Source organism: Microtus oregoni, unplaced genomic scaffold (genome assembly GCF_018167655.1).
Source record: "Microtus oregoni isolate MIOR12 unplaced genomic scaffold, Mior012 000017F_ref0000208, whole genome shotgun sequence".
Lineage (NCBI taxonomy): Eukaryota > Metazoa > Chordata > Mammalia > Rodentia > Cricetidae > Microtus > Microtus oregoni.
Window position 1 is genome coordinate 27,762,408 of NW_024543076.1, and position 64,500 is coordinate 27,826,907.

A 64,500-nucleotide genomic window follows, 5' to 3' on the forward strand; every position below is an offset into this window, starting at 1 on the left:
CAAGCACAGTTTGCAAGGACAGCAAACAGCAAGGCTGCTGAGATCGCTCAGGCAGTAAGATGGTAAAAGTCACTGCAAACCTGGTGATATGAGTTCAGTCCCACGAGTCACGTAAAGGTGAAAAGAACTACCGACTTCCTCCAGTTGTCCCCTAACTGCCACACACACACACACACACACACACACACACACACACACCACGGCACGCGCACACACTACGCTAGGAAGAAGAAAAGCAAGTGTCTTCTGCTCCACGAGTCATCCGTTTAGAACGATTCAGGAATCTTGCTGCTCTCAGTTTGAACATTTCACATGTAGGCTGAAACATTTTTGTTCCCCGATTTTTTTTTTTTTTTTTTTTTGAGACAGGGTTTCTCTGCGGCTTTGGAGCCTGTCCTGGAACTAGCTCTGTAGGTCTCGAACTCACAGAGATCCGCCTGCCTCTGCCTCCCGAGTGCTGGGATTAAAGGCGTGCGCCACCATCGCCCGGCTGTTCCCCAATATTAAGTGTTATTCTTTTGGTCCCTGCCCTGGCCACGCCCCTTCCTCTCTTTCTCCTCTCTCTCTCTCTCTCTCTCTCTCTCTCTCTCTCTCTTTCCCTTTCTTTCTTTCTCTCCTTGTTAATAAATTCTTATATGGCTATTTCCTGTGTTTATATGTCTGTTACTGCCGCCACCAGGGATATTTTTTAAGAATAAGATTAAGGCCGGGCGGTGGTGGCGCACGCCTTTAATCCCAGCACTCGGGAGGCAGAGGCAGGCGGATCTCTGTGAGTTCGAGACCAGCCTGGTCTACAGAGCTAGTTCCAGGACAGGCTCCAAAGCCACAGAGAAACCCTGTCTCGAAAACCCCCCCCCCAAAAAAGAATAAGATTAAGTCTCTCTGCCGATGCAGTAAATCAAATCACACCGAATTAAAGTCCAGGTTTTAATCTGAGCAAATCTTATGCCCTCCAGTTAACTGCTCCTGGTCCCAGGGGAAGAGAAGAAACCAGAAGGGCGAACCACGAGGGGAAGTCTGTGGGCCAGACCTTAAACCCTCCGCAGGTGGAGTCTCTGTTTGGCCAGCTTTCTTTGGAGGGGTCTGGAGAGGGCAGCTCCAAGGGAGGGCCAACGCTTCGTACACACCCCAACACCTTCTGGTTCTTTGCATTGGTGTGAATGCATTGAACTTCAATCGGTGTGGGATCCCCCGGAACTGGAGTTACAGACAGCTGTAACTGTGAGCTGTCATGTGGGTGCTGGGAATTGAACCCATGTCCTCTGGAAGAGCAGTCTGTTCTTAACCACGGGGCCATCTCTCCCGTCTCCTGGTTCTTTTCTTATATCGGGCTTATTAGAATGTGATCTAAGTTGATTCCCTTTTCCTCAGTAGTAGAATATTAAGACAACTAAGTGAGACAAATTTTGCAAATCCCAGGACCTGGAGATGCTGACGGGCACGAGAGCCAGGGCACACTCAGATTGAGGGCATCCTCCCTCCCCTCTTCCTGTCCAAGTCACCTGGCACACTGACCGATCGTCCTGAACTATCCTTGGCGTAAAATTGCTGCTAAAACAACAATAGCAAAAGTTGGATGTGGCCCTGGTTTTGATCCCAAGCATTGAGAATAATAAAATAAACAAACGACAAGACTGATAGGCTTAAACTAACCAACAGTAACACTGATTGGTCCCAAAATAAACCAGCGGCAACACTGATTGGTCCCAAAATAAACCAGCAGCAATACTGATTGGTCCCAGCTCTACAGCGCCGGCCTGCTTCTGATCCAGACCCCCTCAGGTCTCAGGGCCAGGCAAATCTGTAAATCTAAAGCTGTGTCTGCTGCCCTGTTGATTTGCGTTTACTATGAAGTTGAAAGATAACTGCACTTACGCTTCTGTTGAGTTGTGTTTTTAACTACATTTTTTTCATGTTTTGAATCTTCTGGTTTTGCTTTTTATAAACCACAAAATTCGGGGGTTTTGCCAAATTTTTCATAGAGTATTTTTATTTTTCAAAATTGATTTGTGGGATTTCTTTATATTCCTTACTCTGAATAGTAATCATCAACGAACAACTAAGGTTTTGTAAATGGCCTCTCCTCATCTCTGTTATTGTTCAGGATATTCGGGGAGTCTTGAGTTGCTGGGAAAGCGATGCTCTTCTCTCAGCATCCAGATAGCTCCGCGCTTCTCCGAAAGGTTTCTGACAGCCTTCCAACCTCACGCTTGTTGTTTTGTTTTGTTTGAGACAGTGTCTCCTCCTGTAGCCTTGACTGGCCTGTAACTCACTCCACAGACCGACTGTCCTTGGAATCGTGGAGATCCACGCGTCTCTGCCTCCACAGTGCTGGAATTAAAGTCGTACACTGTCAGCGTCCAACTCTTACTGCCTCGTTCTAGACTCTAATGTCCAAGTTGAGAATGACAGTCACTTATTCCTCTCTGTGAGGATGAAGTGAACTCATCCATGAAGGAGCTGCCCAAGTTCCCTCCACGTATCCTTTGGAAGCGACATGTCTACTTAGGAGTTAACATGTGTGAGAAGGTGAAGTCCTTTTGGATCTGTCTTAGTAGCTGCTCAAAGAAGTCTTCGTCTATGACAAACAATGAAAATAACTACATGGTATAAAAAAATTGTAGATGGCCAATGGCTGATGAATAAACACACTGGATGGTGGCTAGTTCTGTGTGCGTGTATGTGCGCGCATATGCATGTGTGTGTGAGTATGCATGTGTGTGTGCACACACACGTCAACTCAATCAAGGTATGAAATTGGAAATTGAGGAGAATAAGGGCATACATTGATGAATGTGACTATTGCTGTAGGGAGTCTAAACACAGAATTGCTGAGTCAGCACGGGTCCACGGTACGTGTTGAGAGTCGCTGCAATTCATATTCCCGTCACCTGCAGTTCTGCTCTCACGGAGCAGAGTAGAGAGCTTTTGTTTGCGAGATCCTGGCACCGGAAATACGTCAACCTGATGCTTTACTGTTGTTACTGGGGATTTAGGTAGAGAAAGTCTCACTGTGGAACCCTGGTTGTCCTTGACCTCTTGACCTCCTGCTTCCACCTCACAAGAGCTGGGTTGTCAGCCTGTTTACCCGCCCCCAGCTTTGTTGTCTTTTACATTTTTCCCAACATAATATTTTTATTGATTATGTGGGAATTTCACAGCATCCAGACAAATCACAATCACTTCCCAGTCCTCCCAGGTCCACCCTTGTGAGCCCCCATCCCTGTTTTAAAAAAAGAAGAAATGAAGAAAAAAGTCCGTATAATCACTGGAGCGTAGCCAAGCTCCCATTGGTCAGCCCCTTACAGAAAACTGAGTCCTTCCTCTCCAGCACCCCCACCAGAAGCCATCAAATTGTGGAGAGTTACATACACTTCAGCATCCTTATCAAAGAGTTCTCTTTGAGGGCTGGAGAGATGGCTCAGAGGTAGATAGCCCTGGCTGCTCTTCCAGAGGTCCTGAGTTTACTTCCCAGCAACCACATGGCTCACAACCATCTGTGATGAGATCTGGCATCCTCTTCTGGTGTGCAGGCAAACATGCAGACAAAGCACCTATAGACATAATAAATAAATAAATCTTTTTTTTTTTTAAAAAAGAGTTCTCTTTGATGGCTTCCTTTGGGGAGGGTTAGGGTGGAGGAAGTGGTTGTCACAGAAGCCGATGTCCCCTTTTCTTAATCGTGCACCTGCAGTCATCGATACCACTGCAAAAGGAGCGTCTTTGCCTGTTACAGTCAGCAGGAGCACGATGCCTGGACACAGTTTCTGGCTACAGCGCGGACCATGAACATCCACGTGGTCTTCAGCATGGCTTCCCGGGAAAGTACAGGACATGCAAGATTTTCAAGGAGGTCCAATCCAGTAAACTGGTCTGAGTCCGCACAAGTTCCAGGCCACTGCACCCTACCTACCGACCCCACTAGACGATGCTCCGTTACTCCATCAGCTGCAACCTTCTCTCACACCCGGCACCAGCTGTCGTGTTTCTAGTTCTGACTCTTTCCACCTACATTGCTCCGTTCTACCCTTCCCACCTCTCCATCACGTATCCGTGCGGGTCGCACAGTGTGTACAAGTCGTTTGTCTGGTTCGAGGTTTCTGGTTTCCGACACACCATCGATACCGGAACATGGTGAGACTCCACTCGGAAATTCTGATATCCAGTTGGTCAGCCTGGGTCCTGCCTGCCCTCCTGCCACCAGGGTTTCTCTGTGGAGCTCAGGTTGTCCTGTAGACCAGCCTGGCCTTGAACTCATAGATCCACCCACCCCTGCCTCCCAAGTGCTGGGATCAAAGGCACGAGCCACCACTGCCCAGCTGGTCTTTTACATGTTTATTTCTTTATTTTAAGTGCTTTTATGTAACCATCCAGAAAAATGTTAGCTTTTGGTTCCTTCCTACAAAATATTAGCTGTCTGATCTTTATGAATGGCTTCTTCATATCATCTGTGGAATTTTTGTGCTCATTCTTTTTTTTTTTTGAATACTAGGATGGGTTCATATAAAGGAAACAGCTCCTTGATTTGTCCCTCTTTCTGGTTTCCTTCCAGATCTTTGGACTTTGGTCTTTGTTTGCTTGTTGTAGAGATGAGTTTGACTATGTTACTACACCTGACCTTGGATCTGTGAGATTTAAGGGGTCCTCCTGCTGCAGCCTTCCCGACAGCCAGTATTATATAGCTGCTGCCACAGCTGAGAGTCTTTGTGTGGTGAATTTATTTTTGAGTCAGAATTACACATCTCTTCTTCACACGATGCCTTGTAGTTCTGTTTATGTGCGCACGCTTGTTGGGGATGCTAAGGTACTTAAGCCCACAAAGTGCTAGGAAACCAGGAAAGTTAAACACAGCACAGTGGTCTCTCCTCAAAAGAGAAATTACCTGGTTTCTGCCCACAAGGTTAGGAATAGATATTGTTAACAGTCTGGTGACCTGTGTTAGGTTGGGAGCGTAGGTCCCAGTCCCTTGTATCTATCCCAGTTCCCAGGCCTGGTCTGGACTTCAAATCCCTGCAGGCCAGGTCCTGACCCCTCCCTGGGGGTGGGGTCAGGACCACTCTCCAGGGTACTTAAGTGATCCCCCAAAAGAACACGTGGTCTCCCTTTCTTCCTCGGGGGTCGCGTTCCTGCGGCTTCCCCGGTTTCCCCCTCGGGGCCACCCGAGAGCGCAGATCTCCCATTAAGCCTGGATATTTCTTAATTTGGCTTGTTTTGATTTGGCTTGATTGGGAATTTTTGCGTCGTCAGAGAACTCGCTTAGGAAATATTCCTAACAACCCCTTTGCTCTCTGTGGAAGCAGACCTCACCTAAAATGCCCCAGAATGTCTATCCCAGACCCTACCCTCCCTAGACCTTTATCTTTGGCTCCCAGATAACGGGACCCAACCTTAGGGAAGATGTCAATGTCCTTCAGGGCCTGCTGACCTCTGTGCCATCTCAGTCAGAGACCACACTACATACGCTCCAGGTCCTTTAGCCACAGAACCCACTCTCGTGGTCCACCCCCTCCATGCGCCAGCCGCCATCTTTACCTCTTCAGCTATCTGAGCTTGACTGACAGAGGAGACAAGCCTGATTTGCTGCCTCCGCGACTTGGGCAGGGTTCACTTATGATAGCTGAGAGGAACTGGGGGAGATGAGAGAAAACACCACACAGGGTACCAAACAGTGCGAGATCTGGAGCAAAAGGTGCTGTTCCCAGCTGGACCTGGTGGCGATGGCACTAAGTCGGTGCCCTCAGCCCCAGACAGACAGTGGAGCAGGCAGCAAGGAGAGTCAGGTGCACTTCAAACTGCCGTGGAAGAGTCCAGGCTCAACCACCCACCATATAGGTAACTCTGGCAAGTGCGACGAGCTCTGGGCTTTTCTAGTCATATGTGAAGGTCCACGGAGGCCCTCAGCAACATAAATCTGCATGGATATGTCACAAATGATAAGCTTAAGTCAAATGGAATGCTGATTAATTATAAATAATCACTACAGATAGTCTGTCTCTGCCCGTAACTTGGCTAAGATAACCATACCACGCTGGCAATGTGAGGGAGATAATGTAGTTTTCTTTGTGTCCTCGTTAACTAAAGTTCCCAGAAGGAAAAAAAAATTTGAACCTACATGTGGGTCTTTTTCCTCGGATGGCTGGCCACCAGTTCATGAGGCTGGAGGGAGCAGAAGTGGGGAACAGGACGGCTGTGGCTACAATGGAGATTAGCCCTCTGGGACATGACTTTAGTGAGACAACTCACCTTATTCCAGAGCATAGGAAATATATGGGATTGGGAAGCCTGGGAGAAACCCTGATTTGTATTAAGTGGCATGCTCCTATTCTAGAGCTGGATTAGTGGAAGTATAACCTTACCAAAATGGCCAGAGCATTAACCTAATTACCATGTGGGCAGCAAGAGGAAGGGCATTTGCGGGGCTCTGTGTCAAAGATCATCCTTGATAAGTCAGGCATCCGGGCCTAGAGACACCCTCATGATAAAGTTAGTAAGCTAGATCAAGCTGAATTGGAAAAGTAAAAGAACAGGTTTATATGATATATAAGTTCTTTGAGATTTCCATGAAACCTGTTTTGATCATACCCAACCTCCCTGCCCCAATCCTCCCAGACCCACCTCCCCTTCTCTACCCACCCAATTTCGTGTTCCCACGCCCACCCCCCAAACAAAGTCAATTTGTACTGCCCAAATATTCTTGAATGTTTGGCCTTTCTGTGGAGCTGGTTGGCTTATCAGAGCTTCCCTGTCAGAGAAAACGGCCTCCCTCTTTCCCAGCAGCCAACAACTGCCAATCGTTCCTCAGAAACCGGTGGGAGGACTCAGCTGGCTGTCTATGTTCCCTTTCTCTCCCAGCATAGATAGCTTAGGGGAAAGTCCAGCCTTCAAGGACGTGGAAGGGAGCACAGGCCCCTGGGTTCTCTGTCTTCCAGGTCTGTACTGGGCTTGGCCTGTGACCATCTGGTCCCTAAGTTGTCCTGGCACTTTCTTTTTTTTTTTTTTTTGGTTTTTCGAGACAGGGTTTCTCTGTGGCTTTGGAGCCTGTCCTGGCACTAGCTCTTGTAGACCAGGCTGGTCTCGAACTCACAGAGATCCGCCTGCCTCTGCCTCCCGAGTGCTGGGATTAAAGGCGTGCGCCACCATCGCCCGGCTGTCCTGGCACTTTCTGCTGAGACCCTGTGCCCTATTTACAAACTTCTTGTGGCGGTTTGAATGAAAATAGCCCCCAAAGGGAGTGGCACTATTAGGAGGTGTGGGTTTGTTGAAGTAGGTGTGGCCCTGTTGTAGGAAGTGTCACTGTGGTGGTGGGCTTTGAGGTCTCCTGTGCTCAAGCTATGCTCAGTGGGACACAGTTGCTGCCTGTGGATTAAGATGTAGGACTCTCAGCCCCTTCTCCAGCACCACATCTGCGTGCATGGCGCCATGTCTCATCATGATGATGATGGACCAAATCTCCGGAACTATGAGGCGCCTAATTAAATGTTTTCCTTTACAAGAGTTGCCATGGTCATTGTGTCTCCTCACAACAATAGAAACTCAAACTAAGACATTCCTTTTCTCAGGGCCCCCACTCTGCTGCCCTCTAAGTCTTGGCACGCTGACCCGCAGCAGCTTGCACCTGCTAGACAAGCCCCCCAGATGTGTTCTTCAGTATCTGCAACCTGGGTACCATTCTCTGCCTTCCACTAAATCTAGGGTTTCTAGGGTCTGGTCAGCTCTGGTCCTCAATCCCTCCCCACCTCTTCCTTGTTCTACACAAGGCAATGGCAGCATAGACTGGCATCTCACTGCTGCCTCTCCCTTCCAAGGCTTTGACCTGTTTTCCCTTCCCCATCTCTCTTTAGGTTAATTCCACCTTTAGCCTTGGCCTTCCTTTCTTCCTCCCTTCCTTCTTCCCTCCCCTTCTTTCTACCTACCTCCCTATCTTCCTTCCTCCTTTTTTTCTCCCTATCTCCCTTCCTCACTCATTCCCTTCCTTCCTTCTTTCCTCCTCACTTCCCTTCCTTCCCTTACCTCCTTCCTGCCTTCCCCCCCCTCTTTCCTCCCGTGTGTATTGCATATGTGCACATAAATACATGCGTGTTTGAGTGCAAGCATGATAGGGGCATCAGAAGACAACCTTGAGGGTCGGTCCCCACCTTCCACCTATTTGATAAACGTCTCCTCCACGACTAGCTCAATGTCAGTTTACCACACAATAGAATTGCCTTAGTAGTGCTCCTCATCAATGAACTGTCTTGATTACGCTAATTGACGAGAGCAGACCCACCCTGACTATTGGTGGCAGTTTCTGGTGGTTTTCCAGATAAACAAGGGTTTAAATAAGATCGCTCACCTTTTGTTCTCTTGCCTTTCCCTCACGTTTCCAGCTGGCCCACCTTGCTTTCGTCCTTCACTGACGTCACGCCCAGGCTCTTCTAATCTTCAGTCGTGGACACCTGACAGCTGGCTCCCCAGGAGCTTTCCGGACGAGACTGCTCAGGTCCCTAGCGTTGTGGACTGAGCAACTACCTGCTTCTCAGACTCTCAGGTGTGAGACACCTGTCATTGCTATTTTAACGCAAGCTGACTTAATATATTCTTTTTTAGTTTTAATTTTAATTTCATTTTATGTGTATGAATGTTTTGCTTGCATGTATATCTGTGTACCATGCATGTGTCTGGTGCCTGCAGAGGCCAGAAGAAAGCATCAGTTTACTCTGGAGCTGGAGTCACAGATGGTTGTGAGCCACCATGTGGGTGCCAGGAATCAAACTCTGGTCCTCTGGAAGAGTATTCAGTGCTTTTAACTGCTGGGCCATCTCTCCAGTGTCAATAAATTTGTCCTGTATATTTATCCCATTAGTTCTTTTCCTTTAGGGAACCCTAATGTTGGGTTTCTAATTGTTCATTACTGTGTACGTCCTTCAGTATCCAGAGATTCTCCCATCTCAGTGTGACCAGCACTTTACCCCTGAGCCACCGCTCCTGTCCATCTTGGCTCTTATACACAGAAGGCAACTTTGGGGACTTAGAAGTCAATTCCCTCCCTACTAAAGTTCAAAAGTCTATTTTGTTGCATATTCTTAAGTTTGTATTTTCTTTCTTTCTTTCCTTCCTTCCTTCCTTCCTTTTTTCCTTTCTTTCTTCCTTCCTTCCTTCCTTCATTCATTCTTTCTCTTTCTTTCCTTCTTTCCTTCTTCCTTCCTTCCTTCCTTTTTTCTTCCTTCCTTCCTTTCTTCCTTCCTTCTTTCCCTCCCTCCTTCCCCCCCTCCCTCCCTCTTTCATTTCTTTTCTTCCCAAGGCAAGTATGTGTTGCGTTAAGGTTCTATATCCTCATTTACTCTAGACTCTGGGTGGACCGAGAGGACCACGTGTCACTGGTAATTGTTTGCAGGCAGATGCTTCTTTCCCATAGCCGCTCTCAAATAATCACACAGAGGCTTATTATTAATTACAATTGCCCAGTTAGCTCAGTTGATACGGCAGAGCATGAGACTCTTAATCTCAGGGTCGTGAGTTCGAGCCCCATGTTGAGCACCAGCTGAAACCTTAACTAATTATTCATTATCAAAAAAATTAGGAGTCGGATATGGGGTAAGAACCTGAAGATCAGAGAAGCAGGGGAGCAGACATAGCGACTTCCTACCTCTTCCATTCCTTCCTCCAAAAAGGTCTGAGATCCTCTCTCAGCCACGCCTTTCTGCTTCCTGTCTCCTGTTCATCTACAGTCCTCCAAACATCTATGGTTAATTTTGGTCAGCTAGTGGCTAGCTCTGCCCTCCGACTCCAAGCAAACTTTACTTGTCAAAACACAAGTATCAATCAAAATATCACCCCACACTTGTTTTGTAGACCAGGCTGGCTACGCACTCAGAGATTCACCTGCTTCTGCCTCTCAAGTGCTGGGACCAAAGGCATGGACTACCCCACCCAGCTTGAAGTTTGCGTTTTTTCAAGGTAGGCCATGACTGCATATTCTAGGAGGAATCTGTCCTTAAAGGCCTTCAGTTAAGAGGAAGGTAGATGAACTAGGTAGTTAGAGATAATGTAATTAGAAGTCAGCTCTCCCCTCCACAGCAAACTCCAAAGCTGTCCACACACAGGTATTCTTCTAGGTCCTTTTCTAGAACCAGTTTTGTCTTTCCCTCCTTCAGGGATCCAGAGTGATGGCTCCAGCCACTGCAGGGCATTGCCCAATGCTGCAGGATGAAGAAGACCCTAATAATCCAAGCAAGATCTGCATCCCTCGTGGCTACAGGTCTGGCTGGGGAGGTTAAGGGAAGAGAAAGACCATTGTTTACTGAGCAAGTCTGTGTTGGGGTAAGGTGTGTCCATTACCCTCCTCACCTACCCTAGACTTTGGGTGGATGAAGGAGAGGAGCATGTGTCGCTGGATGGTACCGCTTTCTGGATCTCTCAGGCTAGGTGTGGCCTGAAGCCATCACCTTTGGAGTTTTATTTTAATCTGCCTCATGTGTTTCCCCACCAAATGCAAGCACACCTGTAGCCTGACTGGCAGGAGCTCCCCACCATTTGCCTTCCCTTGGCACTCCTGTCCCTGATGTTGTCTGTGGATTTTCACTTAGCTGTTATCTGATGTCATGTGACTCCAGCACCCGGTTTACAGCAGCGAAGTTACAAATGTGCATACTGGAAATAATCTTTGCCAGTTTAAAAATTTTAACTTCATTAATTTTTTGGTTTCCCATGATTTGTTGACTTGTCTACATAGAAAATTCAGATGTCTTATTTTTATTTTATTTTATATATTTTTACATATAAGCATATATTTTATTTATGAAATACATAGCTTATATATTTTTAAAAATTAAACCAAGTGATTTGGGCATTTATTGGAAAACTAAAATGTTTGAAACTGGCTTCCATGGAGTTCTCACTGTTTGCAATGGGCCCTGTGTCCTATGGCCGGACACAAGGAGGGAAGTGGGATGGTTCATCTCCAGAACATACGTGGTCCCCAGAGGGCAGATGTGTGTGTGAATCACGTCCATATGCACAGGAAATGATTATTGACACGATCCCTAAGCATAATACTCGAGATTATTCTCCAGCTTGTAAAATGTTATGGCATAACTTATTATGAAGCATCCGAGTGACCGATGTGTCTTTCGGTGAACTGGTTTCTCTGATGAGTTGAAACCAAGACTGTGTAAACATAGGAAGGGAAACGCGTCTGGATTTATGTAGTCAGGCACGGATGTTCCCTCCCGCACTGCCTTGCCAGCTGTGTGGTGCACATAGCCTGCAGGGAGCAAATCTATGGGATTTGAGAATTATACAGTCTTTTTTAGTCAAACAGCCACACGTCAGACCACCAGCTATCCCTGACACAAGCACACAGTCATTTCTTGGAGGTATACAATTTTATAATAGTCCTCTCGAGTTCTTTTAAAAATTTGGAACCTTAGTCGTTTGGTATTTTTTAAGTTACAGGAACAAAGGAAAAAAATAAAAACTGCAAAGTGTGCTGCTTCAAGAAAAGACCACAACGTTATAGCACCAGTGTGGCTGTTGTCTGCAAGGCCTGTTGGAAATCCTCCAGCAATGACTTTGAGAAAACAAGAACTATTACCAGATTAGAGCAGAATCGACTGTTTCAAATAAAGTCGATAAAGTGTATGGTCGATCTAATTTGGGATAACACATAGAAAAGCACATTTGACAAAGCCACCTCCCCAGACAGCTAATATATAGTTTTGGATCAGAAGCAATCTGACGGATAATTTTTGGCCCGCTATGATGAGCAGCAAGACAGTTGTAGAGATAGGCAGCAAACAGCATGTCGTATCGGGATGACAAATCTGATCCTCCAGTTGGTGAGGGATTCACGTGGCCACTGCACAACAATTTTACCTGTGACCGTTCCTCAGATAGGCTCCAAGAGGCACAGAAGCCTAAGGGAAAAAAGATTAAGTAACTTATGACCTGAATTGTCTGCTCGGCTCCCTAAAATTGATCTAATGCCTGAATACTTTCTTTTTAAATGAAAATAGATGGTTCCTTTCATGAATATAAAATGAGGCCTTTGAGAAAAAGAAATTGAATAATTTAAACTAAGAAACAAATTCAACTAAAATAATTAGCTGTGCATTTCAATTGGAAGTTGTTTTTGCAGTTTTTTTATTTTTTGTTTTGTGTTCTTTTTCAGCTTTGTCTTTGGTTTGTTCGTTTGTTTTGAGACTGTTTGTGTGTGTGTGTGTGTGTGTGTGTGTGTGTGTGTGTGTGTGTGTGTAACAGCTCTGGCTGTCCTGGAACTTGTTCTGTACACCAGGCTGGCCTCGAATTCACAGAGATCCTCCTGCCTCTGTCTCCCCAAGTGCTGGGATTGAAGGCATGCGCCACCACATCTGGCTCTCTTATAGTTTCTTTTAAGCTTTTTTCAACTATCCATGAACCAATAAGAAAGTCACTGTTCAAGTTAACACTAGCTCCAGATTGCTATATTTAGGTTTTGCTTTGTAAAGTTTTTTTTTTTTGCTTTATAAAAAAACCACACAGCCATTCTTTGCTATCAAGCACTGTGAACAAGAGAATAGTCTCTTTCCTTGACACGAGTGAGCTGAGGCGCAACTGAACTTTCTGCTTCATTCCTTTCTATCGCTGTTTTAAACAAGTGTGCGCAGATATTGTCCTATTTTGAATGTGAACTCTCCTACATTGGCTCTTAAGGGAGGTTGTGGATCCAGGACTTAGCTGGCCTTTGAGGGTGGGTCTTGAAGGTTTTATATATAACCTGGCTGCAACCAGGCTGTGCTTTCTGCTCCTTGTTTGCAGCCTGGATGTGAAAAGCTACCTCCAGTTCCAGGCCCCATGACCAGGAACCAGGTCAGTCACACGCATTCCCTGTGACCGTGGACCAATAGAAACGCTCTCATTCTTACGTGCTCCTGTCAGACAGTCGGTGACGAGATGAGAATGTTAAGGGGCACATATACGTTTTAATGTAGCTTTATTGGTGATTAGTTCACATACAACGAACTCTAATGCACATACTTTTTATGGTCAGAAAAAATAAAATAAAAATAGTTCTATTGTTGAAAAAAAAACTAGTTGTCTTCCTGAAATGGCATTTTTCTGCCTCCAAATTATCATCATAATGAAATTTTAAATTGGGAATTCCAGTGGGAAGGCTGCATGAAGTGAAAAACTTTAACTGAGGATTTTTTTGTGTGTGCAGATTATGGGGTAACACTTGACCCGAATATATCAGTCCTTGTCTTATGCATCGCTTTGAGGCTATCATGGTGAAGACATGAACACTGAAGAACTGTCTATCCTCAGGAAGATTCCTCACGTACCATGTTCAAGTTATACAAAGACAAGTGCAAATTTAACAGACTAATTTTCAAATTTTATCTTAATAATGCTCATTATTCTGCATCATGAATTAAAGCAGCCTGCCCTTTTGAACTTCTGGTTAAAAAGATTGAACTTCTTTGAGATTTTCTAATCTTCCTAAAGCTGTTAGTACATTGAACATTTTGATAAAGCTTTATGATATACACTTTTTGGACATGAACACATTTATAAACAGGTAAATGGAAATTGTAACATGAATTCTATTAATTTTAATAATAGAAACTTGAAATCAGCTATTAAGAGGTGAAAGTTAAAGGATCAGAGAAGCAGAGTGGCCAGCCACGGGAGAGTTCTTACATTTACCAATGCTCAGATCAAATGGGCGGTCCTGTCCCTCCGAATCCTCACATTGCATCCTCAGACGGAATCCTCAGACTGCATCCCCAGACTGCGTCCTCAGACCGCATCCTCAGACTGCGTCCTCAGACCGCATCCTCAGACTGCCCTGATCTCCTGTTTCTTCCCCCTTATATTCCTCTCTCCACCCAGCCATATTGCTCCTGTCTCCACCTCCCTAATGCTGGAAGTAAATGCATGTGACCCTAAGTGCTGGGACCACCTTTGTGTGAGCTCTGTTTCTCTTTCAGAGAGATTCAATGTTGTATAGCCCAGGGTGGTCTTGAACTCACAGAGATCCATCTGCCTCTGTCTCCCGAGTGCTGGGATTAAAGGTGTGCGCCACCACTGCCTGGCCACTACAACTAACCAGTGGCTTAGCTCTGCACTCTGATCTTCAGGCAAGCTTTGTTATAGCATGAATAAAATATCACTACAGGAAACGAGTTACGACATCAACGACAAGGTTCTATTTAATAGGATGATTTAGAGAAGTAATAATTTGCACTTTTTTTTTTTGGATTTTTGAGACAGGGTTTCTCCGTAGCTTTTTTTGGTTCCTGTCCTGGAACTAGCTCTTGTAGACCAGGCTGACCTCGAACTCACAGAGATCCGCCTGCCTCTGCACTTTTTTTTTTGTTTTTGAGGCAGCGTGACAGCTCTGGCTATCCTAGAACTAGCTCTGGCTGGAGAGCAGGCTGGGCAAGGGGCGTCATGATAGGAGGAAGAATAGTAACAGTAGTGTCATGGCAGGAGGCAGAACAGCCACAGTGGGTCAACCACACCTACTTTCTGCTGCAAAGAGTTAAAATTATGAAGACAGCCGAGGCTTGAGAGGATGAGCCCAGCTGCAGACCACAGGGAGTACCGACACAGGAGGGGTAGGAGCATTGTGAGCTGGGAGGCCATGAGAGAAAGACCACACTACCCAGTTTGTTCTAAGCCACTCGTGCTGTGAAGACAATAAACCACAAGGCTATAATTCACTACAAACAAAAAGAAATTCTAATTCCATTCCTTATGATAAAAACTATGCTTCCACCTTCTATACCAATAAAGTGACCGTAAATGACCAAGTCAAAATCATATTTTACCTTTTTTCCTTAATGTTAAGTGAGTGGGTGAATGTAGTCACAAAACTTAGGTGCACAAGCCATTGTGTTACACACTAACGTGCAGAAAGCAAAACGACGTGTAGACATCCAAAGGGAAATAGTCTCACTAAAATAAATAAAACATACAAACTATTGGATAAAACCAAAGTGGGCACACACTGAATCATCTGCAGCAGGCTTGGCCGTCATGTGATTTTAGCTTCACTGCTGCAGGCTACAGCAGAACCGAGCTGAAAATAATTGGGATTTGACTGTTATGTAAGTTCAGCCAAGTTCACTAATATGTCTCTTTCCTTGCCAATCTCAAACTGAGTTCAGCAACTTTAAAACTGGGTTCTCAAAAAACGAATGACTTCACAGCTGGAAGGGGGTGTCATAAGGCAAGAAGGGGTGAAGAGGACATGTTGGCAAAGGATAAGGTGGATGTCTCAGAGTTATAGTCCACTCTTGGGGTTCAGTATATTTCCCCAAACACCTGTACTACTCATGGCTCTGGCCGTATGGGAGTTCTCAGAGATTTTTCCAACTTTCTAAAAGCTGTTAGCATATCTAAAAACTTAATTAATAGTATACAAACCTATAATGTAAGTCAGTCACATTTCTTAGGTTTTAGAACATTCGTAATGACAAGAAGTAAAAACTAACATCGTCAAGAGCAGGGCTCTGCTAATTTTTCATGGGGTGGTTTCATGTTATTGCACGCGTTTGCTTTGTTGTGTAGGGTGTACACCATCATGTGACGGTTAGAGGACAACATTCGAAGTCAGTTCTCTCCACTGTGTAGGCTGTGGAGACGTGGAGACTGATCTCATGATGTCAGGCTTGGGGACGAGCACTTTTACCTGCTAAGCCAACCCAAGCTGATTTTCTGGTAGTCTCTTGCTGAACACAGAAATCTCGGTACAGTCAGACAGACACTCTCCGGGCCTGTGGTGGTGTGTGGTGCTGGTTCATATGCAGACAGACTCAAGCCTGGGTTTAGCTGTGTCCTTAGCTTCTCTCACGATACAGTTGCTGGCAGAACTCCCGAATCAGTGCTGAGAACGCTACTTCCTGGAAGGCTACATCTGAGCCCGCCTAACTCTCCAGGATGGCAAAGAAGATAGAAAGGGTGACGAACCCCACACCCAGGGACACCTGAAACCCTGTTCATATTGGCATGTATGACTACTGCCTTTCACGATTGGTAATACAAGTCAGGTCTTAATATTGACCAACCACTTGAAAGATGGTCACACCCTGTATGGTCACATCCTGTTTCATAAAGAAAACCATTTCTAATATTCCATATACATTTTAAAAAGATTTTATTTATTTGTTATGTATATAGAGTTCTGCCTGCACGTATGCCTGCAGGCCAGAAGAGGGCACCAGATCTCATTACAGATGGTTGTGAGCCACCATGAGGTTACTGGGAATTGAACTCAGAATCTCTGGAAGAGCAGCCAGTGCTCTTAACCTCTGAGCCATCTCTCCAGTCCCCATATATATTTCATATTGGGAAAAAAATAACCACATTCAGAAGTTACTGCAACAACCTTTAAACACACACACATACACACACACACACGCACGCAGGCAGGCACACACACACACATACACACACACACACACACACGCACACGCACGCACGCATGCAGGCACACACACACGCACACAGCCCAAGAGAATAAGGATCTTATATACTCTAACTGAAATGGCCAACTCAAAGCACACACTGGCTTTCACAAAAAATTAAATACTAATATAAACACATTTTATTTATTTATTTTTGGGACAGGGTTTCACTGTGTAGCCCTGGCTGGCCTCAAACTTTTTATATAGAGAAGCCTGGCCTCGAACTCACAGAGATCCACTTGCCTCTGCATCCTGGAGTCCTGGGATTATAGACACACAACACCACGTATCTTATTTCTTAAAACTAGAAGGGCTGTATTCCCATCAGTTTTTACAGAAAATGTGAGCATTCTTTGGGTGTACTATATGCCTTTGTGTGGCGTTCATTTTTCCTAATAGCTTCTCTCTACTATGCAGCAGTAACAAATGACTAAATAAGCTATATATATATATTTATATAGGGCTGATTATTCCATTCCACATTTATTTAGTTTGACATTCAACTACAGGTTTTAATGTAAACTTCAAAAACAGTATTTGTTATGTCCAATGTAATAAATACATAATTATTCCAGTCTTTAAAAGCAACAGCAACCGCTTCTACCAGAGCCCCCAGGAGACGCCTACGGCTGCGAGGCCATTGGAGTGCTGCTCTGATTCGCCTTTTCTCCAGAGTCAGAATGCTTCAGAAACTGACCAGTAGCGCCGGTATACAATCTTGATCGCATGGGCCACTTCTGAAAAAAGAGTAGACATACAACATAGGTATATGATATCTAAACTTTAAAACACAGTAATGTTAGTGAGGCACTATTTGGCTGGTAAGGATGCTAATTACAAAGTCTGGGACAAGATGAAGACTGTTTAGCAATAGTAGCGACACAAGCAAAGAAGGCTTTGATATAAGTGTGTAAGTAATACACGCGTGTTTGAGAACTGCAGGAAGTTAAGGAGAACGAATATTGCTGATGTAGAAAGTCTACCACTATTTTAACTCCAAGGTAAGCCTAAAACAAAATTAAGTTTAAAACATTAGTTCTAAAGAAGCAGCGCTCAGTTATATACAAAGTAAACATTCAAGAAAGGTATTAACCAGAAAGGACTAGGCGGCCCCGGGCAGCAACGGCCGGCAGCTTCGCAAAGCAGCCCATTTTCTTTAGTTTGGGTTTCCTGCCTCGTGGTGGATGACTATAGATGGTGCTAATGCACTTTATATCTTCTAATACGCACGAGGCAATGTCTACAAAGATGGATGTGAGATTATTCTGATTTGGACATCACATAATACACACACTCTGAAGCCCAGCACTGTATCTCACAAATATGTGAAATTTTCACACGCCAGATGAAAATAAGAATGATGGTAGGTGGCTGTGTGATATTATCAGGAAAGTCACTTTTCTGTGGCCGCCAAGAAAGTTCTATTTCAATTTCTCCAGCTGTGATTAGCGAATACAGTCCTGAACGGTTTCTCTCTACTAAGGTATATTTATTTTATTTTCTGCTTGCTTTAAATCGCATGTGTTACAAGTCCATAGGCTTGCATATGAAGTAATATACATCAGCATGGCATCTTCATCTGCAAGCATATGTTACTATATTTTCTTCTATATTCTAAAGTACACTTGAAATTGTGTCGTTTTGTTTAAACTTTGAAAAATTGAGCAATTAACCAGAACTGAACCTGAAATTGAAGACCTTTAAAAATGCCCTTATTCTAATTAAATGAACCCAAACAACAAGACCCCACAGTTTTCAAATTCTTGCTCATCGTTATTATGGACAATGGATTCCCGCGGGACCTGGCAATTAGCAGATCTTCTGTGCATTTTCCCCTGAGTTAAAGGTCTGGAATATACACACTCCTGATCTGGAGAATCGTCCCTCTGGGCCCCTAGTGCCGACTGAAATGCCTAATTTTCCAAGCGGATAAAAGTGGGTTTAAGTCATGCTGCAAAAGTCCTTTTTTTTATTTATTTACTTTTATTGTATATGCACTGGTGTTGTGCCTGCAGGTATGTCTGTGAAAGTGTGTATCTTTTGAAGTTACAGTGTTGAGTTTCATATGGGTGCTGGGATTCAAACCTGGGTTTGAAGAACAGTCAGTGCCCTTAACCACTGAGCCATCTCTCCAGCCCAGAGGTCTAGTTCTTAAAACTGTCTTCCAGTTTAACGCACAGAACCCAGAGCCTTGCAAATGCTAACCACGAGTTCCACCCCGACCATGCCTTGATACTCTTAAGTCTCTAATCATTTTAACATGTCCATAACATTGGTAAAAAAGGATTGATGATTCAAAGCAACAGACGGGACTATCTGTTTAAATATCTCTAATAATTTCTGAGTACTTAGTGCTCAGTGATTTCAGAACACCCACTCAGGGTTATATATGATAGTTTATAGTGAGGCTTTACTTAACCTGAATTTAAAAATGCTCAGAATATTTTATTACCTTCATATTAAGGACAGACTTAATGTTTAAAAATTTCTACAGTGTCCCTAAAATAGAGGCAGGCAATCTTCAACTAAGTATGTAAAATTCCTGTCTTCTGAAACTCCACAGCTTGTAGTTTAGACTGTTTTTCTTAATAAATATAATATTCTTCTTTATAGTAATATACTGTAATTTATATTTTCTAGCTCTATATTGTATTCATTTAGGTCAGGGATTCAGTCTGTCTTACAGTTGTATTCTCTGTCCTAGAGCAGAGATTTCTACATAGTATTAAACCAAGTGTTTGATATTAAAACACACCCGTTCCCTGTTAACTATCATCAATTTCATTTTTACGAGATAATTTTTGGCCTTCTAGAATTTTCTCTGGGTTTAGAAATTTAGATATTATGGACATTGTCTTTTAAGATCGGATATCAAATCAGATTGGTTTTCCGCAAACAGTTGTGTCTACAGAAACGTTTGGCACATGGGTCAGGTATGAGGCTCGCTCTGCCCCTTTCCAGCACGGACCTCTCTAGCGTTTCCCATTCAAGAAAACCGCGGGGGACACTGAGGAGAAATACTTGACCTCTTTCCAAATTTTATCAACTGCAAGGGAGGCATTGGATTTCTCCTTCTGGCCTTGAATCTTAGTGTCTAAATAAACTTTGTCGAATACATGGCAAACATCAAGTCAAAGAAATCTATTAGTGGGATATTTGAATAGCGTTAGTCTAAAATGATAGTAATACAACATTCTTAATTGTAATGGGCGACTTTTCAGCTAGTATGCTATAAAATGTAGGGACAGAATGGGTTCCATCGTTACAAACATTTCACTTTTTCCCACGTACTGTTTGAACTGCCTTCTCTACCGCCACGTCAACAGCGTTTTCACAGAGAGTTTTCTTAAAATGCAGTCCGTGATTTAAGTACAAATAATGTGAGAGAATGGGTTTTATTCAGTTCAACAAAATGTAACTCCTCATTTTGGTTACTCAATAATTTATTCCTCATTTTTGTTACTCAACAATCTATTCAACGCTTAGATGCTTAAGAGTACATTCTAATCGTGTGTATTTGTGTTCATTTTCAGAACAGTGGGACAGAAATGTGAACATTTGAACTCAGCGAACACAGAGATTCGTCATTCAGAAGCGAAAGGCGGACCAAAGGAAGGTTCAAAATAAAATCCAGAAAAGATGATGTAAAAGCTACTCTCTGCCACACTCATGACCGACTCACGGAGATGTAACAAAATCGTGCAAAATGGTTTCTCTTGGCCAATTTGAATATAGACCAGTTCACTCAAAATACATGCCGATCTAATATGACAGTTACATGAAACATTACTGGAGTTTTCTAACATTGTTGATAGCTGTCTAGTCTATTTAACTGTGATTGAAATTTTACTCTATGGGAATGTAGAATGGTCTCATTTGTTTATTTTTATTATTATTTTGTTACTGATTTTGACAAATTTTTGGGTTTGTTTGCTTGGTTTTGTCTTTTTTTTTTTACAATTACTTAGGGGCAAAGAATTAATTTCACTATTTCATTTAACTCATGAAGCCTTTGGAATAGTTCAAGAAAAAGACAATAGGAATGTAATATGGAAGTTAAGACACTTGACTCTTGAACTTAGATGTTACCAGTAGTTAGTATGAATAACAGCTTCTCCATCTGAGAGAAAATCTTTAAGAGGTTGGAGAGATCCGGGAGCCCAGCTAGGATCAAATGCCCCAGTTTCCTGATTACAAACTGTCAAGAACCAGCCTAGTGTATTGGGGACCTTGTCACCATCGCCTGCGGGCCCAGGTGTTTCTGCCTGAAGGGGAGGAGTGCCAGCTCCGTGGCATCTGTTTCCGCGGTGACAGGGTAGCTCCCGGGGTTCCATCCCGGGTATTGCCTACCTTAACTGGGTGCAAGTAGCCGTCGCCTCGCAAGGCGCCCAGTCTGGGGTCTCGCGGAACCTCGCTGTCGTCCTGCAGGCTGCGGGTGAGGTGGGCGATGTAGGTGGTGGCCAGCAGCAGCACGTCCAACTTGGACAGCTTGGTGTCAGGCGGCACCGACGGCAGTGTGCGCTGCAGCTCCAGGAAGGCATGCCGCAGGGTCTGCACGCGGCTGCGCTCCCGAGCGGCGTTCGCGGCTGCAGGTCGGCCACCCCCGGAGCGCGCGACGACCCCGCCGGAGCCTGTCTGCCCTGCGCCGGTTCGTCCCGGGCTCGAGTCGCGGGCCGCGGCGGCCGATGGGGCGGGCTCGGCGCTGCGTGGGCTGCTGGCGGGACGACCACGCTCCATAGCGGCTCCGGCTCCGGTTCCCGCGGCGAGCACTGCAAGGGAGCAGGACGGCCGTGAGCCCGGCGTCGCAGGCTCGCCCTCGAGTCCCCAGTGCCGGGCGGCTGCTGAAGGCGCACAGGGCTCAGCCTTCCGTCCCCGCAGAGACATCCCTCCCTCCCTCCCTCCCGCCCGTCCACGCGGGGAAATGGTGCTGCGGGGCCCCCGCCTCACCTCGGACTTGCCTCCGCACCTTTCCCCGCCGCCGCCGTGCAGAGCTCTGCTGAGCGGTGCTAGGCGACCAGGGACGTCGAGCAGGTCACTCCATCCCCGTCCAGCCTCTGCTGCCGCCTTTTATGCCGGTGCCCAAAGTCAGCAAGTGGGAGACTCGCGCAGTCACGTCGGGCCGAGACGCGCGCCCACCCGAGCCCCTAGGCTAGGGGCGACAGAGTCGCGGAGCCGCCCCCTCGGCGGACAGACTCATCAATCAAACCGCTTGGGGGTGGGACGGACACCTGGCCCCGCCCCTCCGACCGGGAAGCGCGGAGCCGGGTCGCGGCGGGCGGACTCGGGCGGGACCCCTGGTTCAGTTCAGCTTGGCTTTCCCCTCGAGGAGCGTCTCCGCCCGCTGTTTATGCAGTAGAACCCTTCCTCGGGACACCGTGACCCAGGGACCCCGCCATCGCCCCCTTGCTGTCTTCGCACCTGCGCTCACCGACTCAGACTGATCTGGGAGAAACCTGGATCCCCGCGTCTGGGTCCCAGCTCTGCAGCCCGCACTGGCCTTTGCGGCGAAGGGGACCCGGTCCCAGCCGCAGCCCAGTCAGACAGGCTCTAAGCCGGGGGCTCAGAATATCAGCTATAAACTGTCTTAGAGGACACTGCTCCCTTATAGATTCTTGAATATTTTCCAGCAGATGTCTGACTTTTCACGTCGGGATTACCAAACTGCACTACTTACACTGCGATGAACCAGACGTGTTGAACTGGTTCGTGAACTAGGGTGATTCTTAGGCAGTAGCTTTAGAAAGCACGCCCAGATTCCCTTGATTCAAGGACTCGTATGGAATAAGAAACCACACTGTATTTCCTGGTAAATTTTATTTAACAACTAATAAAGTAAATAGATCCCGGAATTCACACACGGAAAGTCTCGGTTTCAATAAAGAAACAAATCAAACAGGAAGGTATACACCGAGATAACCGCTCTACAAACCCTCACGCCACGCTGTTGCCTAGTTCTAGGACGAAATCAAATCACGCCAGGCTGAACTGACTCCTTTTCCTCACACAAATGTTCCTTTACTTTTGGGTTTCGGAGGTGAGGTTCGTGGATATCGCTTTTTGTTACCAAGCTTTCAGACTCCTTCAAGGACATATTCCTGTATTTTCAAACAAAAACAATATGCGCCAGCGTTTAATTGACATATAATTGACTTGATAGGAAAAAAAGAAGACGACAGACATAGAACCCAGGACACACTAACCATTGGTAAAGGTTCATAGCTAGTCAGGGTTTAAAAGAAAGCAGAAACAGAACATTTCCTGCTTTGAGAACTACATGGAAATAAAGAGGCCAGTTGTGACCATGCAGAAGTGCCCTAAGCTCCCGAAGTTTTGCCTTACATCTCAAGGTCTCTGTCTAGCGTGGTTCGTTGCTTTCCTGCTGCCCTTGTGTGCCCTAGACAGCTGATGTCACAGACCGGACTGCCTAGCCTAGCCGTTTGGTCCCATCTACGCTACTGTAGGCAGTCCAAATTCCCGGAAGAAACTAGTATTTTCAGTCGCTTTAAATATAGGTAAGCCTAAATCTCCACTATCACATAACAAGTAAGCAATGGGAGCCAAATGGCCCTTTTCATTTATTGAGTACTCTTTAGTATCTTCTTCTCACTTCGCCTTTACAAAAACTGAGGATTTTATAGTTTGGAGGATAAGGGTTCTCAGGGATTGGGCAACACGTCCAGTACCATACCTAGTAGATGGCTAAGGCGTGGGTCAAACCAAGTAGATTGTCCCTAACGTTTATGGTCTTTGCCATACTATTGAGTGTTTGCATGTTGCAAAACAGTTTGGTGCCTATTATTAAGATGCATATTTTAGACTGATTGACACCTTATCAGCAGTCCAAATATATGTTCATAGTATATTTTTCTCTGAAGTTTTTAGTTGTCTAGTTTTCCAAAAGAATGCAGCAGATATTCATTGAGTGTGGTGTAAGTCTTAGAATTATTTTTTAGTCTTTTAAATATGCCAAGTTGTAATGTTAAGGTTGTCTTTATAAAATATCAAATGGAAAAAAAGAAAGCATATTTAACAAGTGGTGCTGACATAACTGGATATCAACATGTAGAAGAATGAAAATAGATACATATCTATCACCATGCACAAAACTCAAGTCCAAATGGATCAAAGACCTCAACATAAAGCCAGCCACACTGAACCTTATAGAAGAGAAAGTGGGAAGTTCACTTGAATACATCAACACAGAGAACCACTTCCTAAATATAACCCCAGCAGTACAGACACTGAGAGAAACAATTAATAAATGGGACCTCCTGAAACTGAAAAGCTTCTGTAAAGCAAAGGACACGGCCAACAAAACAGAACAACAGCCTACAGATGGGAAAAGATCTTCACTAACCCCACATCAGACAAAGGCCTGATCTCCAAAATATACAAAAAACTCAAGAAATTGGACACCAAAAGAACACATAATCCAATAAAAAAAATGGAGTACAGACCTAAACAGAGAACTCTCAACAGAGGAATCTAAAATGGCTGAAAGACACTTAAGGAAATGCTCAACATCATTAGTCATCAGAGAAATGCAAATCAAAACAACTCTGAGATTCCATCTTACACCTGTAAGAATGGCCAAGATCAAAAACACTGATGACAACTTATGCTGGAGAGGTTGTGGAGCAAAGGGAACACTTCAGCGTTGCTGGTGGGAATGAAAACTGGTACAGGCCCTTTGGATGTCAGTGTGGCGATTTCTCAGAAAATTAGGAAACAACCTTCCTCAAGACCCAGTAATACCACTTTTGGGTATATATCCAAAGGATACTCAATGGTGCCACAAGGGTATGTGTTCAGCTATGTTCATAGTAGCTTTGTTTGTCATAGCCAGAACTTGGAAACAACCTAAATGCCCCTCGACCAAAGAATAGATAAGAAAAATGTGGTACATTTACACAATAGAGTACTACACAGCAGGAAAAAAAACATCTTGAATTTTGCAGGAAAATGGATGGAGCTAAAAAACATTTTGAGTGAGGTAACCCAGACACAGAAAGACAATTATTACATGAACTTACTCATAGGTGGTTTTTAAACATAAAGCAAAGAAAACCATCCTACAAACCACAATCCCAGAGAACTTAGACAACAATGAGGACACTAAGAGAGACTCACATAGATCTAATCTATATGGGAAGTAGAAAGTAGAAAAAGACAGATCTCCTGAGTAAATTGGGAGCATAGGGACCTTGGGGAAGGCTGAAGGGGGAGGGGAGAGGCAGGGAGGGGAGCAGAGAAAAATGTAGAGCTCAATATATATAATAAAAGCTAAAAAGTACGGGGCTGGAGAGATGGCTCAGAGGTTAAGAACACTGACTGCTCTTCCAGAGGTCCTGAGTTCAATTCCCAGCAACCACATGGTGGCTCACAACCATCTGTAATGAGATCTGGTGCCCTCTTCTGGCCTGCAACCATACATGCAAGCAGAACACTGTATATGTAATAAATAAATAAATCTTTAAAAAAAAGTACATATCACATAGTAGAGAATAAAATGTTTAAACATTTTATACTATACATGTATTTTTTATCTATTAAATAAGTTAATTCCAACTATTTCTCTTATTATTTAAGGAATAACTTTTAGCTCATCTGGTGGTTTAATCCCAGGAGGCAGGCAGGCAGGCAGATCTGTGAGTTTGAGACCAGCCTGATCTACATTTCAAGTTCCAGGTCAGCCAGAGCTTTACAGAGGGATCTTTATCCTTTGAGTGTATAGTTCAGCAAGCTTGGGGAGATGTATACAGTACTATAACTGCCATCAGAATAAGGACACAGGACGCCCCAATATCTGCAGCAATTCCCTTTTCTTAGTTGACACTCTCTCCCGTTAGTTCCTGGCAAGCCCTGATCCATTTTCTGTCATCATGGATCCCCTTCTGCCAGAATATCACACAAATAGAAGCACATAGTAGGTCTTTTCTAAAGTCTAGCTACTCTCACCAATATATTTGAAACCCATTCATGTTGAGTGGTTCACTCTCTCTCATTGCTGAGTAGAATTCTTAGTAGGGGTGTGTGTGTGTGTGTGTGTGTACATACATATATACATACACATAGATACATTTGTCTTAAATATTTAATGATTACAAATAGACCATTCTAAACACCCAGGTACAGTTTCTCTTGAGTATAGATTTTCATTTCCCTAGGAAAATTTAACTTTACAATGCAGCAAATGATTGTGCTAAGGGCCTCCTGATTCTGCATTTCAATTTTTAATGTATGAGTTCTAGCAGTTCCATATCTAATCGGTATTTAGAGACTATTTTTATTTCTTTTTATTTATTTGTTCATTTTTCAAGACTGTTTCTCTGTAACAGTCTCAGGTGTTCTGGAACTTTGTAGACCAGGCTGGCCTAGAACTCACAGAGATCCACCTGCCTCTGCCTCCCAAATGCTGGGATTAAAGGCGTGCGCAGCACCTGACTTGTTTTAATTTCCTATCCATTCTGATATGTTATTTTTCTTTGTGTGTGTGAGGCAGGGTGTGTGTTGACGTTTGGTGTCTCAGATAAGATTTCTCACTGAGCCTTGGCCTCATCAATTGGGCTAGGTTGGCAGGCTCCACCCCTCGCGCCCCCTAGCGGTGCAGTGTTGGGGAGCAGGCCTGTGCTGCTGTAGCTGGACTTCTGTGGGTGCTGGAGATCTGCACTCGGGCCCTGCTGGTACGGTAGGTATGCACTTTGCTGACTGATCCGTCCCGTCTCTCCACTCGCTCTAATGTGTTATTGCAAATACAAAGACTGAGCCAATATTTACTTAAATCAAATGATTTTACAACCTAGAGCTCTTGCTTGCCAGACAGTCTCATTTCACAAGTCCATGCATCCCTGCCCCAATTGCTCTTGCCCTGAGTGACTGCAGGTGCCTTTAACTGCGCAGGGAGGCGCTTGTCCATTCATTTGAGTCACCGCCTCACCTGTCTGCCTTCCTGTTCCTTCCTAGCCCGGGACTATCAACAGAGTCCTTGAGAGCTTGGCTATTTGAGTCAGAGTATTCTTTTATTAAGAGTTCTAGTATTTAAAAATTGTTTGAGCAATGAAGATTTAAATTTCAAAATAGAAGCCTTTTAAAATGGTAAGGAAGAGTTATGTTAAATTTTTCGTTTTTGATTTTTTTTGAGACGGGGTTTCTCTGTAGCCTGTCCTGGAACTCACTCTGTAGACCAGGCTGATCTCGAACTCACAGAGATCCGTCTGCCTCTGCCTTCCGAGTGCTGAGATTAAAGGTGTACACCACCACCGCCTGGCTTAAATTAGGTTTCTATAACTTGGTTTATAGAGTAAACTATTGGCAGTGCTGAAGCCAGAATTTCCGAATGCTAGCTTTGTCTGTTAGAACAGAAAATCTTTTGTTGCTGCCTCCTGGGGGTGCATCCTGCTCTCTAGAGAATTCTTTGAGAACTACAAATCAAATGTTAACACTCTATCTCCACTACTGGACACACAATGTTTGTTTGCACATAAATACACTGAAGGAAAGATGAACAAAACTAAAGGCATTTGGACTTTGTGAACGTGTTTAGGTGAACGCATCCTAGAGTTTTAGGACTAACACTATTCCTGCAGTTCTGAAAACTCTTTCTGAAGTGCATAAATCTGTTGTTACAACTGCTCAAAAATACCCTTCCCAGCCCTGAAAGCCAGATAGTTAAACTATTAGAATCTACTTTTAATTCAAAGGCTCTTAAATACCTTAAGCAGGTATTTCATAAATAGTTAGCCAAAACACAGGGGGCATATTCCTGTGAATTACAAGTCCCTGGGATGTGTGTCCCTTAAAGATGTCTGAAACCTAGCATAGCCTAACCCACCTGAAAAGGTATGTTTACATTAATAAAATGCATGCATGTTTCTACGGTTATCGGCATAGTACCCGTTAGCCTTCTTCATGGTACAGTGGTGCACAGAGTTCTCAGCGGAGCTTAGGAGCAGCATACATGGATTTAATGTCTATTTTTAAATCACCAGGGTTCAAGCTCCCCCTCGCATGTTTGAAAAGGGAGGAAACATCTGTCAGAAGCGCTTACCGTGACAAATACGGAGGAAAGCAATAATGTGTACCGCTCCCGTTTATTTAATACCATACATTATTTTTAATTGAACAGTAAAGGCATTTGTTCGGAATCGGCCTTTAAATAAAGAATAGTGTAGACCTAATCTTTAATTAAAGTGCACTTTGATAGCATCAAGTTCAGTTTGAGGGTCACAACAACGTCTATACGTCTGCCTTCTCTCTCCCTGCAGGGAAAGCAGGCTTGTGTAAATATACACACGTAGACAGCATGCATTTATAAGAGACAGGGAAAACATTCCTGTCTTCGGACACATGTTGCTTCGCCATGCTCCACTTTGCATACAGGAACAACTCCCAGGGTGCAGAGCCCTCGAGGAGTGGGCACAGATTGTTGCTTTTGGAACCTGTACTGTTCCCTACCTCTCTGCAGGCGCCTTACCTTGAACATTAAATATAGCTTGTAAAAATATGTTAGGGACGCCGGCTCATTCTCGCCTTTAAAATAGTTAAAGGAAAGGGTTGCTTGGATAGATTTTCTTAGAAATTGAAAATCTGATCTTTGTGTTTGTGTTCAGACAGATTTGTTTGCTCTCTCTCTCTCTCTCTCTCTCTCTCTCTGTGTGTGTGTGTGTGTGTGTGTGTGTGTGTGTGCTCGAGCTAGGTAAACACATCATGCTAGGCAAACATGCTCTACCATTGAGCCCACACTCCCGGCCTAATTATTATTTTCCAGGGATGATGTTTTTAGAAATTTTTTTGCATTCTTTCTTTTCTTTTTAATGATTTATTTATTTTTATTATATGTGCATTAATGTTTTGCCTACACATATGTCTTGCAAGGGTGTCAGATCCCCTGGAACTGGAGTCACAGACAGTTGTGAGCTGCCATGTGGGTGCTGGGAATTGAACCTGGGTCCTTTGGAAGGAGACAATGCTCTTAGCCCTTGAGCCATCTCTCCAGCCCCCAGGCCAAATGATTAACACTTTGTTTTTAGTATTTTACCAGTCTTCCAACTTTAACCTCACTGTCCTTTAGGGTTTTTTGTTGTTGTTTTTGTGTGTGTGTTTTTTTGACATTAACTTACTAAAGGTTGCGGGGCTGCACTCATAGATGAAAGTGCTGGGCCAAGCGTTCACCTTCTGCCTTGTGTGTGTGGTATAGCTCAATTAAAATGAAAATTATATATATGAATCATGATATGGAAACAAAAATGGAAACTAGGTCGTGAAGCAAATAAAAAGGTCCCCTCCATAAATTACTAAAATTCAAGCAACAGGCATACCTAAAAAAAAAAAACAACCCTTTTATGATGCACTTTGAGGACATTTCATGATACAGTTGGTCACCTTTTATTAGAGAGAGACGTAACTAATATTACCATCCAATCAGACTTAAATCTTTGGAGCCACTGAGAGCAATACATGGCATGTTTTCAGAGAAAGTACTACCTGAGGAAATAAGAAGAGTCTAAAAGGGAACATAACATTTTTCCCCACCGGATAAAACTGAAAATTCAATTGGACATGATCAGTTTCACAAGGTGGATGGAGCTCCCACAGGGCCCTTGTTCTGGGTTTAGGACAGTTTATCTTCACAGCAGAGAGGGAGCTGTCAGATGAAGGAATGCCTTTAGCCCTGGGGTCTTGGTTAGGAGAGTGAGAGGAGGCCGTCACTCTCAATGACATGGACTTTGCACGTAGATAAAGAATGTGTGTGGTCGGCAAGGCTGTCCACTCTCTCCACACCTCTTCAATATAGTGCTTGAAGTTTTAGCAATAGCAATAAGACAACATAAGGGGATCAAGGGGATTCGAATTGGGAAGGAAGAGGTTAAACTTTCATTATTTGCGGATGATATGATAGTGTACATAAGCGACCCCAAAAACTCCACCAAAGAACTCCTAAAGCAGAGAAACAGCTTTAGTAATGTGGCAGGATACAAGATCAACTCCAAAAAAATCAGTCGCCCTCCTATACACAAAGGATATGGAAGCAGAGAGGGAAATCAGAGAAGCATCACCTTTCACGATAGCCACAAATAGCATAAAATATCTTGGGGTAACTCTAACCAAGGAAGTGAAAGATCTATTTGACAAGAACTTTAAGGAATTGAAGAAAGAAATTGAAGAGGATACCAGAAAGTGGAAAGATCTCCCTTGCTCTTGGATTGGGAGGATCAACATAGTAAAAATGGCAATTCTACCAAAGGCAATTTATAGATTCAATGCAATCCCCATCAAGGTCCCATCAAAATTCTTCACAGATCTTGAGAGGACAATAATCAACTTTATATGGAAAAACAAAAAAACCCAGGATAGCCAAAACAGTCTTATATAATAAAGGAACTTCTGGAGGCATTACCATCCCTGACTTCAAACTACAAATTACAGAGCTACAGTATTGAAAACAGTTTGGTATTGGTATAAAAACAGAGAAGTCGACCAATGGAATCGTATAGAAGACCCAGATTCTAACCCACAAACCTATGAACACCTCATTTTCGATAAAGGAGCTAAAAGTATATAATGGAAGAAAGAAAGCATCTTCAACAAATGGTGCTGGCACAACTGGATGTCAACCTGTAGAAGAATGAAAATTGACCCATATCTATCACCATGCACAAAACTCAAGTCCAAATGGATCAAAGACCTCAATATCAGCCCGAGCACACTGAACCTGATAGAAGAGAAATTGGGAGGTACCCTACAACAGATGGGCACAGGCGATCGCTTCCTATGTATAACCCCAGCAGCACAGACATTAAGGGCAACATTGAATAAATGGGACCTACTAAAACTGAGAAGCTTCTGTAAAGCAAAGGACACTGTCACTAAGACAAAAAGGCAACCCACTGACTGGGAGAAGATCTTCACCAACCCCGCAACAGACAAAGGTCTGATCTCCAAAATATATAAAAAAAACTCAGGAAATTGGACTTTAAAATGCTAATTAACCCAATTCAAAAATGGGGCACTGATCTGAACAGAGAATTCTCAACAGAAGAAGTTCAAATGGCCAAAAGACACTTAAGGTCATGCTCAACCTCCTTAGCGATCAGGGAAATGCAAATCATAACAACTTTGAGATATCATCTTACACCTGTCAGATTGGCTAAAATCAAAAACACCAATGATAGCCTCTGCTGGAGAGGTTGTGGAGGAAGGGGTTCCCTCATCCATTGCTGGTGGGAATGCAATCTTGTGCAACCACTTTGGAAATCAGTGTTTCGGTTTCTCAGGAAATTCGGGATCAACCTACCCCTGGACCCAGCAATACCACTCTTGGGAATATACCCAAGTGATGCCCGATCATATGACAAGGGCATTTGTTCAACTATGTTCATAGCAGCATTATTTGTAATAGCCAGAACCTGGAAACAACCTAGATGTCCTTCAATGGAAGAATGGATGAAGAAAGTGTGGAATATATACACATTAGAGTACTACTCAGCGGTAAAAAACAATGACTTCTCAAATTTTGCGTGCAAATGGATGGAAATAGAAAATACTATCTTGAGTGAGGTAACCCAGACCCAAAAAGATGAACATGGGATGTACTCACTCATAATTGGTTTCTAGCCATAAATAAAGGTCAGTGAGTCTATAATTTGATATCCTAAAGAAGCTAAATAAGAAGGTGAACCCAAAGAAAAACATATAGCTATCCTCCTGGGTAGGGGAAGTAGACAAGATTGCCAGGCAAAAAATCGGGATCTTAAGGGTGGGGTGGGAGGGGGGTAAGGGGAGATGGGGAGAGAAAAGTGAGAAGGGTAGGATGGGGAGAACTTGGGGCAACGGGATGATTGGGATAAAGGAAGGTTGGATAGGGGAGCAGGGAAGCACATATCTTAATTAAGGGAGTCATCTTAGGGTTGGGAAGAGACTTGGACCTAGAGGGGCTTCCAGGTGCCCAAGGCGAGGTCCCCAGTTAGTTCCTGGGGCAGCTGAAGATAGGGAACCTGAAATGATCCTATCCTATAGCCATATTGATGAATATTTTGCATATCACCATAGAACCTTCATCTGGCGATGGATGGAGATAGAGACAGAGACCCACACTGGAGCACTGGACTGAGCTCACAAAGTCCCAATGAGGAACAGAAGGAGGGAGAAGATGAGCAAGGAAGTCAGGACCAAGAGGGGTGCACCCACCGACGGAGACAGTGGGGCTGATCTATTGGGAGCTCACCAAGGCCAGCTGTGACTGAAAAAGCAGGGGATAAAACTGGACTCTCTGAACATGGCGAACAATGAGGGCTGATGAGAAGCCAAGGACAATGGCACGGGGTTTTGATCCTACTACATGTTCTGGCTTTGTGGGAGCCTAGCCAGTTTGGATGTTCACCTTTCTAGACCAGGACGGAGGGGGGAGGACTTTGGACTTTCCACAGGGCAGGGAACCCTGACTGCTCTTCAGACTTGAGAGGGAGGGGGAGAGGAGTGGGGGGAGGGGGGGAGGAGTGGGAGGCTGGGAGGAGGCAGAAATTTTTTTTTCTCAATAAAAAAAAAGAAAAAAAAGGAAAAAGAAAAAATAAATAAATAAACGGAAAAAAATTAAAAAAAAACAAAATAAATAAATAAATAATAAAAATAAAAAAAGAGCTATGGATAAGCTTTCGTAATTAACAAAAAAAAAAAACAAAACAAAAAAAACAAAAAACGTGTGTGGTGTGCCACGCCTCACTACAGATCCAGTTCCTCCATGGTAATGTATAAAATGCACCAACATTGTTTCTTGAGGCTGTGTATACTATCCCTGTTTGTTGTTTTATCCATCTTGTGGCATAGCGCCTGTCGTGGATGTTTGTACACTGTGTGAAGATATATTGCTGTGATTGGTTAATAAAAAGCTGAACAGCCAATGGCTAGGCAGGAGGTATAGGTGAGACTTCTGGGCAGAGACACAGGAAGAGGAGATGAATCTAGGCACATAGGAATCACCAGTCAGGGCAGAGAAGGCAGGATGGTCAGTATGGAGGTACAGAGAGATGAGGTGTTGAGCCCCCAAACTGATCGCAGATTAAAAATATGAGTTAATTTAAGTTACAAGAACTAGTTAGGAACAAACCTAAGCTAACTGAGCTTTCATAATGACTAACAAGTCTCCATGTCATTATTTGGGAGCTGGTAGGCAGGACAGAAAAAGATGCGTTACAACCAACAGTACTTATGGAGGCCCTGCACCTAAGTCTGCACTGCAGGAGTCCTGAGCTGCTCTGTGGGGGGAGGCATAGGACAGGGAGGGCCCCAGTACTGCTCACAGGGCTTCGTTGGTGAGCTTGGCTAGAGATTGTCAAGTCTAGAAGGGACTCCCATATGATTGGGGGAACAGCAAAACAAGCACGGGGTTGGCTAGGAGAGCAAAGGAGGGGCTGTGCTGTGGCCCCATGGTAGACACTTGTCTTCTGTGACTGAGGCCCTTGGTTCATTCCAAGAGGGAAGGGAGACTGAACCAATAAGAGGAAAACTAAAAATAAATGGGAAAAAATGTTGAAATAGAATGTATATACAGGGAGTTTGGGATTTAGCTCAGTGGTAAAGCGTTTGCCTAGCAAGCACAAGGCCCTGGGCTCGATCCTCAGCTCTGGAGCGGGGATTAAAAAAAGACAAAATAACAAAAAATATCAAAATATAGATTGTGTTAGTATTTCTTTGGCTAACGATGCCCATAGCACTGCCAACATACACAACAATTGTGGCAGACCTGGCTCCCCACCTGGTTTGCAAAATATGTGAGATTCGGATTGTCTAATTTGATTTTATTTTTTAAAGACAGGCTCTTTTTTTAGCTCAGGCTGGTCTTGAACTTGTGTAGCTGATGACAACCTGGAACACCTAATCATCCTGTTTCAACCTCTGGCGTTCTGGGACTGTAGTCCTGCCTTATCATAGCCTGCTTCTTGTTTGAACTGTTCATGTTGTGTTGTTTGATGTATGGGAAGTATATATTTTAGAATAAATGAAGTTATTTCCCAGAATGGGGTAGCTTTGTATAAAAACAATGCCATCTTTTTTTTTTTAAACCCAAACAGCTGTTTTCTCACTAGGAGGTTCATAACAGACTTATTCAGAACTGTACTGAGTATAGAATCAAAGCTTGGAGTTCAGACTCAAACTTTTTCTCATGAACCCCTTAGGGGTGAACGAAACTTCTAGTATCTTCAGAGAGAGCAGGTTCAGAACGTGTGGCTCAGAGCAGAGGAAAGCATTCTATCGACTCCTCTGGGCTCCTCTCTCTACCCCATCTGCCGCACCTTCATCACCTGGGGCCTCCCCTTCCCTGAGAAGAGCCTTTCCCCCTGCCTTTTTACCTCGCTGCATGCATCAAGTCAACTCCCAGTTTTTCCAGAACCATCCCCCACCTGTGCAGTCGGATGACGACCAACACTGAAGTTGTGCCTGAGAACAGATGGCTGGGAGGACCCCTCTACATGGCTACCCCGTTCCCCTGAAAAAAGAAAGACCAAACATTTGAAAGAACCTACCCCATGTCTTCAGTAATTTTAGTTTTATCTTCTTGGGAACATTCTGAAGATGGATTTGCACTTGCTAAGTATCTCTGTGCATCAGAGAAAAAGACTACCTTTGGCTTACCCACCTGCGGGTAATAAACAGGAACTATGTGATGTATTGTTTCAAAGTTACCTGTAGCATACAAAGAATTAAAAGCATCCTGCTTTGAAACTAATTACTAGATCATCAAATGACATATATTAGTATCTTAAATTATATGTTATGGAATGAAGTTAAACAAATACAAATAAACCCACATTGAATCATTAACAAATTAATAATCAAAATAAAATACAGACTTTTATATAGAAAAACCATACAGGAAAGTTCAAAGATCTTATAAAGAAAATGGACATTCTAGAATTAATATAAACATCCACTGACTTAAATTTATTCTCAAAGTAACCTTTAGGCATGGATCAGTCATGTTGTTGGGACATGCTTATACTTTTACTTGAACAATTATCATTTCATATCACATACGGTTTCCAGCGTGATGTCCCTTCTAGTGGGACTGCCTTGTTTACCCCTAATTCCGACTGCCGGGGTCTACACTGGGCAGATCACAAATGCCTCTAACTCCCGCTCCCAGGAACCTACACTCTTGTGGCCCCCATGGGCACCTGCACACACGTGTGTGCACACACACAAACATGAAAAAGAAATGGCTAGAGGACTAGAGAAGCACACATCTGTGACAATGCTTACAGGCACAATTAGACTCTCAGGCCTCCTAATGCGGGGTGGATCTGTGATCTGATAGCATTCTGGGGAGATGGTTAAAAAGTAGGAAGCAAGGCTTGAAGTAGGTCACTGGGGACATGTCCTTAGTGACTCTAACTTGCCCTGACTTCTTTCTTTGTTTCCTTTTCTTTGTTCCTGTCTAGAAGTGAAGAACCACGTCCAAAGACCACTCTACTGCCACAGTGCTTTGCCTGCTCACAATGCTGGGGCAGCCATGGGCGCAAATAGTCCTCTGCCATTATGAGCTGAAATAAATCCTCCCCTTTATGCTTAAACACACAATGAAGGAAGTAACTCACATGTTTCTTCGTCATCGCTAACACCTGCTGCTTTTGTTTTGTTTTGTTTTGTTTTGTTTTGTTTGTGTACCTGAGGTTGGTCCTGAACTCCTGATACTCTTATCTTCTCTCCTAAGTGCTTTGATTACCATGCTGGATGTGTGTGTGTGTGCGCGCGCGTGTGTGTTTTACCTGCCCCCCCCCAACTCACACATACATACATTTCTTTAAATAACAGCTGTTCTGGCTGATGTGAAGACTCGTCGTCATGACTACTGAGTCAGTATCTTCATGGACCACTAACTTTATTATGCTGGCCATTTTTAATGTCTCTTCAGAAATGTCTACTCAGGTCCTTAGTTTATTGAGTTGTAGGAGTTTCTTTGTCAAAATAACTCATGTTGTGACTTCATTTGTGCAACTTGTGGTGCTTGTTGCTCTAGGTTTGTCTTTTCTTGGTTTCAAACTGTTTTGACTACTAAATTTTGTAGTATATTTGAAGTCAGAAGCTATGGTGTCTCTAGCTTTCTTCTTCCTCAAGATTGATTTGGTTATCTGTGATCTTTGTGGCTTTATATGAACTTAGAATGTTTTTCTTATTTTTGTAAAAGCTGCCATTGTGATCTTGACAGGGAGTGCATTAAATCTGTAGATCACATTGGGTCGGACAGATATTATAACTTTTAAGTCTTAAGTTTGTTTCACAAACATGGAATGGTTTTTCATTTGTGTCCTGTTTAGTTTCTTTTATCATTGCTTTCCAATGTTCAGAATACAGGTATTTTACCTTCCCAGGTGGGTTTATCTCTGAGTACCTGACTCTTTGGATACTTTGGTAAATGGGGCAGTTTTCTAACCTCTATGTTAGATACTTTATTGTGGGTGTTTCATATAACCTTAACGAGTGCATTGTTAGTTTTAGACACACTAATTATAAAGAGATTAATTAGGGTTCCTTTGAGAAAATTAAATGATTAATTTCAAAGGTTGTAGGCTTTAAAGCACATTATAATGTCTATTATTTCACGAAATTTCATTGAAGTTAAAATTCACTTAGTTGTCTGTGTATTACAAAAATATTTGAAATCTATGAAGACAAAATGAGTATTATTTTTTAGCATAGGCCTAGTTTTAGGGTAAAGGCTGATGTTTAATCCTGTGTGTACTTCAATCTTAATAAGGGTCTTTGACGTAATACTGAAAGCCATAAAATGCTGAAGTGTGTGCGCGCGTGTGTGCGCGTGTGTGCACGTGTGTGCGTGTGTGCGCGTGTGTGCGTGTGTGTGCATGTGTGTGTGACAAGAAACTGAAGCCAGAGCTCCACACACGGTGTCTACCACTGAGCTAGCATGCCCAGCCCTTCCTTATTTTGAGACAGGATAATTTGCCCGGGTCGGTCTCAAACTTGAAACCTTCCTGCCCTAGCCTTCTAGATATCTAGGAGTACGAGCGTTCACCAGTGCTACGCAGGGCTACAAGGTTACAATACAGCCAGGGGGAAGAACAGCAGAAGTGTCTCCTGTGTGTCTCACAAGTCTCGGACCGTGAAACGTGCGCATGGCCAGCACAGCGCCCGTCATTGACATACTGTCCCCTGACCAAGTTCCAGTTCTCTCCAGTTCTCCTGCATGGTTTTCCATAGCCAGTATTCAGGGGCGTGATACAGCAAGATCACCTCCATGCCTTTCCACTCCCACCCTCCTCACCTCAGCCTGTGCCCCGGTGTCTCCTCCCTGGGCCTAACAACCCTCCAGGATGCTTCTGTTCTTTTCATCCAAGCTGCCAAGAAGAGTGAGTTGTGGGCAAATGCTGCTGTGTGCGGAAGAGGCTTGCTCCACTGCAGACTCTGTGGGGTCAAGTCTAGTGGGCGTCCTAATCCGGCAAGGCAACTGTTACATTACTCTATATCTAGTTGTACGAGTTAGGCAAAGGCTAGTGTGTCCTTGCTAACACAGCCATAGCATATTATAATCCAAACATTTAGGCTTTAGCGTGTGTGCATAAGAGGACCAGCCACAGAGTGTAGGTAAATACAGTTAACATATTTAATTTTAATATTTATGTGTTTATCATTTTGATTTTTTTTTTTGAGAGTCAGTTGCCTAGACTGTATTGGAATTCACTGTGTAACTCAGGCTGATCTTAAACTTATTGTGATCCTCCTGTCTCAGCTTCCTGAAGGCTGGGATTATGGGTGTGAGCAACTACGTGTGACGCATTTTAATTTTTTTTCTTTTTTTTATATTTATTTATTATATATACAATATTATGTCTACATGTATGTCTTCATGTCAGAAGAGGGCACCAGGCCTCATTACAGATGGTTGTCAGCCACCACGTGGTTGCCGGGAATTGAACTCAGGACCTTTGGAAGAACAGGCAATGCCCTTAACCGCTGAGCCATCTCTCCAGCCCCTGCATTTTAATTTTTTTATCCTAGTGACAAAAATTGATTATTTGCACTAATGTTAACTATATAGTGACATCGGTTTCACGACTTATACCTCTACTGTTTTCTCACTCATGCGACGGATATTACACGCTTTGCTGGACCAGAAGGTCGGTCTCCCTGAACTCATGATATGACCGTGTATGTGGCTGACACAGGCACAGCCAATGTGAACCTAGTGCAGGGTTTGTTCCTACTGGTTACCATCTTCATTGCTGGCAAAAGTTCCTAGTAACTCCATGTACCTCTGTTGACAACTAGGTAGCTGAATACACTTCCAATGTCTAAAAGCACCACCATAAAACCCTGAACTCCACATCCCTCCTGTCTCCCGTATTTTTAGACACTCTCTCAGCTGGAGGTGGTGGGCGAGCGATGGGCACTTACTTATGTAGGAGTCGCTCCGATCCTCATTCTTACTGCTCTTTTTCTTGCTGATTTTCTTGGCATCTTTGGATGCTTTCCAATTCGTAAGGAATTGTCTTTCCAGATTTTTTATTTCTTTTCCATCAAGAAATTCTGGAGAAGATATGAATGTTAAAAATACAGTACCGTCAGATGGTAGTGGCGCACACCTTTAGTTCCAGCACTGAGGAGGCTGACAGGCGGATCTCTGTGAGTTCAAGGTCAGCCTGGTCTACGAGAGCTAGTTCTGAGACATCCTGGGCTACACAGAGAAACCCTATCTTGAAAAACAAAAAAAAATAAATGATATACAGTATGTATGTATAAATATTTAAATAAAAGTATATACTTCTGGCTTATAGTACATGTTACATTGTAAGCTAAAATAAAGTCCTTCTTAAAAATACCTTAGACATGCTAGCTAGCTAGCTAATCTTATCATTCCAAAAGTTGAGGCAGGAAGATTACCATGGGTTTGAGGACAGCCTGGCTACTAGAATGAATTCTAGGCTAACCTGGGCTACAGAGGGAGAGCTTGTCTCAAACAACAAAAATAGCAGTGCCAGGAATGGGTTACATCTTGATTTGTTGCTGGAGAGGCACCATGGGAGCTCCCAAATGTCACAGGCTGCTGGTTGCTCTCCGTGAAGAGACGGTGGGCTCTGCTGCCGAAGACGCTTGCAACCTACACGTACATACATCACCAAACATGGAGCAGGTGAGCCGGGGTCTGCCTAGAGGAGGAATATAATCCTATCCCAGCTACAAACGCTCCAATGGCAACCTGCCCTCAAGGTGCGCTGGTGCAATAGTGGCACAAGTGTTGTGGAAATGACCAACCACTCTCTGATGGCCAAGGACCTGCAAACGGACAGGCAATGGGCCAGGGGAAAACTAAATTCTATTGCTCTGCTAAAGGACACAGCCATAAGATGACTCCTAATGGCATTCTGCTATCTCAGTGCCTTGCTCAACCACCATCAGGAAGCTTCTTGCAGTATATGAAACTAACAGAAAAGACACACAGCTGGACCATGCACCAGGTAAAGTCTCCCCGCGAGGGCTCAGAGGCAAACGCTGAAGATGAGGCAGAGGTGCTGGGTGACTCCAAACAAACAGAGGCTCCAGACACAAGAACAGTGCACATGTGAACGCATAGAGACCGTGGTTACACGCACAGGGCCGGCACAGATCCAAGGCCAACGGGGTCCTATCACTGAATTGCGGAAGTGGACATGGGCTCGCCCCACTACTGAGAAGCTATCTGCAACTAATACCTGCTGGGAAATGAAAACTCAGCTTTCCTCTCAATGAACCTCTCTGGGTATATTAACTGCCCTCCAGAATAGGCCCCATGACCAGGGCTACAAACACAAAACAAACTCAGTGGTACTTTGAATCCTTTTTGCTTTTAGAAATCAATAAACTTATCCCCATGCCTTTTACAACCTTGTGTATGGAGAAACGTTTTTGTTTTTGTTTTCCTTTTTGGTTTTTCAAGACACAGAGTTTCTCTGTGTAGTCCTGGAACTCTCTTTGTAGATCAGGCTAGCCTTGAACTCAGAGATCCACCCCCCTCTGCCTCTGGAGTGCTGGGATTAAGGGTGTGCGCCACCACTGCTGGCAAAAATGATTTTAAAATGGGGGATTTTGTTTTTTATTTTTCTTCTCTCCCTCCTTTATCTCTCCTCCCTCCTTCCTTCCTGTCTGTCTGTCTGTCTTACAGAGTTGAAGACTAAACCCAGGGCCTGGTGAGTGCTAGGCATGTAACTCTATCACTGAATCACATTGCAGCCCCTATTGAAATTTTTATTTTTTGAGTTGGGGGTCTCACGATATAGCTCATGCTGTCCTGAAATTGGTATGTAGATTAAGCTGCCTTTGAACTCACAATTCTCTAGCCTTCTGCCTCCCAAGTGTGAGGATTAAAGGCGTGCGCCAACACACAAGCTTTATATTGGAATATTCTTACTCATTAAACATTAATTGTATTCACTTTTTCCCCTGAGTAAAGCAGACCGGTGCAGCTGTGTGTGGTATCTGCAGAGCAGAGTCATCTGTGGAACTTTTAAGACATAACACCATTCACCTCTGTGTATTTATTATTTGCTCCCTGTCTTTGTGGGCTGTGTATAGCTCCTGTATATATATATTTTGAAAAAAAAATGTTTTTCACTATTTGATCTGCTTTTCCCCACACTAGAGAACCACTGAACTAGCATTATGATTAACTAGCTATGAGTTCTGAAGTCATTTTGTCATGTTTTAGTTTTTCATTAATTCTTATCCCCAGGGTTCTGCTCCAGGAAACTCTCACAAGGCTCCTCCGTGACATGGCACTGCCCGTCGCTCTGATGCTATGTAACTTTGGCTCCACCAAACAAGTGTTCTGGCCCATTTTCCCCAATCGAGGGTTGACTTAGGAATGTTATTATTTGTAAGGATTTTTTTAAAGCAACTCCCTAGCCCCCTTTCCAATGAAAGGGACACCCACGTAAGGGACAAGTAATCAATCTGATCAGTTAGTTTATCTGCAGAGCCGAGAGCTAAGGAGCCAAAGGGCCTGCCAAAGATTTGTTCCAAGTGAAGTTTAGCTCATTTGTGGCCAACAAGTTATGTAGGTTGTCATTTTCTCATGTGCTGGTGTTTATTTATGAACAGAAAAAAAGCATTACTTTCTATTTTTACCTTTGCTATTATTCAAACATATACATTTAAGTTGACCAATTTCTAGAGCCAGATGTTATATTTATATCTCTGAAGGCTTGATGATAAATTAACTTAAAAGTAAAACAAGCGTTTTTCTAAGAAAGTCGAATTAATGTAAAACACTACTCACCCAGGGACTTGGACATCAGTATCAGTTTGTCCCTGTATTTTGGTTTAAGACAAACAGGATTTCCATTTAGATCCATTTTCCACAGCTTCATCAGTTTTTTCAGTAAAAGCTCCAAATCCTGTAACCAGGGAAGAAAAAAGGAAGGCATGTGGTCTCCTGGTTACCAGCTCTTCTCGGGCCAGCTGCTCTTTGAAGGCAGAAACTGGTTTTTCTGGAGATCTAGCTCTTCCGGTAGGCTATGTGTGGTAGGTTGTGTGCGGTAGGATGTGTGCAGCCACCAGCTTTGTCTCTACTGGCAGTGGGGTGGCTAAAGGGGAGGCCAAATATGAGGTGCTAAGTTGGGGACCACAGCACTGCTCTTGATCATGGTGCCCTTAAATCGACCCAACCTGTAGCTAAGGAAACAGGTTTTCTCCAGCAGCTACCCTGCTCTCAGTGGAATGCAGTTTACACCAAGGGAAGAGCAGTGAGCAAACACGCCATTAGCCAGCCCTGGGACACTGTCCGGAAGCAGGAGGGACCAGCTGAGCTGCCTAGCAGAGGCTCAAACCAACTGGGCCACCGCAAAGGACACTCTCCAGCCTGTTCTGCCTGCCGTCTGTGCAGTGGTCCAGGCTTCCAGCCTTCAGGAGTGTTACCCACGGGAGAGGGCTTTTGATGATGCGGCCTCCTCTGAGTCATTTCTGCTCCTGTAAAAACCCCTTACCCAGCTTCCTGTAAGTCACCTCAATAAAACTCATTGGTTCATCCAATTAAACAACAGCACAGTCTGTCAGCATTGTAAGCAATATACGTTGTTGCCTTTTTTTTAAAAAAATGAAGAATGTGGTAAAATCCTGTCAAAATGTAAAACAGAAAAAAATGACTTGCGTGCTTATCACCCAAAAATCATATTGAACTCAGTGTTGTATAACCTTCTAATCATTTGGAGGCACAGGGATTTCTTTTAAAATTATGCCCTTACTATGGTTACATTTTTCTTTTACTTTTTGTTGTTGCTGCTGCTTTTTTGACAGGGTCTCATTATTTAGCCCTGACTGGCCTGGCATTTACTCTGTAGACCAGGCAGGCCTTGAACTCACAGAGATCCACCTGCCTCTGCCTCCGAGTGCTGGGATTAAAGGCGTGCGCCACCGCATCCAATTTTGTTCTCCCTTTTGTGATAACCATCTGCATGCTTTTATAGCTTACCAGAAAAGGACTTGTTGACATTCAAGGAAAACTAAGTTAATCCACTGTGTACAAGTCACATGAAGGTGAAGGAGACAGAGGAGTGGCACCTCAGAAGTCTGGAGGCTCCCTCTTCCCCCCTTTTCTCACTATTGCACTGCTTTTCCCAGTGAGAGTCAAAACCTGCACCAAACCTCTATCTTCCTGCCATTCGTTCCCTTGCTTTCTCCCCTTCCTCTTTAAAAATAAATGTATTTTAACTACTATTTAATGAGAAGAATATATGCTTTGAATGCTTCTTCTATATGCCCCCAAAGACTCATTTTTTAAAAATGAAATAAAGAATATTAAATGCACCAAAAAAGCATTGCACTTTGGTTGTCTCTATATCTTTATTATTTTTGAAAAATGGCACAACAAACATAAGAATGCAGATATATCTTCAAAACAGTAGGGGCATAGCTACCTCTAGAGTCTAGTCTGCTTGACTCTGAGGGATCAAAACAAACAACTTGTGAAAACAGGAGCTGTCTCTTCAGAAGCAGCCCTTGTCTCTCCGGCTTTTGCTTACTGTGCGCATGTCATGATTTTCTTATTGTCATCATCATCATTTTTATTATTATTCAGCTTTTTTGAGACAAGTTTCTCTGTGCAATCCTGGAGCTCTATCTATAGACCAGGCTGGCCTCAAACTCACAGAAATCTACCTGCCTTTGCCTCCCAAGTGCTGGGATTAAAGGTGTGACCACCACGCCAGGCTTCCTGTCTTTGTAAAGAGGCTGCAGCTAGAACTAATTGTCATGAATCTAAAGTGCCCAGAACAAAACAGGTAATTCATAAATGTGCCCACTTTCTGCCTGCTCTGCTGTTCTTCAGCTAAGCCCCTTTCTCTTAATTTTGACTAACAGCAAAATTTAAAGACGAAACTTTTGATTCATTGACCAACAAATAGTTATCTTCAAGTAAGAAAGCTGTCTTTAAAATTATAACCTCAGTCCTCATTCTTGAACCTTAGGTTTTGCTTGGTCTGAAGCATTTGTTCCATGTTTAACATAGCCACGATGACTTTAGCCAAGAGCTCTGAATTTCTCTTACTCTAAAAGCCACAAGGAAGGACCTGGGAGCTGTATGCTTCACACTGTTGAATATGACGCCCATAGCAAGAGAACTTTACACCCACGCAGATAAAACCATGTTTGGAGTTTTGTTCATTATTCCTCGCTTGATAAATGACCCTGGACACACTCCCCCCAGTGTATGTTTACTTAAGGCTAAGCTAATCCTGCTCTGAAATACGATTACCCTTCGGATACGCTCTGCTTGTTCATTGCCTTCCTGTCCTTAATAAAATGCTTTCACTCTCCTGCCCTTCGATAAATTACTCAAGGAACCAGACACTTTTCTGGACAGTCTCTGTTTGATAAATGATCATGTCATGCTATCGCTCAGAGCGCTGCCAAGTCTGAGGCGCCAATTCCCCTTCCCCTGCAGGCTGGTACCCTGCTCCTGCACGGGCGACTCTAGCAGGCAGTGCTCCTTGCTTTAATGATGACTCTGATGAACCTGTATTTGACCAGCACGCTCCAATCTTTATCGGAAATGTCTGGCCCCACTGTCCTCACCAAGTCTAGAGACAGCCATTTGTCATCCCTCTGACTGCCTGTCATCATCTGCCTGAGGAAATCTATAATTTTGGGCTTGTTCCTGACTAAAGTGTAGAATGAATAAATTTATCTTTGGGCCATGCTGCTTGCCAGGATCAATACTGAGCAGAGGTTGAATAAATTAGAAACGAAGAAAACATGACAGGCTATTGTGGCTTGTTCACTTGTGCATTGTAAATCAAATGTTTAGCTTATAAAAGAGGCAAGCACGTCAAGTTTTTCATTTTTCCCATTTATTTATGAAGATTCTCTGTCTCATGATAAATGGTCATCAGAAAACCAATGAAGTAAATCACTAACGAATCTGGCTGTGAGAGGAACTCAGGTCGTTTTATTGATTTGGCAAACTTTGCAGACATAAAAACTGTGGCAAAGAGTAAGGATATTTTGTTGTTTTTCCTTCAACTTTTGTTTTGTTTGCATTTTTGGACATGCATTTGACTTTGTATAACATTAGCAACTTGGATAACGTGGCCTAGTGAAGTTCATAACTCAACCTGAACTCAATTTGCAGAAATTTAAGTTGAGCTGAGCTGTAAATCACTAAAATATTTGGTGCTTTTAGATACTGATGCATGCCTGTTTAAAGAGGTTACAGGAAAAATGCAAAACAAAAAGTCATGAAATGTCATTTAAAGTAGAGCCCCATAGGTTAAAGGATGACTGTCATTATCATCATCATTATTATTATTTGGCTTGAAACTTCTCTTTCCTCTCCTCCTCAATAGTGACCTTGGTCCACGCTTTACTGGGGGAGAAGTAGGTCAGGTCTTACCGAGGTTTTCTCAGTTAACTGCTGTGATCTCACAGTTCCTTTCCCTTTTTCATTTTTCTCCACAAAGAGTGCTATTTCTTCCCCCACTAATGAGCCTTTTGATCCTGGCTGCCTCCTCTGGGGTCTTCTCTCTTGTGTCTTCATTTCCTGTCTCCCTTCTCTGGCTGCTAGCCTTTCTTTTATCCACAGTCACCAGACCCGTTGACTAGGGCTTCTCGAAGACTTCTGTGCACAGGAATCACCAGGGGGAGCTTGGGAGGTGGCTCAGCAGGTGAAGGGCATGTCATCAAGCCTGACTACCTGAGTTCAGACTTGGGGAGCCACATGTCTGAAGGAGAAAACTCTCACAAGTTGTCCTCTGTGCAACACACGTGCAACATACACACACACACACACACACACACACACACAAAGAAAAAAATGTAATTGTAAATTTTAAATAGAATCACAAGGGACCTTGTTTAAATGCAGGTCCTGAGCACTGTGTCTGGTGAGGAAGTTATGACTGACTCCATGTGAAGCTGCAAGGGTTTAGTCAATTCCTTCACTTAAACCACTGGGCACTCCCCCAGGCTGAAGAGTCAACGGGCTACATGGTGAACTGCTGCCTGGGTCCATCCCTGGCGAAAACTCACTGAGCTGAGTCAGAGCAGTAGGCCATCAGCGACCATCAAGAACCCCTTCCTTTTCTAAACCTGACATCTACTCCTTCAAAAGCAACGCTTGATTTCACTCCCGGGCTCACAGAAGAGGGTGCATTCACAGAAACAGCTGTCCTCCTGCCGTCCACCACCACCATGTCCACCGTACATAAACCTTCCCAGCAAATAATCCCTCCTGCCACGTTTGCATCCATGACGGTGTTCTCATCCATAACCACAAAGCGGAAGACACCTCTGTTCATCTGGCTCTGCGCTGTACGTAGCCTCACACCTAACTGCTTATTTGGTGTTTTTCTGGAATGTTTCAAAGACACTCCAACTCTGCAGGACCCAAATTCGTGATCTCTGTGTACCCAAACCTGACTCTAGAGTTCTCCATAGCTCGTTTATCTCTGCTCAGTATTCCCTACGTCCAGCTAGAAGCGCGCCTTGCCCACTTTATCCTCCAAACTGTTCTCCGGTTTGTTCGCTCCATTTCCACCCCCACCGTTAACGTGTCTACTACTCACTTCTTAGCTGGCCTGGACTCTTCCAATCTGTTCTTCACACCCCAGTCAAGCAGAATCGTTTCAGAATGCTAACATCTAATTATTTCACACCTTCAGTGGCTCCCGGTGTTGTCAGCATAAACAAAACTCTATTATAGCCAAAGCAGCCGGTCCGTCCACAGCGCCTCTCTGGACTATGTTCTGTCTTCACTCGCTCAGCCTCGCATTCCCTTTAGGAAAAGTGTGTGCTTGCCTTAGGGGGCCATTTCCTGGCCTGGAAATCTTTTCAAGAAGGGCTATGTCAGAAGGAAGTCTGACATCCTCGTCTACTAGTGTGAGTCTTTTGTTACAAGGACCACTCTATTCCCCTCGTGACATAGGAATTAAACATGAGAGGTACAGTGGAACAGGCTGTGAAGTTCTTCCTTCAAGGGTACACATGGGACAAGGAGGAAAGGTGGTTCTTTGCTTCCTGTGCTTTCTCTTCCGCATCTTACCCACCCGCTTTATTTATTCTTGCCTAGAAGTCCCTGACCTGGACCAGCTCCGGAGGGATGAGGGCGGGCTGAGAGCAACATGGCAGAAGGACTCCCTGATAGCTGTGGGTCTGGGGACTGAAGGGAAGGGATGACACTCGGGTAGCCGGAGAGAAACAGACGCTATGGCCGTGCCCAGAAGCCCAAGGGTCGTGGCTTTGGCTTCTAACGTGCTAATGCTTTCACTTCCCGTAGGCTCCTGGACCACCAGGAAATGAGGACCTGGTCATGGTCCGTGAGCGTCTGGGTTTCCTAAAGACTCAGTTCTTCCTTGTTTTCTTTTTTTCCCCACAGAGTTCAAAGATTTCAGTAGCCTGGCAGTCTTTGTAGTACTTTTTACCTGCATGTGTTTTTAGAAAAATTCTCCTTGAGATCATTCTAATAGATCATTATTTTTCTATTTTTTTAAAAATTGATTTTCCATGCCAAATTATACTGTCATTTTCTAGTTTATGTTACTACATAAAAATCCATGGGCAAGACCAACAGGATTTCTCATTGTCCTGTATAATCTGTTATAATTATTTAATGAGTGACCATAGAGTCCATTTGTAATTACATATCTGAATTTAAATTCTGAATTTTTAATTTTAGCGGCAACGTAAGTTCTCAACAGAAGCAATCATTTTCACATTCTCCTTTCCTGTGTAACAACTACATTCAGTTGTTTCTGGGGACTCATCTGTGGGACGTGCTGGGGTCTGTCCAGAGGCAGCTGCCCCCTAAGTGCCCAACACCTCAGGTAATTATCGTGGGGCTGTCCGCTTTCTCTAACGATGGCTGTCTTTCCCAGTGGCGCAAAGCTGTCTGCTGCCGACAACCCTTTGTGTGGAAGTCGGTGACCTTATGCGCGGCATGAGAGATTTTTTCCCCAAGGCATAGCGTTTACCAGTAGGTTAGGGCAAAAGGAGTGGTAAACTTGCAGCAGTAACAGAGACCTTGGATGCAGAATATACACAAGGAAAGAAGCTAATATTCAGGTGCTGGGCTCCAATGCCATCTTGACTAAGTCTGCATGGGACGATTTAAATGACAAAAGCACGCTCAGATACATCCTGGGCAGGCTCGGTATTCAGGATCCAATGAACTGAGTCCAGGCTTTTTTTCTTGCCCATGTTTCTAACAGGTTCCTATCTTGTAAGGAACTTGGCACTGCTCTTGTGGATTTCAATATTCCTTCTTTGTCCTGTCCTTTCGATGTTTTAACTATATTTCCGTGCGAGAGTCATTTTTCTTGTCCTGTGTTTTTGGATATGCATTTGTTCCCTAGATTTGGGGAAATTTCTGCCATAATGAGTAAGTTTTTCTATGCCTTTAGTCTTTTACCTAGGATAGTGTGCTCAACATTTTATTCTTGCACCCTGAAAATCTACAGGTTTTAGCTAAAAATACACCCAGTACACCCACTCCTCATCTCCAAGCAACCACATCTCGTTCTCTCACGCACATAATCTTACTTCTTGCCTGTAATAGTTTCTCAACTCATATCTTTGCTTTTATTCTTGAAACTCATTCTTCATACGACAGAAAAATCCTTTTGAAAAATACATTCCTTCCAATGACTGTCTCTGCACTTAGAATTAGGTCATAATTATGTCCTGTGCTGACCTTGTGACCTGACCCCTATGCCTTTCTTTCTGATCTCATATCATAGCGCTGCTTCTGTGCTACTGAACTTTCTGGGCACCTGCAGTATATCAACAATAAGGGCCAGCCCTCGGGCCAGTCCATAGTGAAATGACCTCGTTTTGGTTCTTTGAACATCCCAAACTGTCTCAGAGAAACACAGCTGCTATCCCTTATGCCTGCCATGTTCACCATCTAGCTTTCTTTCCTTTTTGAGGTGTTCTTGCTTTGTAGACCAAGCTGGCCTGAACCCGTATCTTTCACATTACCTGTGTCTTCCAAGTGTTGGGATTGTAGGTATGTGCCACTATGCCCAGCTTGGACATTCTTGAGGCCTGGAACTGTCCTTCCTTCCTCTGTAGTACAATGCCAGACAAACACAGAAGGCTTCAACACACAGCTGCCTAAATGATCGATGTAATGACATGGCATGGCATGGCACGATATAATAGGACATGCACTCAGCTAGTGCGAATTAGAACGAGTTGCTGTCTCTGTACTTCCCCACGTAGCATCAGGGAGCAGCTAGGCTGACGTTCCTAGGAACTCATTTACTAGGAGCACATAGTTAAAGAAGAAACTCTGCTTCTAGGAGAAAGTCTAATGGACAAATAGAAAGTAGATAGAAAGGCATATAGCTCCTCAGAGAAATATGGAGGATAAAACAAGGAAGACATAAATAGTTATAGTTAAGAAGTAGAGATTCGGGGGGTTGGTAATATGTCTGAGTGGTTAAGAGCACTTGCTGACTGCTCTTCCAGAGGACCCAGGTTCAATTCCCAGCACCCACATGGCAGTTCGCAACTACCTGTAACTCCAATTCCATGGGACCAGACAACCCATGACAAAACACCAATGCACATAAAATAAAAAAAATAAAAATTTAAAATTTAAAGATTTAAATTTAATTTTTTCAAAAAATTAAAAACTTAAGAGCTGCAGTAAACATTTTTAAAGTAGAAGTGGGGATTCAGAAGACAGATTTAGAATAACCATAGGATAGCATTTTAACAAGTGGCGTTTTTAGAACTCTAAGTGTGTTCTAACCCACAGTCCCGAGTAAATCCTCAAGGCTGGCTTTGCTCACATTACCTTCACATGCACCAGCTGGTTGTCAACGGCGATCAGGTGGTTCAGATTCTCCAGCAACTCTAAGTCTTTTATGTCATCAATATTATTGTTGCTGATATTCAAAATAGAGAGGGATTTCTGGAAAAAATGAACAAACATAAGTAAGTCATCTAAACACTATATACAGGGAGCGGAAGGGTCAGTGCTTTAGGAGCCTCAAGGGCACTAGTTCAGGTTGCTTTGCAGGCAAGAAACAAAAGCCATGAAGATTCTGTTCCAGTGTTTTGTGGGGTTTTTTATATAGAACTTTCAGAGCTCTAGCGTGTGCTATAGCCGACTGTTGCCTCTGGTTCCTCCATGAGCCCCATGCTCCTCCTCCACTGCATTCTGCCCAAACTTTCTTATGGCCTTACTGCCAGAGAACGGAGAGTCCTGGGGTCAAACAGAAGCTTTTCTCCCAGTGGAAGCCTCTGGCTTTCAACATGCAGCTCTCTCAGTTCTTCCAGTCCTTCTAAACCTTCTACGACTGCAATGTAATTGCCTCCCAGGTACCTGCAAAACACAGACAGGGCTTCAAATAGATTTTCTGGGAATGCTGTGGATGTTAAGAATGATAAAAATATAACAAGGAGGGCAGGGGACATGGCCGCTGCGTAAACCACTCACTTCATAGGTATGAGGACCTTAGTTTGAATCCCCAGAACCCACATAATGTGGTCTTGTTAGGAGCATCTGTAACCCCAGAGCTCCTTGGGTGAGATGGGAGATGGAGACAGAAAGAATCCCCTGACACTCATGGGTCAGGTAGCCTGAAACACAAGGAGACCCTGCCTCAAACAGGGTGGGAGATGAGGACCAACCCCAGAGGTTGTTCTCTGACCTCGCCGTTCCCATACCTGCATTCACACGAAAAATGTGTGCACACACAGAAATAAAAATTATACGCACAGAGTGTTATCTTTCTATCAGACCTATGAACGTTCCATCTGAATCACAAATTATATTGTTACACTTAATTTGGTCTAAAATACATTATGTTTTTACATTTTTCAATAGCTTTGATTAATTGGACAAACCAATGGGTTTCATTAGTATATTCATACATGTATATCATATACATCTCCAACGTTTTAAGTGGGATGGTTGAAATAGTGGGTACTGAACTGTTTCCCACATTTTATAACCCAGACTATAGATTTATAAACAGTTTCTGGACCTCACTCCCATGATCTGTTGGATATCGAGACTGGAACTTAGTCGTCTGCCTTTGGTGAGTGTTTCCCCGTCACCCTATTCTGTCCCCATCCTGAAGACCACAGGCCACTTCTAGAAAAATGTGCTAGTTATTCAATCTGGGGAACTTGGATCTGTTGGTCTTCATTGCCCAGCAATAATACTTTAAAAACAGATTTTAGTTTCAATTTATGTATATGTGTGTATGTGCATGTGTGCTGTGTGTGAGCTGGTGGCACCAGATCCCCTGGAGCTGGAGTTATATCCAGTTGTGAGCAGCGGCGTGGGTGCTAGGAACTGACCTCAGGATCTCTGTGGGAGCAGTGCGTACAATTGAGTGCTGAGCAATCTCTCTGACCTCCCTAGTAATAATTATCAGCAACCTTTCAAACAATCAAATCTGTATTAGTTTATGACCTTTACCCTTTGAAATCAAAGCCCCTTGGGGACTCAGAAGAGCACAGAATTTACCTGTGCCCCATGGAAACCCTGTTGACCGACTGGACTTATGTGAGAATGCTTATCCCTAAAAGCCCATTAGATGATTTTTTTCTCCCCACCGGAAGAAAGGTGTATCAAGCTGTTTGGATTTTTGAGCCAGGACTTCATTATATAGCCCAGGCTAGTCTTGAATTTCTAGAAATCCTCTGCCCCAGGCTTCTGAGAGCTGGAATTACAAGCATGAACCACTATGCCTATCTTATCAGGTTTAATTAAAACATCAGTTATATTATTATTAAACTATAATATTATTATAGTTTAATAAATAAAGCTTGCCTGAAGATCAGAGAGTAAAACAGCCCCACTGGTCAGTCTTACAGCCTAGGCAGTGGCAATACACACCTTTAATCCCAGTAGCCACACTAGTTGCCATAGAAACCAGGCAGTGCATTCCTTTAATCCCAGCACCAGAGAGGAATATCAAACAGGAGGAGACAGCTCTCACACACAGTCTCATTCTGAGATTTCTGGATGCAGGATCACCATTTCAGGCTGAGAAAGAGGTAAGAGCCAGTGGCTGGCTGTTTTGCTTTTCTGACCTTCAGATTGAACCCCAATTTCTGTCTCTGGGTTTTTGTTAATCATGCTACAGATTATTGTATTTTATATGAATATATTACATACAATAGGATAAAATTAAAAGTGAAATCTGTTCCATGAAACTTTTGAGAAACAGATTTAAGCCTACACCCAGTTTAGATTTGGGACCTAACGCAACACTGGAAATGCTTGCACAAGAAAGAAAGGGGAAAAGCAGTTAGGAGGATTCACAAATAAAAGCACTTACAGTTTCTCCAGTCTCTTCAGGGACCTGAGGTTCTCGATGCAGGAAATGCAATTGTTCTGCAGATACAAGTGGGTCAGATTCGTGGAATAGTTCAGGTTGGTGATGGCACTAATGCGGTTATCATATAAGTATAAAACGCTCAGGTTTTTGCAGAGAGAGAGGTCGTCCTGAGAAGAAAACAAAACAGGTGCTAGTTCTTTCCCTCTGAATGCTTAGATGCTGGGTTTTAAGAAATACTTTGACACTCTACAAATCTCCCTAAGACTCGTACAAAGTTACATTTCTCTGCACTTAGCATACTCCAAATAAGACTGTAACAATCACTAAGTAATTTTGGGCTTTAGAATTCTGTTACTTTTCCAGTAAATTCGCATTTCTTAATAATTTCTTAAACAGTTTTCATTGGAAGCAATTAGAGACCTTCCTGAAAGCTGAAACAATGAACAAATTATTGTCCAAACATTATAACGCAGAGATTAATCTTCCTGTTGGATTCAAAATAAACTGTCACAGCTTATAGTACTGAAAACTGGAAATTATTCAATAGCTGAGAGTAATGGATTAAAGCCAGGTATGGCGACACACACCTTTGCATTCTGCACTGAAGAGGCTGAAGTGGGTGGATCTCTGTAAGTTCAAGACCACCTGGTCTACATGGTGAGTACCAAGCAGGCCAGGGCAAGAGAGAAAGACCGTGACCCAAATAAATGTGGAGGATAAAAAAACCAAACTATGATGATGCTATCAATCTGAGTCCCGTAAAAAAAGCTTTCATTTCTTTGTACTATTGTGTAGAAGTCAGAACAGGAGAACAGTGGTTTACTCTGACCCACTATTGTGATTACATGAGAAGCTAGAGCTGGGTCACATGGTTTCCAAACATCTTTAATCCAGCACTGGGGAGAAAAAGGCAGGTGGATTTTTGTGAGTTCAAGGACAGCCTGGTGTACAAATGAGGATTTCTGTGAGTTTCAGGACAGCCAAGACCACATAGAGAGACCATGTCTCAAAAAAAAAAAAAAAGCAAAATGAGGACTGGAGAGATAGCTCAGTCACTGGCTGCTCCTCCAGAGGACCCGGGTTCAATTCCCAGCACCCACATGGCAGCTCACAGCTGTCTGTAACTCCAGTTCCAGGGGACCCGACACCTTCACATAGACATACATGCAGACAAAGCACCAATGCACATACTAATACAAACCACTAAAAAGAACAGAACAACCTGAGCGGTGGCGCACGCCTTTCCTCCCAGCACTGGGGAAGCAGAGACAGGTTGGTCTGCAGAGCGAGTTCCAGGACAGCCAGGGCTGCACAGAGAAACCTCGTCTAATACAACTGGCCCAGAATGACATATATTGACATAATTAAATTATATGCAAAAACTTCACCTTTGAACATTTATTGGGGAGAAGGGGTGACTGGACATTGAACACAGGGCCTTGGACACGCTGAGTGTATACTATCACTGAGGTATACTGTCCCCAGTGTTGAAGATTTGTGTCCTTAATCCCCAACCCAAGACAGGTCTCACTGGATAGCTCAGGTTGGTCTTGAACTTAAAATCCTCCTAGCTCAATCTCTGAGTGCTGGGGTTACAGGCAAGTGCCTAGCTCATTTCTTAACATTTTGAAGTTTAAAAAGTATTCCAAAGTTCTGGCGTGGTCCAAAAGTAATTGCTTTCTAAATCCTGTTTGTTGTGCAAATACAAGTGTATCCCAGGGAAACAGCTACATATGTCTAGCAGATATTTGTAAAACACAACTCTATCTTTTACAGAAACTTAATATGCTAAGTACCCAAAGAAGGAAATCAAAAGAGAAACATAATATGCTTCCCAGTAAAAATATAGTTAACAAGTTCAATCAAAATAGAATTATTGTATTGTGTATGCCCTCAAACCAATAAAGTTTATATTTCTAATTGTGTAAAAATGAAATAATTTAAAGTTCTTACAATTGAATCTATATTTCTGTCTGAAAAATTTATGTGCGTTAATTTCTTCAGGCATTGTGCGTTGGTTTCTTCTTTTCGGGGTTTAATATTGCTGCTTTTGGCAATTAAATCCAGAGTCAGTCGAACCATGGTTTCTGTGTAACTGAAACTCTCAGTAAGAACTCCGTTTTAGTACCATGTCCAGAAGCAGGTTTAGGTATTACTTCCAACTTTCTAAAAATGAAAGGGAACAAGAGAGTACTGTGATATAGCGATGTCCCTGAGAGGTGAGTTGCTCTGTCTCATGGACAGCTACCTGGTAAGCTAGGCTGCTGGCATTTATGCTTCTAGTATTTCCTACCTTTCCAGACAACCTTCATTATAACACTTAAAGCCAAGGCCAGGTGTGGTGGCACATGCTTGGAAGGCAGTGGCAAGCAGTTTTCTGTTGAGTTCGAGGCTAGCTTGGTCTACAGAGCAAGTTCCAGGACAGGCTCCAAAGCTACCCAGAGAAACCCTATCTTGAAAAACCAAACCAAAACAAACCAAAACAAAACAAAGCAAAACTCAAAAACCGATGAAGCAACAAAACATTTAAAACATGAAAACGAGTTAAAAGCACAATACTTGGGCTGGAGAGATGGCTCAGTGGTTAAGAGCACTGGCTGCTCTTCCAGAGGTCCTGAGTTCAATTCCCAGCAACCACATGGTGGCTCACAACCATCTGTAATGAGATCTGGCGCCCTCTTCTGGCATGCGGGCATACATGGAGGCAGAATGTTGTATACATAATAAATAAAACCTTTAAAAAAAAAAAAGCACAATACTTATCTGCCTTTATTGTTTGCTTTCTGGAATAGGACCTAGTCATGTAACCCAGGCGGGCTTGGAACTTGCTGCCATCCACAAAGTGGTGGCAGTCTTGGCCTCCTCCTCGTCTGTATTTTTAGAGGGTCTCATGCCCAGGCTAGTCTCCAATTTGGCATCTTTCTGCCTAGCCTCCAGTTCTGGGATTAAAGGCTTAAAGCACCGTGCCTTCCTTCCATTTGTAGATACTTTCCTCCCCCGGGGCAGTAATGAATGAACTGTTACGTGCACCTCCTTTCCTCCTCCCACTCCACTTTTTCCTAGCGCTGGGATAGAATCCTGGGGGGCACTGCATGCTAGGCAATCACTTTAACATCGAGCTACATCCCGTGCCCTGAGGCATCTTTCAAAAGTTTATTTATCCTCTCTGATTAAGAAAGGACCTCCAGGAAAACTTCCCAATGCCTTATTTCATGGATGGAGAAATTAAGCCCCAGAGAGCTAGTCCAGGCTTTTCAAAGTGCCAGCTGAGGCTCGAGCCAGTATCTCACCCCTCATAGGAACTGACGCAGCATCTCCAAACCAGAACCAATGCTGCGCATACCCCAAGTTACACACAGAATGATACAGAACACTCGCCATGGGCCAGGCCTAGGTATTGTATGTCATGCCAGAAAAATGGCAACAAAAAGCAGCGTTTTCCAATGTAGATTGCTGAGTTCAAATATTAGCCTCACTGCTCGCTGGCAAAACAATCTTCAAGTATTTTGTATAATAAGTTTAAGGCAAGGTGCATTCACGAGGACCTATTGATCCCTTGCACAACAAAAATACATTATAAATTTTTTTTAAAAAAAGCCAAACCTGTGTGGTGTGTGTGCGAGCGCATGGCCTGCGGGCGGGCACGCGAGTGTGTACACGCACACATACATGACCAGGTGCCTGGGTGTCTCACCAGGCTCCACCTCCCTTGAGGATGCACGGGCAGTGAACAGCTGCTGGAGGGCGGGGCTCACGAGGCTCCACCTCTCCTTGAGGATCCACAGGCGGCTCTAGTGTCCGGAGGAGGGAGAGACTTTTGTTTTTCAGTGGTGTAGGCCCTGCTAAGGTGCCCACGCTCTTGTAAATAACCCCTCACTTACATCCCTGTAATCAACTGGAATGAAACACATAGAGAACAGACAAACAAGGGCAAGAAAGCAGAAGAGGGACTAGTTGGGAAAGGAAAGGGGCGATGTGGATGGGGGAGATAAGAGCTGGTAAGGTGGAAGGGCATATGATCAAACTACTTTATGTGCATTTATGAAAATATAATGAAACACTATTATGTAGAATATACAATACTAAAAAGTTTTATGAAATTAGTGACTTTCACTGGTGATAGTACCTGTATTCTAGCAGCCGAGGAGGCTGAGGCAGGAGCATTGCTTGAGTTCTTGTGTTTGAGACCAAACAGGTGAAGAAGTGGGGACATACTTTCAAATAGAATATTATTTTATATAAGACCCACAGGACCCATACATAAGCTTAAAATATAAAACATTAAAAATAAATTTAAGTTTAACATGACAGCTCATAAACATAGTATTTGTGAGGTGGATGCAGGAGAAATCAGGGGTTCAAGGCAGCTGCAGCTACATAGGAATTTTAGCTAGTCTGGAATATATGAGACCCTGCTTCAAAACACAAAACAAAACAACAACAACAAAAAAAAAAACAGAAAGAAAACAAATGCAGGTGTTTGTGCATGTATGTGTGTGTATCTATGTGTGTGTGTTGTAGCTCAGTGGTGTCTAACATTCACAAGGTCCTGGATTCATCCCAGTACTGAAATAAACTAACAAACCACAAACACTTCTACTATTCTCCCCCTCCATTCTCTTCAAATTTGGACACTGCTATTTATTTATGTATCGGTTTAGTTTCAAATGTCCACACGCCTAAAAAGCACAGGTTCCCCAGCACACACGCAATTGTGCGTGGGTGTCATCAGTGTTCCTCCTCCTCCTGTTTCCCGTTTGTTCTGGAGAGCCATCTGGTTTACCCCACACAGCTCTAGAGACTATGCTGCTGCAGTTTGCTTTTCCCGAGCACGACTCTGGGTTTTTCTGTATTTTGCTTCTGCAGTGCTGCTTTTACGTTTCTCGTCTATTTTGTCTTCAACACAAGGTTTAATTTAGGAGCAACTATGCCTGAACTGTGGGGTTTAATGTCACTGTATGCTTCCAAACTGTTCTTCAGTGGGCTTTGACATAGGCTGCTGGTGGCAATGTCCCCATAGGTACAGCTGTAGCTCTGATAGAAACTGTTTTAACTTGGATTTTAACTGGACACTCTTGACACAACACCCTCCTTCTGCTAATTAGTATTTCCATATCTCATTTTTCCTACTGGGTTGTGTACCCAAATCATGACATGGAGACAGACTTCACATTTATATGAATGTTTGTCCTAGCTTAGGCTAGCTCTTTTTAACTTAAATTAACCCGTTTCTCTTTATCGACCTTTCGTCTCAGGGCTTTTCGTTTTTCTGCATATCTTACTTTCACTGCTTCCTGTGTCTGTCTGTCTGTCTGGAGACTGCATGACTTCTTGCCCCTCCCTTTCTTCCTCATTCTCTTCTCCTCCTCCTCCTTCCTCTCATTCTTCTTTCTCTCCCAAGACTAGATTTCTCCACCTATTTATTTTCCAACCTGCCAATCCTGTGCATCTTTTCTCATGTCTAGCCATTGGTTGTTCAGCTTTTCATTAGACCAATTGGGCACTTTAGGCAGGCAAGGTGAAACAGATACAGCACATCTTTCCATAATCAAACACACAACCTACATCGCTACACAAATGCAGCACAAACACATGCAACACACCTTCACACAGCTAAAGTAGTATCCTGCAGCATAAACACATGCAACACACCTTCACACAGCTAAAGTAGTATCCTGCAGCATAAACACATGCAACACACCTTCACACAGCTAAAGTAGTATCCTGCAGCATAAACACATGCAACACACCTTCACACAGCTAAAGTAGTATCCTGCAGCATAAACACATGCAACACACCTTCACACAGCTAAAGTAGTATCCTGCAGCATAAACACATGCAACACACCTTCACACAGCTAAAGTAGTATCCTGCAGCATAAACACATGCAACACACCTTCACACAGCTAAAGTAGTATCCTGCAGCATAAACACATGCAACACACCTTCACACAGCTAAAGTAGTATCCTGCAGCATAAACACATGCAACACACCTTCACACAGCTAAAGTAGTATCCTGCAGCATAAACAAATGCAACACTTTTCATAGCTACAGTATTGAGCAACAGGGTTGTGATTTGATAGCTACGCTTTAGAATGCATGCACATTCCTATTGGATAATGACTCTTCTGTCACTGATGGAATTTGCCATATCTTTCCCCAGACCCTGGGCTAACTTTGCTTCCTTGTATCACTTGTTTTTAACAGTCTCCTAAAAATGCACAGCTTTTTAAAACAATTTATTCTCTCATACATTACATTCTGACCCTAGTTTCCCCTCCTTCCTCTCCTCCCCCTCCCCCACCCATTCCTCCATTTTTCTTCAGAATGGGGCAAGCCTCCTCGAGACATCAACCAAACATGGCCTATCAATTTCCAGTAAGATGGGCTGAAGGGATGGCTCAGCGGTTAAGAGCACTGGCTGCTACTCCAAAGGTCCTGAGTTCAATTCCCAGCAAACACGTGGTGGCTCACAGCTATCAAAAATGAGATCTGGTGCCCTCTTCCGGACTGCAGGCATATAGAATGCTGTATATATTTTTTAAAAAATTCCTAAAAATTCCAGGAAGACTAGGCACCACCTCTTTTGCTAAGGCTGGATGAGGTGACCCTCATGGTAGAGAAAGGATCCCAAAAGAAGGCAAAAGAGTCAGATATAGGCCCTACTCCCACTGTTGGGAGTTCCACAAGACCAAGGAATACAACCATAACAATTACTGCAGAGGGCCTATGTCAGAACCATGCAGGCTTGCTCTCACAGCAGGGGTTCTCTGTAGCCCTGGGTGTCCTGGAACTCTCTGTAGACCAGGCTGGCCTCGAACTCACAGAGACCCATCCGCCTCTGCCTTCTGAGTGCTGGGATTAAAGGTGTGTGCCACCACCTTGCATAGCTTTTTTTTTTTTTCTGAAAACAGTCAAAGGTATTATTTTCTTTTTGGCTTATAAGCCAAAAAGGTAGGGAAGCAATTCCTTCCTTACCCCAAATTTAAAACAACAATCTAATATTTTCTTTTAAACTTGTTCACATTCTGCTAGACAAATTCTGTTCTTTTATCTGGAATTGCTCTGCACATACGAGGTGAGAGAGACTTGAATGTATATTTTTCCTAGTGGGAACTAGCTACCCAATACACGATTCAAAAGTATTTTCTCTTCCCTTCATTTATGCCTCTGTTGGCATGGCAACACTGTTTTCTAAGTTCAGACCAATAACATCTCTTCACTTTGGCTATTCTTGGTTATTGACTCTTTTATTTTTTTTTTTGACTCTTTTATATAAATATTTGACATTCGCATGTTTCATAAAAAGACCCTTTCAGGATTGTGTTAGGAACTGCCCTGGATTTTTAATGAGCCCTGAGTCTTCCTAAGGGAGGCTCAAGGCACTGGCATGCTGGGCTGGAAAATAACTAGCAGGTTGTGAAACGGTGAGGGGAACAGGATTTGGGCTAAAGGAGTTGATTAAAAGTGAGGATAAGGGTTGGTACAAAAATGCTGGGGTGGTTGTTTTCTTTTTATAGATTGCCCTATCCTTGATGATAAAATGCTGGGGTGGTTGTTTTCTTTTTATAGATTGCCCTATCCTTGATGATAAAATGATTCTTTTCCTTTTTGAATGGGAAAGGGGCTTTTCACATGGGAAGCAAGCAGGTAGGCAGGCAGGAAGCTAGGTGGACAGTGGAAATGCAGGAGGGAGGGGCGAGGGGCGGGGCAGACAGGCGGGCGGGCGGGCGGGCGGGGCGAGGAGGGGGCGGGCGGGCAGGCAGTCACTAATCCTGTACCTGCCCTGATTTCAAGTCAGTGTGCCAGAGCAGCCTATTCCAGAACGGCATATTCTTAATTCTTTAGCCACAAGAGAATTCTGTCTAAAAGTTGCTGCTTCTGAAAATTAAACAGATTTGAAAAGCGGCGGCAGAGCTTTTTTGTGAGTGGCACACGCTCAATCCCGGAATTTAGAAGGTAGAAGAAGGAAATTCAAGGGCAGTTCTGGCTGAGTGAGTGTTAGGATAGCCTGGGCTACAGAAGACTGTTTGGAAAAGAAGACTCAAATATTTAAAATATTTTTAAATCAGGAGGAGGCCAATGAATGTAATAAAAAAGCTATAGGAAAACATTCCAGGGGCTCAAATATGGAAAGGGAGAGACTCACATCAGCCCACAACATAAAATACAAATCATAAGCTGCACACATGGTAGCAGTTCATGAAAACTGTTTCGTCAAAAGCATCACTATTCCTTTTATTAAGACAGCACCAACTCCAACTTTACTGATATTTGTAGTTTCATTATTTTAGAGAAATAATAAGTTCCAGGGGCTTAAACTACATCAGTGGTTGAATTTGTTTACATCTTAGAACATAATAATAAAAACAATAACGTCAACACTTGTGGGGTGTCCTTGATTTTCTCTGAAAACACATCGTTTCCCATAATACCCTCACTAGCTAACTGCCATAGGGAATTGCTTAGAGCTGCTTCAGGGCGCTCTGGGATCCCATCTTGATGGCTCCTTAGCTGGCTTTCATCCCCCAGGCTCCTGTAGGCCTGGTAAAACGGACAGTTTTGGAGTTGGTTTCTACCTACATTCCCTTTTAGGGAGTCGCTGTGCTCAGTGGCTTTCAGAAGTTCTAAATGGTGGGCTTCAGCCCTCAAAAGTTTCCAAAGCCTGAATCATGATCCCTCGCCTCCTCTCCACCCTGCCTGGGGCCTCTAGAACTCCACCAGCCTTGCCTGCTGGTCCAAACTAGTCTTCCAGACTGAGTCTGGGGTTCTGGGTGTTTAGGAACAGGCCTCAGGAACCGGCGTTTTAATCACTATTGAAGTCTGCATTCAGAAACGCCCCTGGCTAGGGTTTCCCTGGACGTCTCACCGCTCCCGGGTCCAGGGTCCAGTCCGGTCTGTAACTGGTTTGGTCAGTGTCCTTGTGCCAGTCTCCGGCAAGGCCAGCGGACGGTTGCCAGGCGACCTGATTCTCCGAAACGCCCCTCTTGCAGAGGAAGTCTCGCGACGTCCGGAAGCGTGCAGCGCCTGCCCGGTGGCCAGCACAGGTCTGGCTCTTTGTGACACGGGACAGAAGAGCTGATATTATTGTGCACCAGTGATCCCAAGACAAGGCCAGTTAGTTTGAACGGAACAAGATTGCATCTCCATCATCTCTGATTATTTCAGTGCCCAGTAACCACACCTGCCCCAGAACAAACCCAAAAAAGAAATTGCCTGAAGCCAGTACTCCACCTTTCTAGGATAAAACCTAAATTTAGGGTAATACTCAAGGTCATTTATCGTGACTCTCCTCACGGCTTGCGCTTGCGGTCCTCAGGTCAGGATTCTCGGGTACGCTTTGTTTGTGAGTTCGAGCCCAGCCTGAGTCTACGGAGCTAGCTCCAGAACATCCAGAGATACACAAAGAAACCTGTCTCAGGCCAGGTGGTGGTGGCGTGGTGGCGCTCGCCTTTAACTCCAACACTCCGGAGCCAGAGGCTGGCGGTCTCTGGAAGTTCAAAAATAAACAAACAAACAAACAACAAAAACAAAAACAAACAAATTCCCTTGGGTTGGCTTGTAGTGTATGCCTTTAATCCTAGCACTTGAGAGGCAGAGGCAAATGTATCTCTGAATTCCAGGCCAGCTTGGTGTACGTGGAGAGTTCCTCCTAGCTAGACATGGCTACATAGAGACCTTGTCTCGGCAAAATAAAACAATCCATTTTCCAGCCTTTGGGGTGGAACTCGCACATGTTTTCTTCCCTCTTACACTCCTGTTCCCCCTTATCTCAGTTTAGATCCTTACATCCTTTCAGAAAACCTCAATACTGCATCTTGTTAGTTTCTACTTCCTCCAACAACTAGGAAGAAGTTCTTTAGTGGAACAAGAATCTGCCTGTGTTACGCATGTCTCAAAAAAAAAAAAAAAGATAAACTGAGGACAAGAATTCTTTTACCTCACCATTGTCAATGGGTACGAACATGCTGTGTATACTAGTGCCCACTTGATAGATAAATGTTTGTAAAATGAATAACATAAATGAAAGATATTTGGGCAGTGGTGGCACACACCTTTAATCCCAGCACTCAGGAGACAGAGGCAGGTAGATCTCTGTGAGTTCGGAGCCAGCCTGGTCTACAGAGCAAGTTCCAGGACAGCTAAGGCTGTTACACCAAGAACCTTGTCTCGAAGAACCATAAAAAGGAAGACTACATAGGATCCATCATTCACAGTGGAAAGGATTCACTGACAGTGGGGTGGGCTAAGAAGACTGGGTATAAAGAACAGTGCACACTGGGAGGCGGCCAGTGCCAACTGTGGACCTGGCTGGAGGGAAGGAAGGTTGTCAGGGCCGCTTGTTTAGGCAGTCTTGGCCCAGTTCAGTTGGAGATACGTGGAAATGCATGGACTTGGGAGACATCTTTAAACAATATGTTTGTGTTCACTTATTTTATAGATAAGTTTGTATGCACGTGGAGGCCCAGAGGGCAACTGGAGAACGTTGGCTCTTTCTTTCTGCCCCGTGGGCTAGGGGGATCAAACTCAGGCCGAAAGGCTCGGTGGCAAGCACCTGTACCCACTGGGGCATTTAGGGAAAGGCACGGGACAGAAGCTGAAGATAATCTCCAAATGTTGGGAGAAAGAGATGACAAGGGCTGTGAGGGGACTGGGCATGTTTGGTTCGTACCCTCAGGCTGAGGTGAGATATGCTTTAATAAAATACCACCACCAGTGGTGGTGAGGGTAGAGGAAACAGAAATAGAAAAGAAGAGCCGGTACAGATGCGTCAGCAGTAAACAGAAAGGGAGTAAAGATTCAGTCTCCAAAGCCTAATATTCAGTCACACTGGGGGGAAAAGGCTAAGGAAGGACAGAGGGAAAAGGATAACTAAAACACCAGGTCACACATTAGATGCCCATCTTATGTGGTTATGGGTCATTCCGTTGGGGACAACAGCCTTAACAGGGGATACGGGCTGAGTCATGCTCTTTATGCAGCATGGAGACCACCGGTAACCCTGAGAGAGGCATTGCTTAGCTATTGAGTTTAGTAAGTCATAAGACTCGCTTGTTCTGCAAGTCTTAGTTTTAGAAAATTTTCATAAATCATCAAAAGGAATATGCTTTCATTTGTGGTGAAGCTATGTGCACTTTTACTTAGGTTTTATTTTTGAGATCATTTCTCACTATGCAGCCCAGATGGTTCTCAAACCTCACAGGCTCACAGGGTCCTCCTCTGAGTCCTGGGTAGTTGGGACTGTTCAGGCCACCATACCTGGCTACACACACCTGTAAATGTGCAATATGATATGTAGATATAGACATGGACTTACTTAATAGTGGCCACTTTTTGGTGGCAAGATTATGACGAGGGTTTTCTTCCATTTTTAGTAGCCAGGCTTATGAAAAAATGATAAAATTATATTTTGAAACTTCATTTTGGATCCTCTTCATGAGGTTGAAAATCACTTTGTGATTATTTATGCTCAAGCTTAAAATGATTGAATTACTAATTAATATGAGTGTGGGGGGTGTTTGAGTATGTATGTGTTCATGTGGGTATGGATGCGTGTACATACATGTGGGTGCACATGCATATGTGTGTGTGAGTGTAGACAGCAGAGATCAACACTCGGTGTCTTCTATTGTTTTAACTCCTTAAAAAACTATTTAACATGTGTGTGTCTGTATGCGCATGTGTGTGCATGTATGTGTGCATGTGAGTGCATGCATATGTGTGTACATGTGTGTGCATGTGTGCACGCGCATATGTGTGCGTGTGTGTATGTGTGTGCATGCACATGTGTGTGCGTGCACGTGTGCGTGTGTATGTGTGTGCATGCACACGTGTGTGCGTGCACGTGTGCGTGTGTGTGTGCATGTGAGTGCATGCATATGTGTGTACATGTGTGTGCATGTGTGCACGCGCATATGTGTGCGTGTGTGTATGTGTGTGCATGCACATGTGTGTGCGTGCACGTGTGCGTGTGCGTGTGTGTGTGTGTGTGTGTGTGGACCTGAAGAAGCCAGAGGGGGCATCCGATTCCTTTGACCAGCAGTTACAAGCAGTTGTGAACAGCTGTCTGTAGGGATTGGTGCTCAGATCTCTGGAAGAGCAGGAAGTGCTCTAAACTGCTGAGCCATCTCTGCAGCCCTCTGCATCATCTTACTATTATGATTATGGTTGTTGCTATTATTTTTATTGAAACGGGGTTTCTATGTGTAGTTTTGGCTGTCTTGAAACTAGTTCTGTAGACCAGGCTGGCCTCAAACTCAGAGAGATCCGCCTGCCTCTGCCTCCCGAGTGCTGGGATTGAAGTTGTGCACCACCACTGCCTGACTACATCTTATTTTCACAGTTCCTCCTAGTGAATCTGGAGCTTGTCCACTGGGTTAGGCTGGGGAGTCAATAAACAAGGACCCGTTGTCTCTGAGATTAGAGACATGCACTACAGCACCCAGCTTTTTCCATGGGTGCTGGGATCTGAACCCAGGGCACTTTCCCAACCTGGTCACCTCTCCAAACCCACTAATTATTTTTTTTAATGCAATTAGTTAGCTTAAGAGAACATATTCTCTTGTTAAGATGTGAACTCTAACTCCTGCCCAGGGGCATGGTGTGAACCAGTCGTCTGTGTATTTTTCAGTGAGGCAGAAATTTGGCAGGCAATGAGAAATTCTTCTCTTCCGTATCACATGTGAGTCAAGCACAAAATACTGTAAGCTTTACACTTGACAGATGCTGGGGAAATTACACTTGCTAAAAGAAGTAAGTCTCAAGAATCACCATGGAAGCATGGTGCTAAAATCACACTTTTAAACATTGCCTCAGCTGGAGTTTCCGAGGCCCTCTCGCCAGAAGCAGACTTTATCTCCCGCATGCTGTTCTGTCTTTGTCCATCAACGTTTCCTGAGTTCATACCGCACAGAACTGTGGGAAGCACTAAGCTGATGTTGGTGATTAAGTCTCCTTCACTGAGAAACGGAGAAATTAAAAGGCCCTTCACAGAAAGGTCCGTTGTTAGCACATAACCCCACATACAAAGATGCGTGTTTTTCAGGCTGTCACTTCCTTCTCTGTTTGTTTTGTAAGATGGAGGAATATTAGTGATCTGCAGGCAGGCATCTGACGATAGCCCGAATGGTCACACTTCTTGGTATCCAAGCCCCTGAGTGATCCCCACAGTGGCGTGGGCACCGGACCTAGCGACTTGGTCTAGCCAACAGTAAAGGAAACATATGCATGTCATTTCCATAATCAGGACACAAAAGATGGTGGCTAATGTTTTGCTGACTGAATCCCCACAGCAT

The 64,500-nt window shown here is 43.8% G+C and overlaps 2 protein-coding genes across 4 annotated transcripts; both read right to left on the reverse strand.

Moving 5' to 3' along the window:
- Positions 1-17,050: 17,050 nt before the first annotated feature.
- Tcf24 (transcription factor 24) lies at positions 17,051-21,557 on the reverse strand. Its single transcript, XM_041667320.1, has 3 exons — positions 21,375-21,557; positions 20,778-21,196; positions 17,051-17,164 (listed from the first exon to the last, which is right to left on the reverse strand). The coding sequence occupies exons 2-3, from the start codon at positions 21,162-21,164 to the stop codon at positions 17,051-17,053; spliced, it is 501 nt and encodes a 166-aa protein (XP_041523254.1). The 5' UTR covers positions 21,165-21,196; positions 21,375-21,557.
- Positions 21,558-22,239: 682 nt separating this feature from the next.
- On the reverse strand, positions 22,240-60,181 carry Ppp1r42 (protein phosphatase 1 regulatory subunit 42). Of its 3 annotated transcripts, none has more exons than XM_041667819.1 (9): positions 60,075-60,181; positions 53,156-53,368; positions 51,203-51,369; positions 49,095-49,233; positions 48,703-48,819; positions 40,690-40,807; positions 37,833-37,964; positions 33,947-34,106; positions 22,240-22,522 (listed from the first exon to the last, which is right to left on the reverse strand). In XM_041667819.1, the coding sequence occupies exons 2-9, from the start codon at positions 53,282-53,284 to the stop codon at positions 22,393-22,395; spliced, it is 1,092 nt and encodes a 363-aa protein (XP_041523753.1). In that variant the 5' UTR covers positions 53,285-53,368; positions 60,075-60,181; the 3' UTR covers positions 22,240-22,392. The 3 variants fall into 3 exon arrangements, with proteins under 3 accessions (XP_041523753.1, XP_041523755.1, XP_041523754.1); XM_041667820.1 differs by lacking the exon at positions 33,947-34,106 and adding an exon at positions 33,773-33,909 and having other exon boundaries at positions 22,502-22,522; XM_041667821.1 differs by lacking the exon at positions 33,947-34,106 and having other exon boundaries at positions 22,402-22,522.
- Positions 60,182-64,500: the final 4,319 nt, after the last annotated feature.

Coding starts and splice junctions, on each gene's coding strand:
- Ppp1r42 (XM_041667819.1), bottom strand. CDS start 53,284: ATGGTTCGACTGACTCTGGATTTAATTGCCAAAAGCAGCAATATTAAA. Junction 48,820..49,094: donor GGACTCTCCGTTCTCTGGCA/GTAAGGCCATAA, acceptor CATTTTTTCCAG/AAATCCCTCTCTATTTTGAA. Junction 22,523..33,946: donor AAAATTACTGAAGACATGGG/GTAGGTTCTTTC, acceptor TTGAAAATACAG/GAATATGTCCTTGAAGGAGT.
- Tcf24 (XM_041667320.1), bottom strand. CDS start 21,164: ATGGAGCGTGGTCGTCCCGCCAGCAGCCCACGCAGCGCCGAGCCCGCC. Junction 17,165..20,777: donor GCTACTTGCACCCAGTTAAG/GTAGGCAATACC, acceptor CTCTTTTTTCAG/AAGTGGCCCATGCGATCAAG.